Source organism: Hippopotamus amphibius, chromosome 7 (genome assembly GCF_030028045.1).
Source record: "Hippopotamus amphibius kiboko isolate mHipAmp2 chromosome 7, mHipAmp2.hap2, whole genome shotgun sequence".
NCBI classification, from domain to species: domain Eukaryota; kingdom Metazoa; phylum Chordata; class Mammalia; order Artiodactyla; family Hippopotamidae; genus Hippopotamus; species Hippopotamus amphibius.
Genome location: NC_080192.1, coordinates 88,832,754 through 88,893,671, shown reverse-complemented (window position 1 = coordinate 88,893,671; position 60,918 = coordinate 88,832,754). Strand labels below are relative to the sequence as shown.

At 39.7% G+C, this 60,918-nt stretch overlaps 1 protein-coding gene across 4 annotated transcripts; it reads right to left on the bottom strand.

Annotated features, from left to right (window-relative positions):
- Positions 1–1,937: 1,937 nt before the first annotated feature.
- PAIP2B (poly(A) binding protein interacting protein 2B) lies at positions 1,938–39,271 on the bottom strand. Of its 4 annotated transcripts, XR_009054581.1 has the most exons (5): positions 39,114–39,271; positions 10,708–10,856; positions 8,583–8,759; positions 6,298–7,619; positions 1,944–2,417 (listed from the first exon to the last, which is right to left on the bottom strand). XR_009054581.1 is itself a non-coding variant. In XM_057740714.1 (4 exons), exons 2-4 carry the CDS (start codon positions 10,846–10,848, stop codon positions 2,385–2,387), a joined length of 351 nt encoding a protein of 116 aa, XP_057596697.1. In that variant the 5' UTR covers positions 10,849–10,856; positions 39,114–39,271; the 3' UTR covers positions 1,938–2,384. The 4 variants fall into 4 exon arrangements, 3 of the variants coding, with proteins under 3 accessions (XP_057596697.1, XP_057596696.1, XP_057596695.1); XM_057740714.1 differs by lacking the exon at positions 6,298–7,619 and having other exon boundaries at positions 1,938–2,417; XM_057740713.1 differs by lacking the exon at positions 39,114–39,271 and adding an exon at positions 38,970–39,081 and having other exon boundaries at positions 1,938–7,619.
- Between the last annotated feature and the right edge of the window lie 21,647 nt (positions 39,272–60,918).

Genomic DNA, 60,918 nt, shown 5'->3' with positions numbered 1-60,918 from the left:
AGGTATGGCCCAGACTGCTGGAGTCAGCTCTCAGCAAGTCTCCAGTACAATCATCAGCTAAAAAGCTGGCGAAGAGTCATAGTCCTAGTAACACTTACTGATGAGTGGTGAACTCCGGAGAAGTCTTTTTACATGATCTCAAGACCAGGATCAAGCAGTATTTTGGATTTGGAATCTAAAACTATTGGTGAAGAGTTTAAAAGAGACATATTTGTGTTCTTCAGGGTACAGCCATCGCTTCCTTACCATTGCCTAGGCTCTACTATGTCAGTTGGACAGTGGAGGTCTCAGAGCACAGCAAGGAGCATAGCTTGGTTGACCTTCTAGTGCCAACACAGAAGTGTTCACTAAATATTAGTTGAAAAAACGAAGGCAATATTAAAGCGCACAAGGTCACTTTAATAGTGTTCCTTTTTCCTGGGGCCAAAGGAGATGTGACAGGGTAGCTTATCCTCCAGTCAATCAGGCTCTGTTACACAGAGGTTGCAGTGCAGAATGTCATAAGTGATTTTTGATGAGATTCTCCCTCTTTAAACTTATCATCTCCTCTAATAAGATATCAGGAGCAAATAGTGGGATTCCGCACTGCGAAGGCATTGGAAATGTATGTATTCATCTCATCTGAGCTTACAACAGCCAAGCAAGAGAGCTGGGAACAAGAACTGGACTCGAAGAGGCTGGCACTGCCTTAATCTCCCTATGTGATCTCGTGGACAGCACAGCCTCATCTGCGCCATCCATTCAGCAAATGTCCACTGAATGTCTTCTAGCTATCATGAGTGCTCTAAGGATTTTTAATATAAGGATTAAAAACGAGTATACCATTACACCTTATACCAACAGAAAGCTGGAGAAAATTTATGGACTGTACTGTTTACAATATCTGCACTTTTCTTTAATATACTTTGTTAAGTTTAATGAAAATTTTAAATGAATGAATACACCCTTCACATCTTCAAGGCTGTGAATAGTTCAGGTCCTGTATAGACATAACTACCTTGAAAAGCTGTCAGTAGGCAAGTCAGCTCAGATTTTTTTAAACCTGATTAGGAAGGAGGCAAGATAGCACTCAAAGCCCATAATATGCTAAAACTGGATTATGGTGACAGTTGCATAACCATAAATTTACTAAAAATCACTGAATTATACATATACGATGGGTGAATATTATGGTATGTAAATTACATCTTAATAAAGCTAATTTAAAAATTATTGGAAAAGAAAACCCCATGGGCTATGGTGGTCTGGTCCTATGATCTTTTTACCATATAATAAAGCCCCCAGAGAATCATTAGGAGGTTCAAGTTAGGTGTAAACTGAGTGTTACCAAACTAACCTCCACAAGAGCAGGGATGATGTCTGCTTGTTAACTCCAGCAGCCCTGGTACCTAGGACAATGCTTGGTACCTGGCAGTTTCTCAAACTTGTTCAGTAGTTGAAAGGCAGATACAGAATCCCTTTACTTATTTTCTAGATAGTTTTGCCCAGGAACAGGAAAATAATAGCTATCCAATTGCCCTTCAAGCCCAAGGATTTCCTGTTACCACCTCTGTTCGAAGGTACACACATTATTACCACTATTACTACTATGTATTAAGTGCCTATTATATGCCAGACAGTATTTTGAAATTAAACTTGGTCTCATTTTCACAATAGCCCCAGGTGTCACATCTTTACAAATAAACAGGTTCAGGATGAAGGCACAAAGAAAGTGGTGGAGGTGGGATTCACTCAAGTTTGGGACTTCCAAGACAGTGCTTTGACTACTTTGTAACCATTTAGAATGGAAAATTATGCAACTAATACTGTGATCCATATTGAGACAAAATCTCTCAAACACACACACCACACATACATTCCCTGTAATATGATATAATGACCCAACCATAGGAAAAAAGGTACCACTGCCAGCAAATGCATTTTATTCTCATTTTAACGAGATTTTCAACAGCTGCCACTTGGTTTGTATAGCAAATTTTTTTAAAAAGTAACTTTTTTTCCATTTTTGATATTTTTATGAAAAGTATTTTCTTCAATTTTAAAGCCCTGCCCCTCCCCCAAAGAAGTATTAATAACTACCATGTAATGTGTATTTAGGAAAAAAAGAAACAAAAACAGCTTTTAAAACACTTGAGAAATAGGGAAAAGGTCCAAAGTCCAGGCCTGGCCCTGCGGGAGGTGCCAAGCTGCCCTGGCACGGTCAGTGCTTCACCGTCCACAATAGCAGATGCGTGGGCCGTGCACAGACCTGCTGGGATGTACCGCAAAGTCCACTCCCTTTCTTCTCTCGACCTCCTCTGCTGGCTGTCTTCTTTCCTTCCAAATCGGTCTAACAAAGGCAGCACGATCTTTAATACATGTTCAGCTTTGTAATGGAGACGACACTATTTAGAAAGTTCAGAGATTCCTCCATTTAGCTGGGGAGGAAAAAACAGTCAACACAGTATTGATGGTTTCCCTTGTCCACTCAAACACATGCTCATTAACTTATTAAGTTAATTATCAGATGCTTCAGAAGCCCAATGTGTAGACAGCACAAAAGTTTCATATAAAAAAGAAGTTGCAAAGTTATAAAAATTTCTGCAGCAGTTCAGGCTCCTCATGGAGCTTCTAATGACAAAGCTGGTTTTAATAAGCAGTTCCTTTGACACGCACAGCAGCTTGCCAATGAGTCCTATGTTCTGAGGGTTCCATTTAGACCACAAGAGGTCGAAATCCAAGTTTAAAAGACCCCCTGCTGACAAAAATGTAGTACATCATCAATGGAATATTATTCAGCAATAAAAAAGGAACAGACTACTAACACAAGTTATACAACACAGATGAACCTCGAAAATATACTAAATGAAAAAAGCCAGATACAAGAGACCACATTTTGTATGAGTCCATTGAGATGATGGCCAGAAAAGGCAAATTTACAGTGACAGAAAGATTAGTGACTGCCTAGAGCTAGGAACCGGTATCATCATGTAAATAGGCACGAAGGACCTTACTGAGGGGGTGAAAATGTCCTAAAACTGAGAACTGTACAGCTGTACCGCTCAGGAAAGTTACTAAAATCACTGAGGTGTACACTTGAAATGGGTGAATTTTATGATATGTAAAATATGCCTCAATAAAGTTGTTTAAAACAAAAGTCCCTGTCTCATAAACCAGTCATGAAGCATTAAACATTTCTGAAGGCTCACAATCAAAAGGACAGGGTTATCAATTAGTGTTGAGTTACAGAGTGAAAACATTGTACTATTTTATAGTACACAGCCTAGAATGTTTCTTTACTTACTCTAATATTAAAAGGTAGTCAGTAAGAAGGTAGGACTGGGGAAGAAATCTCAGCAGACCTCACAAATCAGACTGCTAGTAACAAAATCTAAAGCGGCTTTTCTTTTAAAACAAAGATGGTGCATCTATCCCTTGGTAGATTTCTCTCCTGCCTCCTGGGAGTAGGGTGGTGAATCGCTTGGCTAACACCCTGTAGAGATCAGTGAAGTCAGCTGTCCTATTTGTATGATTCCCTCCCCCCCAAATCTAGCCTGGGGACAGCAGTGGGGGGCTGGGCAGGTAGGGCAATGGCCAAGTAGCGAGCAGGAAACTTGAGTGTTTTCTTGGGTCAGCCTCCTATTCCCCGTCCTTTGTCACTAATTGCAGGTTCAAGATGGGAGAAATAAAGATAGAAGATTAAAAACAAAGGGGAAAAAAGACTCACAAAATTGTGACTGACCAAGTCTGTGGATGAAATTCACAAGGCAGCAGAGCAGTGGCTGCAGAAAGTACTCTGTGCACTACACAGGGATCAGGAGAACTAATGACCTCTGTGGGCAGTGAGAGGGGAAACGATTCAGATGGGTAAATGCGGGCAGAGGTAGGAGGAGACCAAGGTTCCTGATGCTCACCAGATCCTGGTCAATCCTCCCCTTCTCTCCATCCACTTCCAAAACCAGTGAGATCTACATTTATCCTGCAGGAGAGTGGCTAGGAATATACAGTCTTTCCCAAAAGGTGCCATCTCCAAATCTTGGTCAAATCTGTCAGGTCTCTGTCTGAGCCCATACATCAACATAACCTAAACCAAGCAACATTATTAACCCGTGATGCCAAGATCCTTATCGAAGAACACTTGCCCCCTCCCATCTCAGTAGTGTAGGTTCCTGGGCTCCTGATGTTTACACACGGACTTTGCAGCAGCACCAATGCAAGAAGATTCAGTCAAACTGTTTCCTCTGGCTACTTCTTCACACAACTTTCCTCTCTGACATATATTAATTTCCACTCTGAGGTCAGAGTGTTTGACTCACCTCCTTACTTCCCAGCAACTCCAAAATCAAGACAGAACTTTGACATTATAGCAATACACAATTTGAAAACTGCTGATTACCCCTAAAAACATTTTGAACTCATAATTAGCGCTGTAACCTTAATTAAAGAGACCCCAGCTGTTTTGACTTTGGAAACTAAAGGTGCTGCAAAGGTCCAGCCTTTTCCTTACAATCTTTTCGGGTTTGACCTTATGTGACCCCCAAAAGTCAACTGCTGCAGTCAGAAACTGGTCCAAAGACCCACAGCTGCAGATGCTCAGACCCAGGCTATATCTATCAAGATTTCTGCTGAAGTTCAAAGAGCTGGAGAAACTAAAAGGCATTTCTTTTGTCTTTTTCCCCTTGAAGAGCAAGAGATAAAATAATTTTCATTTTGGAGTTTTAGAGTCCAATAATCACAAAATCAATCACTAAGAAACGAACACTGGGACCAGCCAGAATTGGCAATTGTTAAAAATACACATTCTGTTTCTATACTTAAACTTCCAGTTGCCAATAAAAAAAAAAAAAGAGTAGTGGCTTAAAGTCAACATCAAAATCATCACTTATAATACCAGCCCCATTCTTAAAGGGTAAAGGTGTCTAGTATGGCTTGCGCCCAGAACCTCTCCTATGAGGAAAAGTCTGAGACAGAGGTTCCCAACCTTTCCCCAGTGAAGATCCAATAAGACCCACATGCATTTGCAGCTAACGAGCTGACAAACTCTGACGAAAGCTGGGCCTGTGGTCTGGGTGACAACTGTGCTCCCACCTCACAACATAAAATAGATGGAGAAAAAAGTCAGGCTGCAAGAGGAACTGTTGGAAGCACAAACCTACACATTAAAAAGCTGAGGGGCGGGGGGGTCACACTGCTAGCTGGTTCCTGATCCTGGAGTCAGCACACTGTGTCTGATTAGGACTGGAACGGCCAGCCCTCAGGTTCCACTGCTTGTCTGGCAGGAAGCTTTCTTTCATCCTGAACAAATACGCCTTGTGAAACCATGCTGACATCTGAGATGAAACCCCACAGCAGATGGGGAAACAAGCCCTTTGGGCTACGCCTAACACCTTCACCTATCCTGGTGCCAGAAGGGCAAGCCTCCTTCAGGATGAAGAAATGGCTTGATCAGAAGGGCTTCCCAGACCATGAGCCACACGAGAATCCATGGTGCTCTTTGTGTTGGAGACACCACGGTCTGGGAAATGGCTCCTTCTGCAATCCCAACACATTTCCAGCAGGCTTCAGAATTCTGAGCTTGGACACGTTAATGCAGATTGAAGGAGGAAAAGCAGCCCCAGAAGAAAGAGACCTCTATTTCTGCACGTCCAAGGTCCTCTCCTTATTAGAGGCAACAATTCCAGCTGAAAGCTGAAGCTGGAATTAAGACGTTTCTTTATTCACAAGCTCTCCTGAAAATGAGTTAAGAGTTCCATTCTCTCGAGGTAGAGGCTTTGAGAATTCATGAGAACATCTGGCAATATGAGCTCCCTAAGCTACTCTCTTATGACATGTGATCTAACAAGGAAGGGCATTTTTCAAATGATGCCATCCTAAAGACTCAAACAAGGAAAAGATGTGGGTTCAAATTTTCAATCTGACATTAACCAGTGGCTGTTCAAAAAGTCAACAGGGGACCTCATAAGAAAAAGGAGAAATTCTTAAGTTCTCCAAAACCCAGTCCTTTCCTTCCAACCTCTGTCCCACATCCACATACTGAATTTACACAGACTTTATTTCAAGCTACATGATCTTTTCCTGATAGGCCTATCACACAAGACAGTGGCAATCATACAGGAGCCACTGTCCTCCTCAGGCCCCTGCAAGTCCTCACCTGTCCCGGGAGAACAGCCAGGACTGGACATGCTCTCTTTTAGACCTGACTCTGCCACTGACCTCTCTAGCACACAAAGGCAGCTCCTGGCGCCCAGTTTAGTTCCTTATGAATATCAACAATAACAACAAAAACCCCTGTGACTTGTGGGCAGGAAAGGAACATACCCTGAAAGTCCAACTTAGAAAATTCAAAAAGCTGGGTGTGTGGGAACATCAAAATTTGTAACTGCTGAACCTGTCCCAGTGGGTCACACAGTCACAGGGTCAAGCAGGACTCGCTCTCCTAGGCTTTTTTGGAGTTCTTCTGCATAATTCTGTAAGGTGGGGAGAAACATCCAAATTGTGAACTGAGCTTCTTGCTAGTGTCCTGAAAAATACATTGACTTTAAAAAGTGTACAACCCTTTCTAAGGAAAGTCAGATACCAGGTGGACCAAGTCTTCGTGGGGCAGGAAAAAATTGTTAAAATAAATTTAAGACAATTAACAGGAATCAAGGATGACTTCTCAAGGCTGAAGCTGACGGCCAGCACTGCATGCCTCTTATACACCTTTGGTAACGATATCTTTTCTTAGAAACAGAGTAAGGTTGGGGTGGAAAGGAGACAGGGAGCTAGACACCACAAGAAACGAAGTGGCGAATCCACCCTAGTGCTCTTTTACCTTGTAAATGATGAGTTTGATGGTAGCTGTAAACAGAGGCTTAGGAGTAGGCCAACAGTAACTGAATGACTCAAGCGACAATCACCATCCCAGTCCTCTCCTGATTTACAGTTTTCACCAACCATGAAAGGATGGTTGGTGAAAGCTGGTTCATCAACCATCAAAAGTACTGGTGAACCAGTACTTGAAGCCTGTGTTTTCTTAAATGGGGTTCAGGCAGGAAGACATGGGCTCAGCAGGCCATTGGTAATCCCAGTTCATCACAGGAGACCCCCAGGGGTCGGGGAGCTGTGTACTCTGGTCTGCAACACCTGCTTCTTCCCCTCATCCCTCTTCCCATCCAGCTTAACAGACTGAGTGAGTAGTGCTCCAGGTGTTCACTGCCCTTGGTAAGTATACAGCAGGGTGGGAAGGGCATTCTTAAACACCCAGATTTTCTTGGTCAGCTTATTTTGTTTAAACACACACAGCAGAACATTCCTGATCAGGGTCAGGGGAAAGACTGCAATTTCCCTAAATCAAAAAGCTAATAATAATGATAGGAAATTGCGCCAAATGAAAGTCAGTAGAACAAAAGAGAAATACTCAGAGGCTTGAAGAGAAAGACTGAGCACATTAGTTACTCCAGTCACAGTGTCAAGTTAAACCACTGTTCCCTTCCCCGCTGTGCACCCCTTGCCCGCCCCACCCCCCTTCAGCTCCGGCTTTTTGTGCAGCGCTGTCCCCAGATGCGGAGACATACAAGTCCTCCTCAAAGCTTTCTGTCAGCTCAGTACTTCACTCCTGGAATAAATTCCTTGGCATCCGGGTTCAGGTTACTTTTGCTCTGAAATAAGAACCAAGAGATAATAAATCCCAAGGCAAGCTGCACGTTAAAACTTATTTTCTCCCTGCTTCCGTTACTACCAGTACCTTCCTCTCAGCCTCAAGGAGAGAAAAAATAGAATTCCTTGCAACTCAGGCTGTTATTGCTGGGCTGTTCTCAATGTTCTAATGTACTAAGCCCTGCTAACCGCATTTTCTCCTTCCTGCTTTAGACTCCTGTTCCCTTCATGATGCTTTCATTAGAGGCTTGTTAAATTCGACTCCAAAAATAATTTTTAATTCATGAGCACCTTAACTCGATCAAAATCAGAGTACTCTATCAAACTAGTTTGGTTAGCACAATCCCTATTTTCTTTTTTTTCATCTTACCATACTCTCTTTGGTTATCTACTCTCTTGTGAATATCTAGAACCTCAGCAAACCGCAGGGCACAACCATTCAGAACGTGAGTTGTGTGAGAACAATATCACTTACAGAATTCTGACATTAAGTAAACATGGAAGGCAGGGAATTCATTTATCCGGTCTTCTAATTATAAGTGGAAGATGGTCTCTTAGGAGTATATTCCTTCCAAACTGAACAGGCAATTTTTATAACATCATCATTCAAAACTATAAATACAGATTTGAAGGATACTAAAAGAAAAGGACAGCAGCAAATGATAACTTGAAACCAAACTTCTTCCATGTTCAAATTTTTATCCTTAATCCCAATTCTACTTTGAAAAGCCCACGGAAGAAAACGAAAGCTGGTGATGCTGCAACAATCACGTTTTCACAGTGCTTTAAGAGGTGCAATGCATCTTCAGCGCATCCCCTTATTAATGCCCAGGTGATGAGTGAAGAAGCAGCGGCTCAGAGGGCTCCAGAGCTCGCCCAAGGTTGTAGGGCCAAAAAGACAGTCTGTGACTCTAAATCCCATATTCTTTTCACTACGTCACATGGGGAACTACATATGCTCTTACCAAAATATCTTCAGAATCATGATCATCACTGACCGACAGTCCATTTAACTGTTGTTGCAACTGTCCCACGGCCTGAGGCAGGTCTCGCGATGGAATAAACCAGTCTTGGTCTTCCTCATCCAGCATCTCCTGGAAGCAGCGGTCCAAGAATTCTTGCTCCTGCAGCTCCTCCTCCACCTAGCAAGCAAAGGGAAAGAGCTCAGGTTTACTATCCCAGTGGGGCTCACACCTTCCCGTTTTTTCTTTACCTCTTTCTTTCAGAGGTAATTATTACTCTGCAATTAAGAATGATCTACTATGAGACTTACTAAGAATTATGATGCTTCTAATGACAAGCTATAGAAAATATAATTTTTAATTTTTCAACCAAATTCCATCAAAAACAAGACCGAGGAAATAGTTAAATTGCAGAAATTCCAGGTATTCACAGATCTTCTAATACGTAACACAGATATTCTCCACTCATATGGCACTTAGAGAACATCATTTTAAAGCTTGAAATCCTTTTCTCAATCTTGTTGGGAAGCAATTCTTCTTAAAATTCCCATCTTTCAAGTATACAAAGGGTACAAGAGCTATGTAACTAGACCACTACCAGGATAGTTGAGATTAAATCAAAACCAACTCCCAGCTTCTGGCCTACTTTTCTGGTAATGAGGCCCCTACAGGAGAAAAATACTTTCATAACCTTAGAAAGATGTAAAGAAAACTTTCTGGCATATCAATAGAAAATGATGTCATCAGTGTCGTAAAACAAGAAGAAATAATATGCGTATTTAAACAGGTGCATATTTCTTAAAGATTGCCTTAATCTAAAGCAATATATAGCTAGGATGTTTTACACATTTTTGCAGACATTGTTAACTCCTAGTTAAGAGTATGCTTCACTCTGGAGATTAAGTGTGATTTTAACAGGCTTCTCGCTTGACGTTTGGCCACCCTTTCCTGCAGGCTCCCTGGTGACAGATTCACAGCTCACTTGCGCCACCACCAGAGGACTGGTCAAGCAAAAATAATTACCCAAGCTAGCCAATATAATTAACCTCATGAATTCAAAGGAAAAGTCACTGGTAGCAAGACTGAAACATACTATTTTAACATTACAACTAGCCACACTTTTCTTTTTTTAAATCTCTAGTACTTAAAATAACAACTAGAAAATATTTCTAAGCTACAAGATTTAACATGACTGCTCAAGATCTGTCCTGACTCTCCCCAAGAACATAACAATATGCTCCCTGGTATTAAATCTACCCTTATTCACAGGCACAACCCAGGAAAACTGTTACCTGGGCCCAGGGGTGTGACAGGAAGCATGGGGTAAGTACTATTCACACAGATCATACCATAGTGAGCCACATGGGGCAGAAACTCCTGGCTGGCCCCCTAAACTTACTTCCTTCTCCCCAAAGCACCAGGCTGTTCAGTTAAAACCACATTTCCTGTCTCTCATGCTGGACACAGCCATGTAACTATTAATCACGTAATGTCCCCAGAAGGGATGTGAGCACTCTGGCATCACTTGGTTAAAAAGAGATCCTTTGCCTTGACACTTGGCTCTCTCCCTCTCCTTGTGGCTTGATCTCCAGTTATCCTGCAGCTACTCAGCGGATAAGATGCCCTGGGGGTGGCCGAGCAACATCATGGAGGGCACCGTGTGGCTGCAGAGTCACTTGTCTCCCTGGAATGCTTACCTTGGTCTGTTAACGCCACAAAGATATAAGACAATGAATTACTGCTGGATCTATGTGGAAGCAGTCTAGCCTTCCTCCACCTGATTCACTCTATCTCAGGCTTGCATTCTGCCAACCCCTGAGTTCCTATGTGGGGCATGCCAGGCTGGCCTGTCTGCACATAGCTGCTCTCTCTCAGAAGTCTATGCTACAACACCATGGCATTTGATCCTCGTTTAATTAGCATGGTAGAAAAATTTCAATATCATCCTCCAAGGTATCTTCTATCTGGTCTCCCAGCAGCTGAAGTTGCTTCTTGGTCAGCCCAGAGCAGGCCTCTACGTATTTTTAAGTTATTCTAAAGCCAAAGAACCCATTTCTCTTGCAACAGGCTGACAGTAAAACACTATAGCTGTCGAATTACACATATCATTAGCCTTCTACTTCTTTACCTGTCTGTTGAAATCCTCTTCATTCTCCATCCACATGTACTCTGCAAATGGGTTTTCCTTCTCATCATGTCCATTTAACCCCTGGTCCTCCGTGGATTTTATACTGGGTGATGTATTCGCCACACTGGATCCATTCATCATGATAGAACCTAAACAGGAGCAAAAGAAAGGATAAAATGATACAAGAATCAAGGAAATGAAAAAGATTCTTCTGGATGCTTTTGCAGTTCTAAATTAAAGTTATTAACTATAGATAAATGGAAACTGCTAGCCTGTAACTGTTACAAAACTAGCCATATCCTCTAGTTACCAACTATACAGATTTACAATTCTTTTAGAGTTAAAATTAAAAAAACATCTAGGCTCAGTTAGCCTTTCTAGGTAAGTGAGTTGGGGGCCAGGGGTGGGGAGTATTTTTTCAAGCCAAATTCCTGTAGGTTCTAGAACCTAACCAAGATCACGCAGCTTCCTTAACATTTAACTAGGCAGAGAAATGCATTCTTTTTTCTTTTTAATTAATTAATTAATTGGCTGTGTTGGGTCTTCGTTGCTGTGCGCAGACTTTCTCTAGCTGTGGAGAGCGGGGACTACTCTTCACTGCGGTGCGTGGGCTTCTCATTGCGGTGGCTTCTCTTGTTGTGCAGCACGGGCTCTAGGCATGTGGGCTTTAGTAGTTGTGGCAATATGGGCTCCATAGTTGTGGCTCATGGGCTCTAGAGAGCAACCTCAGTAGTTGTGGCGCACGGGCTTAGCTGCTCTGCAGCATGTAGGATCTTCCCGGACCAGGGATCAAACCCGTGTGCCCTGCATTGGCAGGTGGATTCTTAACTACCGCCACAACCAAGGAAGCCCCAGAAAATGCATTCTTAATAAACACTGTAAATAACTGCCCCTTATTCTGATTCTTAAGCTGTGTTTTCCTTTAAAACATATTTCAAAAATAATACATGTTTATTACATTGAAAAGCAAAAAGGAGATAAGTTAAGGTCACCATTTGTCTAACCATCCAGAGTTAAAAATGATTAACAATATGGTGGACATAAGCTCCCCCATGTGTACACACATATACACACCCATTCCCCAAGGACCTGTTCTTACAGTAAGTGCATAATGTACCATCATTTGCTTTTTCTCATTTCTATGTTAATACAGCCATACTGTCATTTGGTATGTTTCCTGTATTTCTGAATTATAAAGGTTGGATGAAATTCTTGTGTTCATTTTTTCTAACAACTTCCTTAGGATGACTCCTAGAAACAGAAGTCTGCTATATAGGAAAGAGTGTTTGGTTTTTTTAAGGCTGTTGATTTATTGCCACGCTGCCATAAGAATTTAAATTCCCACTGGTATTATGTAAATGTATCTCTCTCTGCATTCATGAGTATTATTTCTTTAAACCATTGCCAATCTCATACAAGAAAACTTGCAAGCTATTGTTTACATTTACATTTCTTTGATTTTTACTGAAGCTAAGTATTTTGAGATAAGCTTACTAGCCATTTATATTTCTTATATTGTAATTTTTCTGCTAAAGTACTTCACCCATTTTTTTCTCAGGGTATATATCGTTTCCTTACCTTTTGTTAAAAACTTTTATTACATTTGTCATAATTTTTATTTTTCATAAACTAATTTATAAATAAAAATTACTTTTTGCTTAATTTTTTGGTGGCAGGTTTTTTTTTTTAGTTTAAAAACTTTTGGGGGGCTGCGTCAGGTCTTTGTTGCTGCTCACAGGCAAGCAGGGGCTACTCTTGGCTGCAGTTTGGGCTTCTCAGTGTGGTGGCTTCTCGTTGCAGAGCACAGGCTCTAGGCACACTGGCTTCAGTAGTTGTGGCACATGGGCTTAGTTGCTCTGCGACATGTGGGATCTTCCCCGACCAGGGATTGAACCCGTGTCCCCTGCATTGGCAGGCAGATTCTTAACCACTGTGCCACCAGGGAAGTCCCTTAGTGGCAGTTTTTACTGGCTTTAATTTTTGTCTGCAGCTTGTGTGAGTGCCTGTCTGTGGCTTTTAAAGTACATACATATTTTAATATTTTTAAAAAAATTGTTTACTTTGGCTTCCAAATTCATTTTGATGTGTTTGCTATCATCTGAAATCTGTCTTTTTCTGTACTTTATTTAAATCTTAACCATTCTTTAATAACCACTGCTGTCTTTACTCTATACCACCTCCCCGAAGCTCTTGTATGTAATGAGCATGGTGTTAATACTACTTAATTGTTGTTTCGTATGTTTAATTTTTCTCTTTCTAATTAGATTCTCAACTCTTGAAACACAAGATGTAGGTTTCTCTATTTTGCAACCTACCTCAATATGAGGAACTCCATAACTACTGTGGATCATCGTGCTTAGGCAACTTTCCCTTTCTAGCCTGTCTCCTTCCAGTCTCAACTCAATCCCCTCCCCAGAAATCCATGGGGCGTCTTTAAGTTTTAACGAGTTATTTCCTCACTCATTCCTGTCTTGGCAACACTCCTGAAGAAGTCCTTCTCTGCTTCTGGGTACACTAAAAAACTATTGCTTACTCCCCTTTAACATTTTTGCAATTTTCTAATCTATTATGAACATTGGAAAACTTAATCTTCTTAAAAGACAAAGTAGAATTGTAAAGAGTAATAAGAATAGATGGAAAAACAACTCATTGATAGTTCAAAAAGAATTTAAGACAGACCCCATTTAATTCACTGTTGGTTTAAATAGGGCACCTAGTATGAAATATATCAGTTTAACATATTTTAGATAGAGATGAAAGAAATCAATAATTATTCCAAATACTGCTCCAGAATAATAATTCCATAAGGCTATAAAAGGGAGGAAACCAGCTCTTTATTTTTACCACTTCCATTTGCAGCATAATAATGATAGAATCAAGTCAGCTCTAAATGCCCAGGCAACGGCATAAGTAGGTATTCCTAATCAGAGACTATTAAAGGTCTTGAACCTCACTGGGTAGCATATTACACAGCACTATATGGTATTTCCAAAGACTCATTTGGCAGTTGTTTACCACCAACACAGTGATTTCTCCCCACATTATAGAAATCACCCACAGAGAATCAGAATTCAGTTTTACCTGTCTTTGCCCAAAAAATAAATCCTGAGTTCACATGGCCATAAGGAAAAAGGGAAGGCAGAGGAAGAAAGAACAGAATAACTCTTCTAATTCAAGACCAACGTAGAGCACAGAGAACAAACTGCAGGACACACGTTCTTGAGAAAGGGAATGGAAAATTACCATAACTGGGGTAATTAAACTGGGGATTATCCAGTTTAATACAAACACTTTAGAAAAGTTGAAAACACTGAGATATGAGACTGTCAATAACAGGAAAGTGGTTCTCTTCACAGTAGGTTATACAGTATTGATTTGTATTTATTTTGGGTTGGCCAAAAAGTTCAGGAAAAACCCAAACGAACTATTTGGCCAACCCAATACCATTCCACCTGTGTTTTCCACACAATTGGGAAGTCTGGTTTTTCTAAGTAGCAGCAATCCAACAACTTAATTTGTATAGTGTTTAACAATTTATAAAGTACTTTCATATCTATGCTGCAAAACTTAAGGCACATAATCTGTCCAACCTCACTTTTATTATTTATTTATTTATTTACTTATTTATTTATTTTTAAATAATTAATTAATTTATTTCTGGCTGTGCTGGATCCTCATTGCTGCGTGCAGGCTTTCTCTAGTTGCAGGGAGTAGGGGCTACTCTTCCTTGTGGTATGCGGCCTTCTCATTGCGGTGGCTTCTCTTGTTGCAGAGCGTGGGAGCTAGGCTCACAGGCTTCAGTACTTGCAGCATGTGGGCTCAGTAGCTGTGTCTCACGGACTCGAGAGCACAGGCTCAGTAGTTGTGGCGCACAGACTTAGTTGCTCAGCAGCATGTGGGATCTTCCTGGAGTAGGGATCGAACCCGTGTCCCCTGCATTGGCAGGCAGATTCTTAACCACTGTGCCACCAGGGAAGTCCCTGTCCAACCTCACTTTTAAAAAACCATCCAGACAGTGCTAAAGTAAGACTAAAGAAGTACTGGTTCAGGGGTTAAACAAACTGGGTTGTTGGGTTAGTTCAATAACAGCAGTGGTTTGTGGGCCTTCCTGGTGACAATGAATTGGTGCTTAATGTGCCCCCTGACTTTAGAAGTGGGGTGGGAATGTGGAGATTTTGCTGGAGAATGGTAACTCCTCGGTAAGACACTTGGGGAATGCCTTCCAACTTGAGGAAGATACCAGGCAAGATAGGACCACTGCCTATAACTTCCCTGACTTTCCTGCTTCCAGAGTTGCATGTTAACATTCTCTTTCTGTTTCCAGCTCCTCTCCAGCTCACCATCCATCACGCTTGCCCTCCAACAGCACAGTGTTTCTCTAATCATGTTATTTTGACTTTTTATGTTCATTATTTCACTTGATCCTCCCACACCAAGGCACAGCACTGTGAAATTCTAGTGTAGTGAAGACAAAGAAAATACCTTCAAAGCTTCCACAGATGGGGGAAAATGCTTGGTTACGTAAGCAGATCTCAAATCAGAATGGCTGCTATGTTGCCAGTTATACTACAGAGAGGTGCATGTATGTGAAAAGGAATTCAATCTTGTTATCAGCCATGTGATTGAGTTTAGAAGTTCATCTTCCCCCAGTCAAGCCCTGAGATGAGACAGCCATTACAGCTGATGGCTTGACTGTAACTTCATGAGAGACTCTGAGGTAGAGGCACCCAGCTAAGCTGCTCCCAGATTCCTGACCCACAGGAACTGTGAGATAATAAATGTTTGTTGTTTTAACCTGCTAAACTTTGGGGGTAAGTTGTTATATAATAATAAATAAATAACATAGGTGTTCAATAAACACTGACAATGATCTCTGCCACACAGACCACCAGTTGCCACATCTTTCCATTTATCTGTCAAGAGGACAAACGTGCAATCTGAAGTAGGTCATTGCTTGAGAAGTTCTTCAAGAATTAGACCTCAACAGTACATAAAGGAGTTGGTGTCTGGTCTGTGTCTATATTGCATTATGAAATCTAACAACTATTTGAAACTTATTCCCCCTCTATCTCACTTCTCCTCTTATAGACATGGCAAACATGCTGAAAATGGAAAATAACGACTGTCATTTGGCTGAAGACGGGAAAGCACGTAGCCCTGTTCATAGTCAAAACAGGAGTGCTACGTTCCTGCCAAGCATTTGATTTAGCACTTTAGCATGGTCAAGGGTTTGTGTTTACGATATCTGGCTTGAAATAGAGGCCTTTGTTCCCAGCCACAAAGAACGTCAGGACTTTTAATATATGTAGGATATTCATAGAGTACATACTTCATCAGTTCAACACTTTGAAAAATCACAGCTTTCATACCCAACATGCTCACCCCAAAAACTGGCTACTTTTTAACCTAAATGAAAAAATTTCAGAAGGTATAAACCTAAATTGTGCCCAGGATAACAGCTTGGCTATCAAGAATACTTGGGACTTTTGACTCAATTACTGGGAAAAAGTCAATTGAGTAGTTGATATAAAAACTAGTCTCGACTATTCTGTTTCCTACAGTTTTGTTAACTTCATTCAGTCTGGTTAACACTGGTTAATAAAAATTAAACATTATGGATAAGAATTTTACATTTTATTTTACTTCAAACATGCTGTCACTAGCTTCAGGTTTTGTCTTTTCCCAGTCACAGCTCAGCAACTCAGGTAACTAGATGCAATCACTGACTAGTATCTGTGTGCCTATCTACCCTTGGCACTGTGCCTGACTGCTGCTTTGACAGGGTACACAGTCCTTTTCCTGGTGGTATTTACATTCTCTCAGGAGAGAGACAAACAAATAATTAAGAATAATTACTGTTAAATTAAAAGAAGAAGTAAAAGGGACTATTAGAAGACAACAGGAAGACCCAGTCTAGTCCAGGAGGGGGGGATGGTTAGGAAAGGTTTCCCTGAACAAGCAACATTTTGACTGATACCGGAAGAACTTAAGTTAGCTAGCAATAGGGAAGAGGGGGAAAAGCATGTGCAAAGACTCAGAGGCAGGAGGGAACTTTCAGGAACTACAAGAAGGCAGGTATGTATACAGTTGGAAGGCCAAAGGAGAACCAGTGGGAGAACTGCCAAGGAAGAGAGATGAAGTTGCAGGGACAGATGGGGCCAGATCATGCAAGACATCAGAGGCTACAGGAAGGATTTCAAATATCATCCTAAAAGTAATGAAAGCCATTAAAAAGGGTTCTCAAAAAAAAAAAAAAAAAAAAAAAGGCGTTCTCAGCAGCATAGTGACGCAACTCAATTCATATTTTGAGATCACTCAGGCTGTCATACAGAAAATGGATTGGAGAGACCGAGAGTGGATAATGGGAGACCGGTAAGGCAGCTAATGCACTAATCCAGATGGGAAAAAAAAAAAAAAAAGGCAGCTGCTTGGACTAAGATAACGGCAGTAAGAAGAGGGTAAGTAGATTCCAAAACTATTTTAGGTTGTCCTGTGAGGACTGGATGTGGGGAGACAGGGTGAGGAAAATATCAAGGTTAACTGTGGCACAAAAAACTAGGTGGGTGATAAAGTCACTCACTAAGCTAAGGAACTCCGTGGGAAGGGCAAACTTTTCTTGGGTGATGGGGAGTCGAGGTATAAAAGGTGATGAGTTCTATTTTGGGCACATAAATGTGTAATGCCTCTGAAACACTCAAATGGTGACATAAGTAGGTTGTTTATATACATCAATAGGAGAGGTACGGCTAAATACAGAAATTTGGAGTAGCTGTTTACATAAACGGTAACAGAAGTCATGGGACAAGAAGATATTGCCTAGGGAGAAAGGGCAAAGTGAGATGAGAAGACGATCCAAGATCAAGACCTGACAAGTGTCTGGACTTTTTAAAAAAGTGAGTTATAGGAGGAGGATAATATAGAAATGGAGACTGAGAAGGAAACCAGAAGAGTGTGACATCACAGAAATCAAGGGAAGACAGAACCCCAGTGTAGTGAGTTGAATGGCAGCCCCCCAAAAGATAAGTTCAGACCCTAATCCCTCAAATCTGTGAAGGCTATATTATTTTGAATAGGGGTCTTTGCAGATGCAACTAAATTAAGGACCTTGAGATAATTCTGGATTATCCCAGTAGGCCCTAAATCCAGTGATGTGTCCTTATAAGAAAAAGCAGAGGGAGATATGAGACAGAGAGAAGGAGGCAATGTGATCAGGGAGGCAGACATTGGAGTGATGTGGCCACAGTCAAGGAATGCCCACAGGCACCAGGAGATGAAGAGGCAAAGAACAGATTCTCCCCTACAGCCTTGAGAGAGAGTCCAGCCCTCCCAACACCTTGATTTTTGACTTTTGGCCTCCAGAACTGCAAGAGAATAAATTTATGTCGTTTTAAGCCACCAGTTTGCGGTAACCTGTTACAGTAGACACAGGGGACTAATACACCCAGTAAGGCAGATGTTGAAGGCTGATGTAGGTCAAAAGGAAGGCTGAGGAGTGTCCACAGAATTTAGGACCATGGAGGTCTCTGATGACCTTGATGAAAGCTGTATCCATAAACAGAAATGAGGGATAAAGTCAAATGGATGAGGTATGGATTGCAGGTGACAGGAAGTATTAGATACTCTCTCAAAAAGGCCAGCTGCCAAGGAAAGGAATAGGAATGAACAAGAACTGGAGGGCTGAGAGGTCCTTGGAAACTTTATTTTTAAAGACTGGAGAGTCTAGAACATTTTAAATGTTTATAGAAAGAGTCTAGTGGAGACAGAGAGGCTACAAATAAAGAAAAAAGAAAGAATAACCGATAGTGTAGGCCAGGGGTCCCCAACCAGTAGTGGTCTGCAGCCTGTTAGGAACCAGGGCACACAGCAGGAAGTGAGCGGCAGGTGAGCAAGCAAAGCTGCATCTGCCGCTCCCCAACACTCCCATTACCGCCTAAACCATTGCTTGCATTACCAGCCTGAACCATCCCTCCCCCCGTTCTGTGGGAAAACTGTCTTCCACAAAACTGGTCCCTAGTGCCAAAAAGGCTGGGGACTGCTGGGGTAGGCTATTGGAAGGTAGGAAGGGATACTTATTTGTTTATTCTTTTGAATAGCTAATACATTCCCATGATTCAAAATCTAAATTCCTGGGACTCTTAATTAGTAATAGCTGCATGGTGAACATAAAGTCAGAGCTGAGAGAAAAGCATCGGGAGAGAGATTTTATACACTATGAAGCCTTATTCCATGAAACACTCTAACTCCATGGCAGGAGATTTTCACTTCCCTGGCAGCAGGAATGTAAGTCTCCCTGTCCAAACATGCTGGATAAACCTACCAAACTCTAACTTTGGGACTCTGTGTTTGTTTCCTCTTCTAATTTTTCTCAGTCACATATGTGTGTGTGTATACATACAAACATGCACATTTTAAAGCTACATAAGCAATATAGGAAATAAACTTATCAAACCTTTTAGATACATGTTATCAACAAAAACAATAATGCAGGAGGCTGCAAATAAGAAAAGTGTTTATTTGGGATCTTAAGAATTGCAATTCAGGAGCCACAGATTTGGGTAACCCCAAAAGAGTATTCCAAGGAAAAGAAAGAGTCAGGGGCTCATAAAGACGAACATGTGTGAGATTGTTAAAAGTTGGCTGGTGAGAGAGGCAGAAAACATATCTGAAGACATAATAGCTGAAAACTTCCCTAACCTGGAAAAGGAAACAGACATCCAGGTCCAGGAAACACACAGTCCCAAGCAGGATCAATCCAAAGAGGGCCACACCAAGACACATTGTAATTAAAATGGCAAAAATTAAAGAGACACTATTAAAAGCAGCAAGGGAAAAGCAATGAGTTATAATACACGGGAACTCCCAAAAGGCTGTCAGCTGACTTTTCAGCAGAAACTCCTCAGGCCAGAAGCGAATAGCACAGTATATTTAAAGTGATGAAAGGGAAAAACCTACAACCAAGCATACTCCACCTGGCAAGGCTTTCATTTGATGGAGAGATCAAAAGTTTCACAGAGAAGCAATAGCTAAAAGATTTCAGTACTACCAAACCAGCTTTACAAGAAATGTTCAAGGGACTTCTCTAAGCAAAAAAGAAAAGACCACAACTAGAAGCATTAAAATTATGAAAGGAAACAGCTCATTGGTAAAGTTAAATATACAGTAAAGGTAGTAAATTAACCACATATAGAGCTAGTAGGAAGGTTAAAAGACCAAAGTAGTAAAATCATCTATATCTGCAATAAGCAGTTAAAGGATTCACAAAACAAAAAGATGTAAAATGTGAAGACAAAAACAGTAATTGTGAGGGGAAGGGAGTAAAAATGCAGAGTTGTTACAATGCTTTGAAATTAAGAGATCAACAACTTAAAATAAATAAATGTATAGTGCTATAGATAAACCTCATCGTAACCACAACCCAAAAATCTATAATAGATATACACACAAGAAAGAGAAAGAATCCAATGTAACACTAAACATAGTCATCAAATCACAAGGGAAGAAAAAAAAGAAGAATACAGGAACAAAAAAGAACTATAAAAACAATTCACAAAATGGCAATAAATACTTACCTATCAATAATTACTTTAAATGTAAAGAGACTGAAGGCTCCAATCAAAAGACACAGAGTGGCTGAATGGATACAAAAACAAGACCTATATGCTGCCTACAAGAGACTCACTTCAAATCTAAAGAAACACACAGACTGGAAGAAAAGGGATGGAAAAAAGTATTCCATGCAAATGGAAATCAAAAGAAAGCTGGGGTAGCAATACTTATATCATACAAAATAGATTTTAAAACAAAGACTGTAACAAGAGAAAAAGAAGGATATTACAAAATGATCAAGGGATCAATCCAAGAAGAAGATATAACAACTATAAATACATATGCACCCAAAATAGGAGCACCTAAATACATAAAGCACATATTAACAGACATAAAGGGAGAAAATCAACAGTAACGCAATAAGAATAGGGGACTTTACCACCTCGCTTACATCAATGAACAGATCATCCACAGAGAAAACCAATGACACATTAGATCAGATGGACTTATTAATAGATATACATAGAAAAATGCATCCAAAAGCAGCAGAATACACATTCTTTTCAAGTGTACATGAAACATTCTCCAGGACAGATCACATGCTAAGCCACAAAACAAGCCTCAATTAAAATTAAGAAAATTGAAATCATATAAAGCATTTTTCTGACCATAATGCTATGAGACCAGAAAGTCAACTACAAGAAAACAACTGGAAAAAACACAAACATGTGCAGGATAAATAATATGCTAAATGGCCAATGGATCACTGAAGAAATCAAAGAAGAAATTTTAAAAATACCTGGATACACGTGAAAACAGAAACACAACAATCTAAAATCTATGGGATACAGCAGGAGCAGGTAAGTTTGTAGTGATATAAGTCAACATTAGGAAATAAGAAAAATCTCAAATAAACAACCTAAACTTACACTAAAGGAACTAGAAAAAGAAGAACAAAACCCAAAGTTAGTAGAAGGAAAGACATCATAAAGATCAGAGTAGAAATAAATGAAATAGAAAAAAAGAAAGAAAGAAAAATAAAGATCAATGAAACTAAGAAATAGTTCTTTGAAAAGATAAATAAAATTGATAAACCTTTAGCCAGACTCATTGAGAAAAAAAGAAAGAGAAGGCCTAAATAAATAAAATTGGAAATGAAAAAGAAGTTACTACCAACATCACAGAAATATAAAGGATCATGAGATTACTACAAGCAACTATATGCAAATAAAATGGTCAACCTAGAAGAAATGAACAAATTTCTAGAGATACACAATCTCCCAAAACTGAACAAGGAAGAAATGGGAAACATGAACAGACTAATTACCAGTACTGAAATTAAATCAGTAACAAAAAAAATCCCAAGAAACAAAAGTCCAGGACCAGATGACTTCACAAGTGAATTCTACCACACATTTAGAGAAGAGTCAACACCTTTCCTTTTCAAACTATTCCAAAAAGCTGCAGAGGAAGAAATGCTTCCAAGCTCATTCAATGAACCGGCCTCACCCTAATATCAAGAAACCAACAAAGATACCACAAAAAAATAAAATTACAATATCACTGATAAACATAGAGGCAAAAATCCTCAATAAAGTATTAGCAAATTGAATCCAACAATACATTAAAGGGATCACACACCATGATCAAGTGGGATTTATGCCAGGGACACAAGTATGGTTCAATATCTGCAAATCAATCAATGTGGTATACCACATCAATAAACTGAAGAATAAAAATCATCTGATCATCTCAATAAATGTAGAAAAAGTTTTTGACAAAATTCAACATCCATGTATAATAAAAACTCTCCATAAAGTGGGTAGAGAGGGAACATACCTCAACATAATAAAGGCCATATATATAAGCCTACAACTAACATCATATTCAACGGTGAAAAGCTTAAAGTATTTCCTCTAAGATCAGGAACAAGACAAAGATGCCCACTTCTGCCACTTTCATTCAACACAGTATTGGAAGCTCTAGCCATGGCAATTAGATAAAAGGAATCCAAACTGAAAAGGAAGAAGTAAAACTGTCACTATTTGCAGATGACATGATACTAGATATAATAAAATCCTAGGGACTTCCCTGGTGGTGCAGTGGATAAGACTCCATGCTCCCAATGCAGGGGGCCTGGGTTCAATCCCTGGTCAGGGAACTAGATCCCACATACATGCCACAACCAATATGTGCAAGCCACAACTAAGAGCCCACCTGCCACAACTAAGGAGATAACATGCTGCAACTATGGAGCCCAAGAGCCACAACTAAGGAGCCTGTGAGCCACAACCAAGGAGCCCACCTGCCACAACTAAGACCTGGCACAACCACATTAAAAAAAATGCTAAAGATGTCACTAAAAAACTACCAAAGTTCATCAATGAATTTGGTAAAGTTGCACAATACAAAATTAATATACAGAAGTCTGTAGCATTCCCATACACTAACAACAAACTATCAGAAAGAGAAATCAAGTAAACAATATCATTTACAATTGCTTCAAAAAGAATAAAATATCTATGAATAAATCTAACTAAGGAGGTAAAAGACGTGTACTCAGAAAACTATAAGACACCAGTGAAAGAAATTAAAGATGACACAAACAAATGGAAAGACCATAACTTGTTCATGGATTGGAAGAATTAATATTGTTAAAATGACCATAACACCCAAGGCAATCTATAGATCCAATGCAATCCCTATGAAAATACCAAGGGCATTTTTCACAGAACTAGAACAAATAATTCTAAAATTTGTATGGAAACACAAAAGACCCCAAATAGCCAAAACAATCTTGAGAAAGAAGAGATCAAGCAGTATTAGGCTCTGTGACTTCAGACTATGTTACAAAGCCACAGTGATCACAACAGTATGATACTGGCACAAAAACATAGATCAATGGAACAGAATGGAGAGCCCCAAAATAAACCTACACACTTAGGTCAATTAATCTATGACTAAGGAGTCATGCATATACAATGGAGAAAAGCCAGTTTCTTCAATAAGCGGTGCTGGGAAAACTGGACAGCTACATATAAAAGAATGAGATTAGGACATCTTCTCACACCATATACAAAAATAAACTCAAAATGCTCCATTAATTATCTTCCATTGGATGCAAGAAAAGGGCTTGCAAATAGTATGTTAATACGCTTGTTAAGCAATATGATTTGTTAGGCCTGAGCCAAGGCCCAACATTTGTAATTTCGCCTCTTAACTGCTATAGGTGATTCTGATATACAGAAAGACTAAAGACTAATTCCTATAATACAATGGCAAACACTATGTGGAATAGGACAAATCCCAATTTCCCTAATTCTTACGTCAGCAATTCGCAAATTGGTGTTTTACAAAACATCAGTCTTGTGAATGCTCTTTGCAAAAAATTTTTTTAAATTTTAATAATAAAAAAAAACAACCCATGGTTTCCAGTGGTTAGGACTCTGTGCTTCCACTTCAGGGGGCACAGGTTTGATCCCTGGTCAAAGAGCTCATAAGGTCCCACATGCCATATGGATGTGGCCAAAAAAAAAAATCTATGGCCAAGTAAATTCACTGCTCTAAGAAGTCTTAATTAACTACCAAGCACTTCCCTAATTAATTATTGTCTTATTTATTTATTTATTACATTTTTAATCTAACAACTCACATACTTTTAGAAACAATGCCTAAGATGTTCTGTGATATTACTATTATCCTACTGGAAATGTACAGAACAGACATAAAATGCTCTCCATAAAGCATTTAAAGGCACTTTCAAAGGCAGAATCAACACTTGACTATAGTCAGTGGTAAGTTCTACTTCCCCAGGTAAAGTCCATCAAAGGTCCTCCCAGGATAACATCAAGTGGTGGTTATCACGGGGACCTTGACTTCTCCATATACAGCTCCAAGATATTTACTATTAACAGGAAAAATATTGCAAGTTGAAGTCTAGCAGATAACATTAATCAAAACATTCCTATGGGAAATTATTACATATGAAATATGTGTAACTTTTCTGAATTAACAAAAGGCTTCTAAATGTCTTAGACTGATCTGATGACAGTTTAGCTTGTTTTTTAGATACATAATATTAGAAATAATATTAGAAATATAGGGACTTCCCTGGTGGTCCAGTGGCTAAGAATCCACTTTCCAATGCAGGTGACGTGGGTTTGATCCCTGGTCAGGGAACTAAGATTCCATATGCCGTGGGGCAACTAAGCCTGCATGGCAACTATTGAGCCTGCACCCTCTGGAGCCCATGTGCCACAACTAGAGAGAAGACCGAGCAGCCCAACGAAAGATCCTGCGTGCCGCAACTAAAACCTGACTCAGCTAAATAAATAAATAAATAATGAAATGCCACAATAGGAGTATAAATACAACCTCTGCCTAAGGTCTCCCCCACTTCCATCCCCATTTCACTTTTGATTATGCATACATTTGAATCAGCCTTACTCTCTATTTGTTTTGGGAACAGTCTATTCATAACCTCAGAAGTTTCTTGAGGACAAGCATCAACTTTTACACTTTCTAGCATGCTTTTATGTGCCCAACAGGTCTTCAATGAATAACTTGTTGACAAACTGCCATTTCTAGAATGCTGTATTCTAAATCTCATTTTCTAGGAAGGGAAGTCCATGCCTTCAGGGGCCTGGATGTGGGCTGAGCACTCTTCACTAAGTATCAACAATTTTTCCCCACAGCCAGTGACAATATCACTCAGGAATCTGTTTATTTATTTATTTATTTATTTATTTATTATTTTTGGGGGGGTACACCAAGTTCAATCATCTGTTTTTATACACATATCCCCGTATTCCCTCCCTTCCTTGACTCCCCCCCCTTGAGTCCCCCCCCCGCCCCCCCCCCCCCGCCCCAGTCCTCTAAGGCGGAAGGAATCTGTTTTTGACAGGTTAAATTACTCGAGGGGAAAACAAAATCCTAATTCTATTCTTCAAAAATATTTTATATGTTCTTGTTTATTCTTTGAACATTTAATAACAACAGGTGGCTATACCATTCTCTTCACGAGCTGCAGGCTAGGTATAAAATCTCGCCATGGAGGATTATCCAAACTGGAAGAAATCCATACCATGGGTCTCAGCAAAAATCACCAAAAAGGACCACATGCTCATTTTATTCGATATGTCTTTAGAAAAAAGAATTGTATTCCACAGAAAAGTGGGGTAAAAAGGAGCTAGGTAGTCTAAATACATGTGTAATGAAGTAGAGAAAACTGTATTCACTGGAAGTCTTTTTAGGAAAGGTATCATCCAGGGTAGGACAAACTCCTTGAAAATTAATTTGGGTTAAAAAGTGAGTCCTTGAGGGGCCAGGGTAAGAGCAGAATTGCTTCATGGGAGAAAGGGAAAGGTTTCCCTGGTTAGTGGGAGCTGTAACAAAGTAAAGATGAAAAAAATGAGTGACATTACAGATAGTGAAAGGCCTCATACTGTGTAATGTGGACTCTGCCCTAAGACATTCAAATTTTGGTAAAACTACTAGGCCCATACAAAGCTTAGGAGCTTGTGGATATTTTTGGTGTGGAAATCATTGCCGAGGCAAGATTTGATGTTTAAGTTGCAAGAATGGAACAGAAGCAGATGATGAATTGGGAAAGTGTTTGAAGCAAGCTTACCCAGGACCTCTAAGGGAAAGAGAGGGTATCACAGCACAATCCAGTTACACAGAGGAAGCAAGTAACCTACCCAAATATCAGGGGAGAAAGATGAGAATAAAATAACAGCTCTTCTAAGTACTTCACTAACATTCTCTCTTAATCTTCACAACAATCCTGTTGAGACAGATGCTATTATTATCCCGGTTTTTCCTATGAATTCTCTGACATTCAGATATTTGTTAAAGCAAGGTGCAATCTAGTGAGTGGGCTTAAGGTTAGGTCTTCCTGTCCCAAAGCCCATGTTCTTAGCCACTACCCTACACTCTCACGCTTCCCCCTTTAGTTCTAGAATGGTCCTGATATAAAACTCTGATTTTTCTCAAATACTGCAAATGGAGTAGGGGAATCAGGCTGAAGAAAAATGCTACTCAACAAAGGGACTAGGTCTTTGGAAGGAAAATACAAATAAGGTCACAACACCTGCTAGTGTGTTAAATTAAAATAAATTGTTCCTTACCATAAACATACAAAGCTCCATGTAATGTGACGCTTGTTGGCACTTAGAGGATGAGAAATCATCCCCCAAATAGGTCTATCCTATCCGTTATGCACAATTCCAAAATCTAAAAAGCTCTAAAAACTAAAAATTTTCCATATGCTTCATGTCAAAACTCAGTTGACAGTAAAACTTGGCCTGAACTAATGTGAAGTTATATACAGCCTTAATTTATCTTACTTAGTGTGAACACTCTTGTTTTGCTCAGAAATAGTAATGTGTGTGACTAAGGGTTCTGCACCAGACCCCCTTGAGGCATTACATAACACCCAGAGAAAGGATCTCTCTAAAACCTGAAAAATTCTTTATTCCAAAACTTATCTAGCCAAAGATTTTGGACCCTCTATAGACCTGTATGCCAAAGTATTATAAAAACAATTTCCAAAAATTGAGTAAAATGGAGATACTCTATCTTTAGGATTTCACAGACTAGTAAATTTTCAGAAGTATTTTGAAGAAAACATAGATTACATTTTGTCTTAACTAAATAAGGGTGATAGAAAACAGCCTTATCAACATAATTTTATAAAAGGATATTTTAACATCCAAAAACACAGGAAGGTCTTAATTCAATGCAAAAAACAATTCTTTGTATTGAATAAATGCAATTTTATGAAAAACACTATGTGGTCCTAATTTTTTTAATTCATCACAGCTGGTGAAAATTCACCTAGGACCAGCACTGGTCTGCTCTGAGGCATATAGCCCAGCTGGCAAAATAAAATTACTTCAGGAAGCCGTTGAAAATGCAGCCCCCAGGCTCCGTCCTAACAGATCATGATTCAGAGGGTCTCAGGGTGGGGCCCCCAAATCTCCATTGTGCATTAGAAAGCTAGTGGGTTGTTTCCGATGTGCAGCAAGCTTCAGAACCACTGGTCTAGTCTGTAGGCTCTAGATCTTCCTTTCCTCCTCCTAATTCTCCCCTGTGGGGGTGGGAGCAAAACAGGAATGTTTCCAAGCTGGGAGTCAGCCCAACCCGCTTCTGTAATACCAGTTATTCCTCCAACAGTCAATGCTGAACCAGCTGGTCAACTTGAAAACTGAGGGTGTCAGCAGTGGAACAAAAATTAGGTAGCAGACAAGTGAGAAAAACTTGTTGAAGCAAAACTCCTTCACGAAAAGGTGTGGCTTCCAGAGCTAATGCCTAAGTTCAGCATGGGTATCTTTGTCTTTAGTTAAAATAATAACAATAATAATCATTCAAAAAATATGTGTGTGTATGTATGTGTATTTTATATATCTGTGTGTGTGTGTGTAAATGTGTGCATATATCTATCTATCCCTTCATCGCTGTCTCCTGTATCTAGCTTCTGTGCCAGGTCTACGATTTTGGGCTTCATTTTTCATCTTCAGAGGGGTTATAAGAATTACTAGTATTACCTCAAACAATGTAATGACAAATCACTAAAACAAAAAGAAGAAAATTCCTAGTGTGCTTGATGTTTTATGAAGCAGACAATATTCTCCAACATATAAGATAAAATAATTTCAGTGAGTTCTCTCTTTTTAAAAAATAGTTTCTCTTATTCTCTTAAATTACTATTTAAAAAATCTTAAGAATAAATATAGCTAATATCTTTAAAACACAAAAAAATTTCAATTTAATAGGCACTCAAACTTCTTTCCCCATTAAGAAAAAAGCAGGCCCTCCTAAAGCAAGGCTACATGTTAACTGGGAAAGACAAAAGGGACATATAAATAACCCCCATTCTCATGGGATTAATCACTTAATCCTACTTGACCAGAATCCCTTAGTCTCTAAGCCTTGCAAATGAAATGAACTTTCTCACTTAATATTTGGCTAGGACGTCCAATCATGAAACAAGGATTGTGTCATGTTCCTGTATACTGCTCATTACCTGAACTCAAACACTATGCTAATAAGCAGCAGCAGAGATGAATCTTTCATGATCTGCCCCATAACCTGTGCACTTCTTATACTCCCAGACCAAATTTAGCTTTCTTCTAGAACCAGATTTCTAGAATTTACAGTTAGTATACAGCAACAATTCTCAGAATTTAGTCCCTGGCCCAGCAGCATCAGTATCACATGGGAATTTGTTAGAAATGCAAATTATCAGGCCCCAGCCCAGACCTATGGAATCAGAAATTCTGGGTGGGGCCCAGCAACGTGATTCTGAAGCACCACTGATCTACTGCAAGTAGAAAAACGTGTTTCCTTCCATAGGTCCAAAGCCAGGGGTACTGTATAGTCTATCTTGATATGAAATAAAGACATCCAATGAAAAGACATACTCTCCTCACAACTCCCACCCTCAATCCAATGTGTTTTATTTTAAATGACTTAGATAACAAAATAAGCTACAATCAGAGATTTAGTCTGAAATAGATACTTAACAGGCATCAGTTTCCATCCAGCCTGATTTCATGCAATACCATTTACATCCTCTTACGCCTAAACTTCTAAAAAAGGATCTTCATAATATGCACCTCATACACTTCAGCGATTCTATAATAAAACATCAACTAGGTGTGAAGATATCAAACTTACTAAAGAAGAAAAGTGGAATTATATGTCACATATTAGAACTGCATTCAACAGGGGTTAAAAGTTTAGGATTTTTTTTACCTTTATACTTCCCAAGTTAATAGAATTAAACCAGAATACTCCATTCTTCAAAATCTTCTAGGTAGGTAGATTTTTTTTTTTTTGAGATCAAGCCATTTTATTGAGGGGCTTCGGGGGAGGGTCGCAAGGCTGGGAGGACAATGAGATCCAACGTCCTTCTCCTGGCCGGGACCTCTCCGGCTTCGCAGTTGCTGAAAGGCTAGGTAGATTTTTACTGCATTACTTCTTACTTTCCGTGGGGATAAAGCAGAGCCCTGGTAGGCACGTTTAGTACATGTGCAATACTTTAGAATTAAGACGGTTACATCTGGTAAACCCTTAGATGGTGAGTGTAACCTCAGCACTAGCCTAGGTAGCAAAAAGACACTGAGAACACCACTATCAAACAAAAATAAGCTCTCATTAGACAATTACATTCTGTTCGGCTCCTATTTACACTGAACTCACTATGTTAAAACTTCATTTCCCCTGATTTTTTTTTTATTTTAATTTTTTTTATTTTTTGGCTGCATTAGATCTTCGTTGCTGGGTGCAGGCTTTTTCTAGTTGTGGCAAGAGGGGGCTGCTCTTTGCTTCGGTGCACAGCCTTCTCATTGTGGTGGCTTCTCTTGTTGCGGACCAGGGGCTCTAGGCGTACAGGCTTCAGTAGTTGTGGCACAAGGGCTCAGTAGTTGTGGCACACGAGCTTAGTTGCTCCACGGTATGTGGGATCTTCCTGCACTAGGGATCAAACCCGTGTCCACTGCATTGGCAGGTGGGTTCCCCAACATGCCACCAGGGAAGTCCGACTTCCCCTGATTTTAATGCGTTTTATTTTATGTATTTATTTTTGGCTGTGCCATGCAGCTTGCAGGATATCTTAGTTCCCCTGCCACGGATAGAACCTGTTCCCCCAGCAGTGGAAGCACGGAGTCCTAACCAGTGGACTGCCAGTGAATTTCCTTATTCCATTTTAAAAGGTGGGCAAGGGCTTCCCAGGTGGTGCAGTGGTTAAGAATCCACCTGCCAATGCAGAGGACACAGGTTCGATCCCTAGTCCAGGAATATCCCACATGCCTTGGAGCAACTAAGCCTGCAAGCCACAACTACTGAGCCCACACACTGCAAGCCTGCGCGCCTAGAGCCTGTGCTCCGCAACAAGAGAAGCCGCCGCAAAGAGAAGCTCATACACGGCAACGAAGAGTAGCCCCTGCTCTCAGCAACTAGAGAAAGCCCATGCGCAGCAACAAAGACCCAAGGTGGCCAATAAAAATAAATTAACTAATTTTTAAAAAAAGATGGGCAAGACCAGTCTATAGTCCACAAAGTATCTACTTTCAAAAAGCAGGTAATCCCCATGAAAGTGTTTCTGAACACAAACAAATGAAGAGAACCTTCTGATGATTGGTATACATGTAGCTCGACACATTACACAGAACAAAAATAACACAAAAGAAAATCACAGACCAATTTCCATGTTACAAACATATAATTTCAAATAAAATAGGATCAAATAAAATCAAGCAATTTATTTAAAAATAAAGCAAAACAAAAACGTTCTGATCAAATAGGGTTCAGCCCAGAAATGCAAGGATGGTCTAAAATTAAGAAATATGAAGGTGTATTTTACCTTATTAACAGGCAAAGGAAAACAAGCTACATGAGCATCTCAATAGTTGTAAGAAATATATATAATTCTATTTTTTAAAAGTTTATATGCATAAAAAAGGTCCCCAAAGCAAAAAATACAATGTTCTGGTTGGCAAAATTAAAGATATTTTTCTTTATATTTTGATTTCCGAATTATTATAAAAAAGTGTGGTTTCTTTTATAATCAAGGAGAAATGCTATCTTCATTCATATATATTTAAATCTTTTCTTTTTCTTATTTTTTCCCATGAATGTATGTCACATATAAATTAGAGGGCTTGAATTTCCTGCCTCTTGAGGTAGATCAGATCATTTTGGGGATGTGCACTAGACAAAACTGCCCTACTGCCACTTTTTTTAAAAAGGTCCTCCTATAGCAACACAGAAAAAATACAAATAGGTAAGTTTAGAAATATTAAAACTGTAAATACAATTAAAAATAATATGTATGAATATCAAAAATACTACAAGTGAATATGAAAAAGAAAGCAGCTATTGAAGCAATGGGTACTGCCATATGGCAGTTTCAAATCGTTTCATTGTTCTCAAGATATTTTTTAAATATACAAAACTGAGTAAAAGAAGAAAGTAAGGCTGCCAACTCCTTCCTGGGGCCTCTCTTTCAATCTTTTCTACTGTTGCTTTGTATTCACCTGATACCAAAGAGATGGGCAGCACCTCAGATCCCTTTTTCTTTTCTCTCTTTTTTTTAAGTTTTATTGAGATACAGTTAACATACAATAAACTGCATGTATTTAGAGTGTACAATTTGGTACTTTTTTTCTTATTAGTAATTGTATATATGGCAATCCCAATCTCCCAATTCATTCCCCCCCCAACCCTCCCCGCTTTCCCCACTTGGTGTCCATATGTTTGTTCTCTACACCTGTGTCTCTATTTCTGCCTTGCAAACTGGTTGATTTGTACCATTTTTCTATATTCCACATATATGTGTTAATATACGATATTTGTTTTTTTCTTTCTGACTCACTTCACTCTGTATGAGTCTCTAGGTTCTTTTCTCTTTCTCTTAACTCCATTTCATTCATTCATTCACTCATTTTTTTGAAAAGGTAATACAAAAACATGATTCAAAGGGTTTTTTAAATATATAAATATATATAAAGGCATATGGCAAAATCTCATTCCCACCCTTGTTTCTTTCACTGGTTTCTTATATATCATTTCAGGATTTCTTTTGCTTATAACAATGTATATTCTTAGTCTACTGTTCTTTCTCTCTTCCTCATTCTTTTTACAACTATACAATATTTCATTATTTGGATGTATCAAGGTTTATTTAACCAGCTCCTGTTGACACATCCTTTTCATGCTATTACAAACAAGGTCAAGCATAACTGTGTGCATACATCAAGTTCATTTCTGAACGTGCCTTTTAGGAAGCTTCTGAAGTGGTGCAGGACATTAGATTACCACAAGGTCATATGTTCACCAGCCTGAGAAGTCAGCTCCTTTTCTTATTATAGCTCTCATTATATACAGCAATATGTAGCAAAAGACTTAACAATTCCTTGAACCAAGCAAATGCACTCTTAGGGAACTTAAAAAAATAAAGTGACTAAACAAAACACCCAAGATAAACCCATTTCTATTAAACATTGCATACACACACATCTATCAAATATATCCATCAAAATGTTAACCACTGTCTCATTATGGTAGATCTATGAAGTGCTCTGTAGCTTTCCCCCCTTTTGCCTATCAATGCTTTCTAATTTTACAATGATAAATATATACTATTTCTATGATATAAAATTTAAAACTAAAAATAAAATATTAATGAAAATTAAGCTGGATACATTCCTTCAGTCTGTCTTTTATTTGTATAGTGTTTCAGAGTTCATAAAGTATATTTACATGCATCATTAAATTCTTATACTAACCATACATATTTTCATTTTGTCAAAATGGGAAAGGAAGAAAAATGTAAAAGGAGGCCACAGATGGTTAGGCAGTTGTGCTCAAGGTCATTCAAATAGAAAGTTGGCAGAGACAAATCTCAAACATAGATCTTCTGAACTTCAAATTTAGTGCACTATCAAAAACATGATCATTGCTTCCTTAATTGTAATAATACCTTAGGAGTTAATCACATAATCAGAATTTGACAGATGAATTAAAATTATACAGCAATGTCATTAATTAATGGTCATATAATCATATCTTACTGAAAAGAGAACAGTGGCATACAACCCCCCAAATTCCAGAGTCAGAAGAGGGTGTGGATTTTCAGTATCCTCTTAAATAAAATACCCAACCGGTAAAATGTGTCTAATATGGCCTAAAATGAATGCATAATAAAAGCAGCATTCTCTCAAAGTGGAAGAGTACCACATCCAAGATTACCTCTGCCTTTGCCACACCACTGACTCCTGCTCTAGTTCTGCAACCCCCCAGGGTGTCTCTGATCACCTTACAGAATTTCAAAATATGAATAAGCCATACTTTTCAAGGAGGGGGGTTGTGATCATATAACAATTTTTTTTTAAAGTTTGGGACTTATTGACCAAGATGATAATATTTTGGCTAGAATGTATTCTGTCTCTCCAAATGTCTCTCCTTCTTTTCTATAAGATTATAGAATTATACATTATTTTACAATGGACATGGAGACTACCGATAAATCTTGGTTTGGTAAAAATTGTATTTTAATTTATCATTCCTCAAACTATGTCTCATAATTCTGTTTCAAAAGATGTTTAGGTATGCTGTGGGGTTGGGGGAAGAAGCCATGGTTAAATACAATGTAGCCCTTTTGAAGAGCTATGATTCACAAAGGACATTAATATAATAAAGCCCCTAGAGATGTTCTGCATTTCAGAAACCTTTGTTTAACCCAGTTTATTTTGACACAAAATTCTACTATGGTATAACTATTCACATCTGATGCTCAGAGAAACTGCTTGAATAAATGTAACTATTAACTGAACGCCCAAAACAGAAATGGCAAAAATGGACAATTTGTTAAAATCTTTCCTACCTCAAATTATCTTCATAAAGTCCCTATTTTCAGTCTAGTGCACTCCTACCTCTTCACCTACTAAGGGCCAGCTCAAATACCACCTCCTTTGGGACTTCCCTAGCGGTGTAGTGGTTAAGACTTTGCCTTCCAATGCAGGGGGTGTGGGTTTGATCCCTGGTCGGGGAGCTAAGATCCAACATGCCTCATAACCAAAAAACCAAAACATAAAACAAAAGCAATATTATAACAAATTCAATAAAGACTTTAAAAAAAAATACCACTTCATTTGAGAAAACTTCCCCCAGTGTTCCACATTATGAAATACTTCTTTCTCCTGGTTTAGATGGCATTTTATTCATATCTCTATTACCTCACTTACATAATAAATCAGTTCATCCATCTGTCTCCTTGCTAGCTTGTGAGCCTCTTGAGAATAAGTTTGATTACATTTTCAGCACCTTGAACAGTGCAGGACACATATGCGCTTCATGATGAAGCAAATAATTTCACTACAGTATAACAGTTCCCAAAAGTCAATACTTGTATTTCTAAACTGTTACTGATACTCTGCCAACAATTTGAGAATATTACACTTTCCCCCTAAAATTTGCATCCGTTACCGAGCAGCTGTGGTCATAATTTGGTTGTGACAGGACGTCTGGCCAAGCCCACTGATAGTTTTTTCTTGAGGTAAAATTTGTTTGCTTTTGTTTGTTGTTTTAATCTACTAGGAGTGTACAGTCAATTTCATTATCTTTTTATATCTTGGTGCTTTTGCACCTGCTATTCCCTACTTGGATTGCTGCCTCAAGGTTTTGTTCACCTAGAAAACATTTCTACTCAAGAAACAGCTTAAACAATACTTTCTCTGGGAAGCTTTCCTATCCTTCCATTCTTTCAGGAAGAACTAGGGAATTCCTCAAGTCAGACATTTGTGCATTTATTACCATGTATCAGGCACTGAACTAAGTGCCAAAGATAGAGGATGGAGATATTAACCCTCCCTCATGGAGCACAGTCTAGTAAGGAAGACTAGAACAAATAACCACAGCCATGTGAACAAATAACCACATTATAATAATGTTAAATGCAAGACCAAAAGGAAGATCTAAGCAATATTTGACATGTGTCAATTACTTTGTTAGGTTCTTTATTAAACACTGTCTATGATCATGTTAGATAGGTATCTGAACTGGACAGAAGTCCACGAAACTCTAAGAACCACTCTATATTCAGTTGCTTTCTGAAGAAACTGTCTCCAAGGGATTCTTTTTGTATATGCTACAATCTGTGTTACAGATAATACATGGAACTAATCCTACTTCTTTGGCCACAAATTCCTGAACCAGACTCAGAGCTCTAACTAAGGACAATCTACAGGTTGAACTTGAGGGAGATCACCTAGGACATAGTTTAGTTCAAGATTCTGCTCAATAGGGGTCCTCCATTTTAGAAGGTGACAAACCAATCCAATCAGATACTCTCTCTTAGGAAACACAAATGCTGGGTAAACAAAGTAAAAGAAGGTAGGTCTCCAGAGCTTAAATCCTATCCTAAACACTGCTAAGTTATTGTTCGATAAGGTTGTGAAAGCACTAGGGCCAAGCGACAATATGGTGGCTGATATCCCATTCTAGTTTACATTAAACCTTCATCATCAAAAGAAATATGTGTGTGTCTCTTCCTTGCAACCCACAAGGGCCTAGCACATCAATTTCCTGAAATTAGGAAACAGGCTTTAAAAGTTCAACAGCTTCACCAAAGTCACTCAGTTGGTAGGTGGCAAAGGCAGAAATTAAAGACCAGATCGGTCTGATTCTCCCAGAATATCCAGCAAGGTACATGGGCAATTGGCCTCAAAATCAACTAACAACAAGTAGAGAGGCTCAAAAGGAAAAGTTTATGCACAGAGTAAAACAGAAATGTTCTGGAAATCAGTATGCTAGGGATGTGAAGTGGGAGGGGCCACACAGGGTTTCGCCTTTGTCAAGTTAATTTCTAATTCCAAACTAGAACTCTTTCCTGAGCTCCAGACTGTTAGCTGTCTGTCTTTCTTACTCAAATTTAACATCTATAAGGGCAGCAGCCTTTTCTTAAAAAATATTTATTTGGCTGCTTAGGGTCTTAGTTGTGGCACACGGGATCTTTGCTGCCAGTGTGGGATCTTTGTTGAGGCATGCAAAATCTTTAGTTGTAGCAACGTGGGATCTTTAGTTGCAGCATGCGGGATCTTTAGTTGCAGCATACAAACTCTTAGTTGTGGCATGTGAAATCTAGTTCCCTGACCAGGGATCAAACCTGGGCCCCTGCACTGGGAGTGTGGAATCTTAGCCACTGGGTCACCAGGGAAGTTCCAGGCAGCACTTTCATCTAGTTTGTTCACCACAGTCTAAAACAGAGCCTGGCTAAAAGTAAGTGCTTAATAAATATTTGTTGAATAAATAAATAAATTAAATAAATAAATAAATAAATAAGAGAATGAATTCTCAAAGAAGCTAAAGGCACATTCTACAGTGGACTGAAAGGAAGGTTACCATTAAATAGATTCCAGGGCTCATTTACAAGTACAATTAATACTCATTATTTGTGGATCCTGTATTTGTGAATTTGCCTACTTGCTAAAATTTATTTATAACCCCCCAAATCAATAGTGATGGTGCTTCCGTTAGTCACTCATGGACACACACAGAGTGGCAAAAATTGTGAGTCACTCCTGAGCATGTTCCCAGCTATGGTTGAACTAGGCAGTGCTTTTTAGTTTCAGCTTTCATGGGGATGACTAAGGACACAGACAGGAGGGGGCAGTGCAGTGTAGTGCAGGAAGCTCTGGCTCATAGGCCAGTGGGACAGGGTTTGAATCCTAATTCTGGCATCTGTTAGGGGTTGGCCTCAGGCAAGTCACTTAACACTCCTGTACCTCATTTTCTCTTTTGTAAAATAAAGACATAGAATCTACCATGATGAACTAACTGTATTTAGGATTTAAGATTAAAATCCATGTGAGAAATATACGTATTTTCCCTAGAAGCAATAGTTCAGTATTTACTAATTTAGTGTTCTGTGTGATTTTATAGATTTATAATCACCATGAATAATGAGATCAGCTTTAATTATTTATAACAAGATAACAAAAAAAATACAGAAAATAATTATTTGGATGGAGGGTAGGCAGGGGGAGGCTTCAAGAATATTTTGAAATAGGATCTCACCAGGCACATAAGGTGTGGAAAAGGCTTTCAAGAAGAAAGGACAGTACCTACAGAGAAAGGCCCAGGTATGTGAAATAAACAGGTAGTTTGGGAAACAGCACTTTAGAAAGTCTAGAGCAGTAGGAGATAAGGCGAGAACACAGGGCCACCGTGCTTCTCTGTGCCTTGTATACACCCTATGCTGCAGAACCCCTCCCTCTACATTTAATTCTTGGTTTACAGGTCTCTCTTCCATTAAACTATGAGCCCCTTAAAGGCAAGGACTCTAGAAGAAATCATAGCTATAGTGCTCTAAATTTACAAACGAGTAATTATTAAGCACAAACACACCTGAAAAGATTGTACAAAAAGAACTTTGGTTTTCAACTGCAGCCTTATACCAGCTCACAATAGCAACCAACTCATAGGCTTGTAATTTGTCTAGGACTTTTAGTTGATGACTACTAATAATTCTGTCAATTTTGTTGTTGTTTTTCTAGACACCTGGGCATTTTTTAGAACAGTTTCAAGATCTTCCTCTTTTCAGTGTGATTTTCTGCATTAACAGGGCTCAAACATACGGTCCTTTAGAGAATGCTGCCTCTTCAGAGTAAAGACTCCTTTTAATTCACTCTATTAGACTTATTTCTCTATATACAAGATACAATCTTACCATAGTAAAATACAAGGAGGCATATGATATACATGTCATAAATAGGATAAGGAAAACCAAGAATTTTTCACAAAAGCTTGCAAAATTCTGCCCAAAACACAGCGGACATGATGTTAAACTCACTGCTTACGTTTCCCCAATAAGAACTAGGAAAAAACAACTGCAATTTATGTAAAGTCATGAAACTAAGCACAGTTAATCTACAAGGCTTTGTACACGTGTGTTTTCTTTTTCCCTCCCTTCCCCCATGCACACAGGGTAAAGGACCCATCAGGTTTATGCCAATCCTTCAATTTCCTTCATCCCCTCAAACAAAATCTTCACTGTCCAACATCTAAACTAATATTTTCAATACTCTAAAGTCTCAAAACTGAGTATAAGTTACTTTTCCACCATAAAACTCTTGGCATATTTTATTTAGGCACAACATAATGTGTATTTTTATCTAGAAACATATGGTTAGAACCAACACTATTGAAACCCAAACTGATATACTATGAAGGTGAATACAAATTCTCTGTGGAAGCGGAATAGAGAATGCTGTTTTTAAATAGATTCAATGCTATATTATCCATAGGCTGGGTGTGATCAAATCACATCCTGCCATACAGCTAAAGCATGTCCTATATTTTATGACAAAGTACGGCGGTCAAGCGCTTATTTACACTGCAAACTCTCGCATACCGCGGTTAAGCTGTTTAAAGCATAATCCAATTCAATCTACTTAAAAAATAATAATAAAATTTAAACTTTCTTGCTGCCAGTAAACACTTCTCACTTACATTTTCAAAAATTATCACCAAAACAACTATAATGGGACAGATTCTCGAAAGGGTATACTGATCAAATGCCATTTTCAGGAAGGAAAGAATGGGTTACCATTAATAAAACCGATTAAAGTCCCCAACCTCGAAAAGCTCCCTGTACAATGTATTCTGCCTCTCTTGCGTTCACCTTCCAGCTGCCTGGAAGGGGCAAGTGGAAAATGTTAGTTTCCATGAGAGATGTGGATGAAATAGGGGGTGGGAGGGAGTAAAGGGCTCACTCGCTGAAGGGAAGGAAGAAGAGAAGTGGCCAAGGTCCCTAACTCAAATTAGGTATCAAGAATGAAGGCTGAGTAAGGCGGGTAGCGGAGGGAGTTTAAATAAAGCAAATAATGCAGGGGGACCCGCGAATGGGGGAGGGGCGAAAATGCGCAACTGCTCCCCCTTCCCATCTCCGGGAGAAGAACGGCAGGAGGCAGCACTGGTCAATTTGCCCAGCAGTGTTGCACCGGGCAGTAAAGGGACTCGCAAGCCAGAGACTTCAGTCCGAGTATTAGAAGCGGGCGGGGGAGCGGCCAGGGAAGTTGGGGTCGAAGAAAGAATAGCGCGCCGGTGCTGGGAGAAAGGGACGAAAGACCGTCCAGCGCCCCCGAGGGGCAGGGGCTAACCCCGGCGGACGCCCCTTCTCGCCGAGGGCCACGACGTGGGACCCGCTGGCTTACCCTCCTCGTACGAGCCCGGGGAGGCGCGCGCCGCCCCTCGCAGCCCCGACGGCAGAGGAAAGGGAGGCGCAGGGCGCCCCCAGAGCCTGGAGAACGGCGCTTCCCGCGGGTCCCCTCCCCGACAGGCCGGGCGCCCGAGCCCACCTGGGCTGACCAGAAGCCCCTCCTCCAGACTGTACTCTGCTACTCCTCCGAGAACTTCAGCCGTCGCCGCAAAGGTCGCCGTCTCCAGAACAGCCTCGGCCTCTAGAACCAAAGCGTGAGCCACAGCACGGGAGGACCGCCCCTACCACTCGCCAGGTTAGCTCTTACAGCACACTTGGTCCTCACCCCGCCCCCGAACCCAAGCCATTGGCTGCTGGGCACCGCCCCATTCGTCTATTGGGCCAAAGAGGATGCCGCTCAGTCACCCAGACGGGCACGTGTGCTGCTTATTGGTCTAAATGGCAGCAGTTCCCGCCCACTCCTTCAGAATTTCCAGCTTCTGATTGGTATTAATGTCTGTCTTTTCGCTCCCGTCGTTCTTTCTCTCGGGGTGGAGCGCCTCCTGGCGAGAGACACCAGCTCTGATTGGCTGATAGGACGCTACGCTATGCAATGGGCCAAGGATCCGTCCGGCCCCCACGTGGGGGAGGAGCCCAAGGCGCAGCACCTCTGGGTTTGTTTACACAGACTCTTGCTCGGGTTTCCTTCCATTGGCTGAGCCAGTAGCCGCTCCCACCGGGTTGCGCCACTCAATCTAGCATGGAGGGGCGTGGAGGCGGGCCTCAGTGGGATTTCCCAAACTGTCAATTACCAAGGGAGGTGCTTTGAGCAAGGCGGGTTGGGACCTGATGCGGTACTCCGTTGAGGAAATTTGGGAAGTTGGGCTCCTTGGAGGGGCTGGAGGGAAGCAGAGGGGCTCTTCCACATTTCTAGAGACAAATATAGCTCCCTGAATGTTAAAAAATAAATAAAACCTTATTATCCTCTTGGATTTACGGTGGCCAATCTTTGCTTACTAAGGACTTTGAATTTTATCCTTCAGGAAGTGGGGATTTCTTTGCAGAAGTCTTTATATATCTTTGTGTCTCCGCACCTTTCATGTTAACTGTATATATAACACAAAGTAGAGGCTTAGTAAGTGATTGCAAAATGAGTGGATACATGATAAAAATGACAAGAACAGCTAAGTAAACTCATTAAATAATATAGTAAATAAATATATGTACTATGTTAAATATAATTAAGTAAATACATAAATAACTAAATAAATTCATTCATTTAACAAATATTATTGAGCATATTTTACGATGCTCCAGGCTCTGATCTAAACTCTGGGTATATGATATGAACAAGACAATGAAGATGCACTCAGTGTGCTTATTCTCTAGCTGAGGAAACTAACAATAAATAACTAACCAATAAATAATAAAATTTCCCAGTCAGAATGGCCATCATCGAAAAGTCTACAAACAATAAATGCTGGAGAGGGTGTGGAGAAAAGGGAGCCCTTCTACACTGTTGGTGTAAATTGATACAGACACTATGGAGAACAGTGTGGAAGTTCCTTAAAAAATTAAAAATAGAGCCACCATAGGAACGAGCAATCCCACTTCTGGGCATATACCTGGAGAAAACCATACTTCTAAAAGATACATGCACTCCAGTGTTCACTGCAGTCAAAACATGGAAGCAACCTTAATGTCCATTGACAGATGAATGGGTAAAGAAGGTGTGGTACATATATACAATGGACTATTACTCAGCTATACAAAAGAGTGAAATAATGCCATTTGCAGCAATATGGATGGACTTAGAGACTTTCATACTGATTGAAATAAGTCAGACAGAGAAAGACAAATATCGTATGATATCACTTGTATGTGGAACCTAAAAAACGGATACAAATGAACTTATTTACAAAACAGAAACAGACTCACAGACTAAGAAAACAAACTTATGGTTACCAAAAGGGAAAGATGGGGTGGGGGTAAATTAGGAGTCTGGGATTAACATGTACACACTACTATATATAAAATGGATAATCAACAAGGACCTATAATACAGGGAATTCTACTCAATATTCTGTAATAACCTAAATGGGAAAATAATTTGAAAAAGAAGAGATATATGTATATGTATAACTGAACCACCTTGCTGTACATCTGAAACTAACACAACATTGTAAATCAATTATACTCCAATATAAAATAAAAATTAAAAAAATGAAATGTCATGCTTTGACTAAGTGCTACAAAGAAAAATAAAGCAGGGTTAAGAAATGGTTAAGGGAATGGCTGTTTTAGGTTTAATAGTCTAAGAGCTGTTTGAGGAAGATGCATTGAACAGAGACATGAATAATATGAAGAGTGGAAAAGGAGTACCATTCCCAGGGCCATTATGCTGCACAACTCTAAAATCACTAGTCATATTGCTTCATTAACTTCCAACTTGGGTTATTAGGTAAATATCCTTTTAGGATTGTCTACTCTGGCTTTAAACTTTATTTGATTAAATAAATAGATCTTACAAGAAACACATTTCTTTTAGAAAAAAAAAAATCTATCTCCAAGATGACTGCCCCATACCCTCCACTGCTTATTTTCCTAAGGTGGCTTCAGGTGTATGGTGAGAGAGGGACTTACATGATCCACAGCTTTGAAAAACAGAGTCTTCAGGTCACTATGGTATCCTTGCACAATCAGAAATACTCTTTAAGGATGAAGATTTATTGCCAGGATAGCAATGAGATGTAGGAGAGGAGTTTGTGGGCTCTTGCTGTTTCCCTCCCTACTACTGACACTGTTTCTTATAACTTTGTGACTGGATATCACCAATGATAAACTGAAAGCCTTAAAAGCAGACAGAGGAAAAAGGTATATCACATGGCAGATGTGGGGAGGGGAGACAAGGACTACATCAGACTTCTTGTCAGAAACTATGGAAGCCAAAAGACAATGAAGGGGAAGGTAGCCTTGTGGATCTTTGGTCATAGTGTGCAGAGTAGATTGGAGTCCAAAGGGGCAGAAAGAAGACCATAACCAATTATGTAGTTATAGGGGATGGTGTCAGCTGGAGAGAGGGAGACAAGAGGAGTCCACTAACCCTTCCCCACATCCCACTGCCATCCTAGTGATAAATCTTCATTCTTTAAGGGTATTTCTTTTATTTTTACTGTGGCAAAATACACATAACAAATTTTTACTATTTTAACCATTTTAAGTATACAGTTCAGTGGCATTAAGTGTATTCACATTGTTGCGCAATCATCACCACTAACCATCTGGAGAAGTCCAGAATGATTTTATCATCCCAAACTGAAATTCTGTACTTATTAACCAATAACTTCCCATCCCCCCTTCCCTCATTTCCTGGAAATCACCATTCTCTTTTCTGCTCTATGAATTTGACTACTATAGATACTTCACATAAGTGGAATCGTACAATATTTGCTCTTTTGTGTCTGGCTTATTTCAGTAGGCGTAATGTCTTCAAGGTTCACCCATGTTATATAGCATTATAGCATGCCTCAGAATTTCATTTGTTTTAAGAACTAAATAGTATTTGATTGTGTGTGTGTGTGTGTGTGTGTATGCAACCTTTTGTTTATCCATTCATCTGCCAATAGAATTTGAGTATTGTGAGTAATGCTACTATGGTTGTATAAATATCTGTTCAATTTCTTTCATTCTTTCAGTTCTTTTGGGTATATACTCAGATGCAGAATTGTTGGATCATATGATAATTCTATGTTAAATTTTTGGAGGAACTGCTGTTTTCCACAGAGACTGTACCATTTTACATTCCTACTAGCCATGCATAAGGGCTCCAATTTCTCCACATCCTTGCCAATAGTTTCTATTTTCCACTTTTTTTTTTTTTAAATAGCTATCTAATGAATGTGAAGTGGTATCTCACTGTGGTTTTGGCTTGCATTGTCCCAATTATTAGTGATGTTGAGCGTCTTTTCATGTGCTTTTTTGGACATCTGTATATCTTCTTTGGAGAAATATGTATACAAATTCTTTGTACCTTTTAAAATCAGGTTGCTCTTTTTTGTTGTTGTTGTTTACTTTTGAATTTTATGAGTTCTGTATGTATATGGACAGTAATCCCTTATCAGATATATGATTTGCAAATATTTTCTTCCATTCTGTGGGTTGCCTTTTCTCTGTTGATAATGTTCTTTTAATGCTTGAAGAGTGTTTCTGGAAGGTATAGTGTAGGCTATTATGCAGACAACTAGTTTTTTTTTTTTCCTGAAGGAGCTAAGCATTTCTTGTAGGCTCTGTTTAAATTACTTCATCAGACAAATTACTTTATTACTTAAATTACTTTAAACCAGAGTGGATATCATTTTTTTTCTCTCCCTTCACATCCCAGAGAGATTCTTGGGAGAAAACTAGATCAGCTAGAGTACTAAAGAAAAGAAATCACTGTGCACACCATCTGGGTCTTGGACCAGCTGCAGCCACCCAAGAGGCCATCTTGGATACCTTCTGGGGCCCCAGGAAGAAACTGTCAAGAATAGGTAGCTTAGCACTGGGCTCAAGGGGAGGGGCTCTTTGCCTCTCCTCTCAAGATAGTTGTACTATCCATTCATGCTAGAAACAGGAGGACTTCTACACTAATCCTGGGGAATTTCCTCTGCAACACTTCCTGTCAGGGCTCATCCTCCCATCATTCACTCATCCATGGCCTAACCAGCCTAGGTACCCAGGCTTATACTCCCCTAGGCAAATGACCTTTCTTTGGGGACACTGACTAGCCCAGGATAAAAGGCGTACAGATAGTGGCATTTGGATATCCTGAAGAAATGTCTGGGCCCTACTTTATTTTGCATGGAGAGACCAACTAGTTGACAAACCCCATTATGCTCAATTATCTTTATAGCATCTTATTCTTTAGTATTAGGTCAATGATTATCAGAGAGTCAAGGAAAGCCTCTAACTTAAAAGTCAACAATCAAAATAAATATACAGAAAAAATTAAGCTCAGTGGAAATAGAGACTATACAAGAAGCTGAAGAAAATGAAAAAAACACACAAATGAACAAACAAAAAAACCCTGTAATTAATATCCTTCAAGGATAAGACCAATTGTATCATTAATTGAGAACAAAATGCTGCTTTTAAAAAAGAAACATTCAAGGCTTCCCTGGTGGCAAAGTGGTTAAGAATCCTCCTGCCAATGCAGGGGACACAGTTTCAATCCCTGGTCTGGGACAATCCCATATGCCACAGAGCAACTGAGCCCATGTGCCACAACTCTGAAGCTGGCGCGCCTAGAGCCCATGGTCTGCAACAAGAGAAGCCATCGCAATGAGCCCACACACCGAAACAAAGAGTAGCCCCCATTTCCCACAACCAAAGAAAGCCCATGCGCAGCAATGAAGGCCCAATGCAGCCAATAAATACAATAAATAAATGAATTAATTAAAAAAAAAAGACTGCTGGAGCCACGGCCATCATTAAAAAAGAAAAGAAAAGAAAGATTCAGAGACTAAGGAAGACTTCTTGGAAATTAAAAATAAAAACCTCTTTAAAATTTAGTGTTTTATTTTGCTCTCACATGTAACAGGATTGTAAGTAAGAAACTCAGTGCTTCCACATTCTAGGCAGCAGGTAGGAGCAAAAAGTGAAGTGTTCAAGGAAATGTTTTACTCACTATGTCCCTTTTCACCCCACTGCCCAGAACCTAGGTGGATATACCTAGCTGCAACAAGGCTGGGAAATAAGTCTGGATCACCAAGTTAAAAACCAGGGATTATGCTCTTAATTAAAAACAGGAGAATGAATAAAAGGCCACAGAAGAGCTAGAAGACAAAGTTGAGGAAATATCCCATAAAGCAAAATAAAAAGAAAATTGGGTAGAAAATAGGGCACAAAATGTGAGAGATATTCTAGGAGTAAAGAGTAGAGAGAAGGATATAAATTAAATGATACCAGAAAATGCCTCATAACTGAAGTAAGCTGAGTCCCTTAATTGAAAGAACTCAACAAGTGCCCAAAACTTTGATTAAAAAATGTTCACACCGCTAGATAGCTTCCTCCACAAGAGGGCAGACAGCAGTATCAAGCAGTATCAGCAGTATTTCGTCTTGTGGAACTGAAAACCACAGTCACAGAAAGATAGAGAAAATGAAAAAGCAGAGGACTTTGTACCAGATGAAGGGACAGAATAAAACGCCAGAAAAACAACTAAATGAAGAGGAGATAGGCACCCTTACAGAAAAAGAATTCAGAATAATGATGGTGAAGATGATCCAGGACTTTGAAAAAAGACTGGTTGCAAAGATCGAAAAGTTTACCAAAGACCTAGAAGAGTTAAAGAGCAAACAAACAGAGATATGCAACACAATAACTGAAAGGAAAAATACACTAGAAGGAACCAATAGCAGATTAACTGAGGCAGAAGTGTGAATAAGTGACCTGGAAGACAGGATGGTGAAAATCACTGATGCGGAAAAGAATAAGGAAAAAAGAATGAAAAGAACTGAAGACAGCCTAAGAGACCTCTGGGACAATGTTAAATGCACCAACATTTGCAATATAGGAGTCCCAGAAGGAGAAGAGAGAGAGAAAGGACCTGAGAAGATACTGGAAGAGATTCTAGTTGAAAACTTCCCTAACATGGGAAAGAAAATAGCTACGCAAGTCCAGGAAGCACAGAGAGTCCCAGGCAGGATAAACCCAAGGAGAAACACACGAAGACATATAGTAGTCAAACTGACAAAAATTAAAGACAGGGAAAAGTTATTAAAAGCAACAAGGGAAAAATGACAAATAACATACAAGGGAACTCCCATAAGGGTAACAGCTTATTTCTCAGCAGAAACTCTGCAAGCCAGAAGGGAGTGGCATAATATATTTCAAGTGATGACAGGGAAGAACCTACAACCAAGAATACTCTACCCAGCAAGGATCTCATTCAGATTCGATGGAGAAATCAAAAGCTTTACAGACAAGCAACAGCTAAGAGAATTCAGCACCACCAAACCAGCCCTACAACAAATGCTAAAGGAACTTCTCTAAGTGGGAAACATAAGAGAAGAAAAGGACCTACAGAAACAAAAACAAAACAATTAAGAAAATGGTAATAGGAACATCTCGATAATTACCTTGAATGTAAATGGACTAAATGAACCAACCAAAAGACAGAAACTGGCTGAATGGATACAGAAACAAGACCCATATATATGCTGTCTGCAAGAGACCCACTTCAGACCTAGGGAGACATGAAGATGGAAAGTGAGGAGATGGAAAAAGATATTCCATGCACATGAAAATCAAAAGAAAGCTGGAGTAGCAATAGTCATTATCAGATAAAATAGACTTTAAAATAAAAAATGTTACAAGAGACAAGAAAGGACATTATATAAAGAAAGGAATCCATTCAAGAAGAGGAGATAACAATTATAAATATATATGCACCCAATATACGAGCACCTCAATACATAAGGCAAATGCTAACAACTATGAAAGAGGAAATGCAAGGCAGAAATAGAGACACAGATGTAGAAAACAAACATGGACACCAAGTGGGGATAGTGGGGAGGGTTGGGGGGGGGATGAATTGGGAGATTGGGATACCAAATTGTACACTCTAAATATATGCTGTTTATTGTCTGTTAACTGTATCTCAATAAAAGTTCCTAAAAAAAATGTTCACACCAGTAATAATTAATTTTTGTTGAATTTTTTACTACATGTATTAGTTTTTTATTTTATTTTTAAACTTTTACTCAATTTTTTAATTTTAATTTTATTATTTAATTTTTACTACATGTAATACACTTTACATGCATTAACCCATTTAATTTCTAAAACAACAGTATGAGTACTGCAATTATCCCCATTTTACAAACAGATAAACTGAGGCAGAAAAAGATTATGTCATTCTTCCAAGATCATTCAGCTAGTAAATGGTGAAACTGTACTGTGGTCTCCTTGCAAATGAGGAGTGGATTCGGATGTCAACACTGATGATATCACACACATACCAAGAAGGCATGAAGGGATTTATTATGCACCTAATGAATGTCTTCCATGCCTCCTGCTCCCAAGCAGTTCAGAATGTGTCTTAGGAGAGGCACGAGGGATGTCTAGCCTTGGCTTTAACTGCAGTTAGCAAGTAGGGCTGTGGTGAGACTTTTCATGCACAGATTGGGGCTTGCATGGTTTGAACTTCCCAAAAGGAGGGATGGGGCTTATTGTCTTGCCTACACGTGGAGCAAGAGGAGAAGAGGGAGGGGTGGGGTTTGAAAGCTGTCGGCAGTCAAAAATTTAAAAAATGAATTCAGATTCTTTATTAAAGGATGAAATTCAAGGCAAAGCATTTGCAAAGCAGTAGGTATAAGGAGAAGATGCTAAACATTTCTAGAGAGAAACAGGTCACACACAAAAAAATCAGGAATCAAGAGAATCAGACTTTCCATAAGTAACATAGGAGGACAGAACCAGTGGAGCAATACCTTCAAAACTATGAGGGAAATTATTTCTAATCTAAATGTCTTACTCTGTTTGGGCTGTTATGACAAAATAGACTGGATGGCTTAAAAATAACAGAAATCTATTTCTTGTAATTCTGGAAGCTGTGAAGTCCAAGATCAAAGTACCAGCAGATTCAGTGTCTGGGAAAGGCCAGTTTCCTGGTTCAGAGATAGCAGTCTTTTCACTATAACCTCACAAGGTGCAAGGGGTGGGGGATCTCTCTGGGTCCTGTTTCATAGGGGCACTAATCTCATTCATGGAGGGCTCCACCTTCAAGACCTCCCAAAGGTCCCACTTCCAAATACTATCACTTGGGGATTAAGTTTCAACATATGAATTTTGGCAGGGGAACACAAACATTCAGTTTATGGCACTAGAAACAATAGCCAGCCGTACTATCAATTAAGTGTGAAAATGGAATAAAAATATTTTCAGATAATCAAGGTCTCATCAAATTTACTTCTGAGGTACCTTTTATCAGGAGCTATTGGAGGATGTACACCATCAAAATTAGAAAGTAAATCAAGAAAGAGGAAGACACAATTATATCTCAGTAAAAGTGGAGAAAAAGAAAGAGGAAGACACAGAACCAATGAAAGCGGGAGATCTAACAGAGAGAAATGCACAGAGAAAAAAAGAGAAAAATGAAGGGAATCCCCAGAAGGACAATAAAGGGGCAGTAGCTGCACAGCAGGCCTAGAGAGCAGCCTGCTTGCAGTGGAGAAGAGAACTTGGGACTCCAGCAATGATATCTCCCAGAAAAAAATGGAATGGACATGTCAGCTGTATGTATGGCCGTATCAATAGGCAATTTTATAGCTGTGGATGAGTTAGTGATAAATTCATAGAAGACTAAGAGGAAATTATAATAAAAATGCAAAAGACAAAGCACATAATCATACTACTTTTGGTGGCTTAGCTACAAACAATAATAGCAAATACACAGATAACTCTTACTATGTGCCAGGCACTGTTCTAAATGTCTTACATATATTAACTCATTTAACCCTCACAGCTGCTCATTTTGCAAATAAAAAATCTTTGGCAAAGAGGTTAAATACCTTGTTGAAGGTCACACAGTGCATTCATTTCCTCCTGTTGCTGTAGCAAATTACCACAAACTTAATTGTTTAAAACAATACACATTTATTATGTTATAGTTCTGGAGGCTAGAAGTCTAAAATAAGTTTCAATGAGCTAAAATCAAGGTGTCTGCAGGCCTGCGTTCTATCTGGAGGCTCTAAGAGAGAGTCAATTTCCTTGCTTTTTCCATTTTCTGGAGGCCACCCACATTCCTTGGCTCGTGGCCCCTTCCTCCATCTTCAAAGCCAGCAGTATAGCATACTATCTCCCTCTGACTTCCGCTTCCATCCTTACATCTTCTCTCTGTGACTCTGATTCTTCTGCCTTCCTCTTAATAAGACCCTAGTGATTACACTGGGCCCACCTGGTAATCCAGGATAATTGCTCCATCTCAAAATCCTTAACTTAATCACATCTACGAAGTCCCTTTTACCATATAAAGTAAAATATTCACAGGTTCTGGAAATTAGAGCATCAGCATCTTTGAGAAGACGTCATTTAGCCGATCACACACAGCTAGGGTTGGAGGCAGGATTCAAATCCAAATAATCTGTCTCCAGAGTTCTTACTCTGATTATGCTCTGTTGCTTCTGTGACAATATTTACATAGAATCATACTGACACTCAATATGGATTAACACTGGCAGGACAGGGAGAAAGAAAGTATATAGTGGGTGGCATAAGAGAGCAAATCCCCCTTATTTCACAGCAGAAAGGCACTAGACTAAATAGTCTAAAACTAATTAAAAAATCCAAGAATAAATGTATAACCAAATTATTAATGTATGAGGATATATATAACAAAGGGTAAAAAGTTTGAAAAACTTTGCCTCAAGGATGAAGGAGGGGATTGGTGATTTTCATTGGAAGCCTTGGAAAATCAACTAATTTTGTAAAACACGTATAGGCATTACATTGATTAAAGAGATTTCATTAAGTGTGAATATGGGACCTTGTTTATGGAGTTTCTATTTGCAGCGTTTGCCCTGCTGGTTTTTACTCTCATGTTCCCTGGCTCCCTGACCTTGTGTCAGGATCCTGTTTCTTGCCTCTGGCTTCTTGCATGATGACTAGATTTGGCTGAGTTCCTCAGCCCTGGCACCCTTCCTTGGACACAGCTTTGGTATTTGTCCTCCAGCTGCAAGTCTGGGCCTCTGAGTATCTAAACCTCCACTGTCAGAAGGGAGACAGACAAGGACTAATCTGGCTTTAGTGGGTTCTAGGCATGACATGTGGGCAGAGCAACTCTTTCTGATTTTTCTGTGAGCTGAAGTTGAAAGGTAGAGACCAGAATCAGAGGCAAAATAGGGATCCTATGCCTGGGAGCTCATCTTAGGGGCAATGCAGACAGCAGGAGCCAGGTTGTAAAGCCAATGTGAGATGAGTGAATAGGAGTGCAAGAATGGAAGTTTCTTCCAAAAACAAAGAGAGACAGAGGGGACTGGGGCACGGGGGTGGGCCTTGACTAGGGATGACAAACAAATGGGCCATAACAAATAGGTCCTGGGCCTCTCATTAAGATCATTAATAAATACTCCAGTATTTTTTTCTAGATTCATGGTAGATTGCACTTTTCCTTCATTTTTAAAGTTAAGCACAGGGATTTCCTAGGTGGCGCAGTGGTTAGGAATCTGCCTGCCAATCCAGGGTACACAGGTTCGATCCCTGCTCAGGGAAGATCCCACATGCTGAGTAGCAACTAAGCCCATGCGCCACAACTACTGAGCCTGTGCTCTAGAGCCTGTGAGCCACAACTATTGAGCCCATGTGCCACAACAACTGAAACCCACGTGCCTAGAATGTCCCTAGAGCCCATGCTCCACAACAAGAGAAGCACTGCAGTGAGGAGCCTGTGCACCACAATGAAGAGCAGCCACCCGCTCACCACAACTGGAGAAAGCCCGTGTGAGCAACGAAGACCCAACGCAGCTAATAAATAAATAAATAAATAACTTTATTTAAAAAAAAAAAAGTTAGGCATGGACATGTGATTTGCTTTGGCCAATGAAATGTGAGTGGAAGCTATATGTGTTATTTCTGTACAGGTGTCTTAAAAGCCAGCACATTATATGTCACATCTTCTTCCTACCACACTGACCATGTAACAGGTGTTGAGACGGCACCTCCATCAGCTTGGGTCTCTTGAGTAACTTCAATGAGCACATCCCCCTGCCACCTCACACTGGACACAGAGAATAAGTGACAAACTTCTGTTGTATTAAGACTCAGATGTTGGGATTGTGTGTTACCAGAGTCTGACGTTACCTATCGTGGCTGAAGTAGCAGAGCCAAGGGTCTGGTCTTTAATACAAGGCCAAGTCTTCAAAAAATCAATGGGTCAAGCCCAGAAAACCAAGTACATTCAGTGGATACAAAGGGCAGAAACAGAGCCTCAGATGATGGCAAAGTCAAGAGTCAAGAGCTGAGGAGAGCTGGGATGAAAACAGGTTGTAAGTTAAAATTGTGATGCTGGTTAATTGAAGCATCATGACTATGCAGGTTGGTAGTGGAGGGGGATGTGGAAAAATGGTAGCAGTGCTCTGATCAGAGAGCTGCACATAAAGCCTGCAGGGATGAGGAGCTCTGCAGATGCACTGTGATGGTGATGGTAGGTTTCCTTTGAGCCTTTGAATGAGATGCTCTGTTTGGTCGTCATTGTGTGTGGTGGGCAGTGTTCAGGTGGACAAGGATGTACCCTTCTAAACTGGGAGGCAAACTGGGGTCTAGGTCAGAAGGCAAATGACTCTGAAGAAAGATGACCTCACTGATTATTAGATTGGCTGTCGAGGCACAGATAGGGGCTGATATGGAAAATGTCCACGATAGGAAGTTGGGTCAGAATCATGTAGAGAAGCACAGGGAGCTGGAGAGGATGCATTAATTCCTCACGCTTCCCACACATTCCTTGACTTCAGGTTGGAAGGCTCATGTAGCAGTAATGCATAGGGTATCATTTTTGATTCTGTACTTCATAGACTATATTCAGGGCTAGTTAAAAGTAGCCAAGAAGCATGGTGACAGAGAATCAACCTGAACACATGCTCCCTGAACACAGGCAGTTTTGGCTGTCTAGAGAGTGTGAGGTTGAAAACTCAGAGTATTAAAAAGAGGTGGCCTGCCTGGTGTGAGTAGAACTCCCTGCATGTGGCAGCTGCTACAGGCTATGATGGTATGTATGTCTTAGCCTCAGATGTGGGGCCCTTAGGAAACCGTGACTAAAAGCTGATTTTAGGCTGGAATTCCATTTCCTGGGATAATATTTGACCTTCACTGGGGTTATCTTCCATGAGAAATGGGCAGAGTTGAGGTTACCAGATCTGACATCCCTGCTGAGATACAGTTGCCCCCATAAGTTAGTAACAAGCTATGAGTCCTTAAAATACCAGACTGGCTGAGATAAGTTCAGGGCAGAGATAAAGTCTGCAGCCTCTGGATTGTAGAGCAACTTTCAGGGACCTAACAAATCACCTTGACTTCTGAATGAGTCAATTGTGGTTCTTTCAGAGTAGGAAAGGAGTGAATGAGCGTTAGTAATACCAGTGCCCCCAGATATGCTGATAAATTATGTTGAGGCTTTGATAGTCTTGGTGGGAGTTCTTTACAAAGATCACTGGAGTCTTGCTGGAAAATCAGTGTTGGGGTTTGTGAGAAGAGCTTCAGCTTCAGGCCTGAAGAGGGCATGCAGCTGCTTGGCAAGAACTCAGACTGGGCACATGTTCAACTGGCACATGTACCAGGGAGGGTGGTCATAATGTGGCAGCTCCTCAGCCTCTCTGTAGGTTGTATACATCTGGAATCTCTTGCATTGAAGTGGCAGGGGAGCTAGGGTCCCATGGCCCCAAGCAATGTTGGTGGATAGCACGCATGTGTCCTTCAGGAGATGCTCTGGCTGTTGGTCTTGTCTAGAGAGGTCAAAGAACTCAGATAGTGCGGGGAGCATGGGACTAATAGTAGCTGGCTTTGGACACATTGCCCCCAGGAACAGCTGGAATGAAGTGATCTTCTGGGTCACTGTCGTCTCTCCCTGCCCCTCCCTCTGTTTCAACCTCAGTAATATTGCTTCATCTCTGCTCTCCAATTATTTTTTAGGAAGAGTGGAGCCAGTTAACTGCAAAGCTTTGTTTTGTTGAGTCAAGTATGCAAGTGTATGTGACACCTATAGTCCTTCTCCATGCCTCTCCACACAGTGCATAACCCTTCCTCCAAAGAAACATTGAACAAATATTCCTTAAACATTGATTTAATGGAGCATCAAATCATTAGCTTCTCCAGGCACCTGTGTGTCCTGATCTGGCCCTTCTCTACCTACCCTAAGACCCTGCCCAAGTGCAACCGGAATGCAGAAAAACCCTTTTTGTAGTTGAGCCTGGATCACAGCACCAAACATACAGTTCAATGAAACATCAACCTGAAGATGCCAGATGGAGAGATAGGAGCAGGAATGAGGCAATGGAAGAGTGGTCAGCCACAGCAAGACAGGGCAAGACTGGTGTGGGCTGAACTATGATCATCAGATTCTCCATGGTGCTTCTCCGACCCACCCACCATAAGCTAAATGTAAAAGTGTCACATCTCCCTAGATGGGGACCCCAGTAGATCTCAAAGGCATAATTTGGCCAGTGTTGGCACCAACTGGGTCAAGTAAAGTAGAACAGTTGAGAGAAAGACATCCAGAAGCAGGGTCCAAAAACAGTCCAGAAGAGAGCCAAAGCCAAGACTGAGAGGGCAGTGGCGTCAGGTCTGAGAGATGACAAAAATCAGACAAAATTTAAAAGTTGGAAGTCAGGTGAAAGGAAGGTGAGGAACAAAGGCCAAAAATGGGGAAAGGTGTCTAGCCAGGACTTGTAAAGAGGGCTGAGATACCCAAGGTTCTTTTGTGTTAGGTGTCAACCTAACAGAAGATAGGAGGTGATATTATATAATTAAGGAAAAAAGCAATACTAACTGTAGTAATTTAATGCTAACGATGATTTCAATGATCATTTAAAAAAACAAGCTAAAACAGCTGTAGAATACATTTGGATTAGTTGGGAAATTATAAATGTGTACTAGATGTTACCATTAGGGAATTATTATTCATTTTGTTGGTGTAATGGTGGTAATGTGGTTAATAGGGAGAATATTCTTAATTTTTTAGAGCTACAGGATGAAATATTTAAGGATAAATTGTCATGATAACTGAAATTGACTTTGAAATGGTTTAGCAATACACGCATACACATTGATACAGTCAATACAACAGAACATTAACTAGTTTTGGACTCAAGTAATGAGAATATGACTGGTATCCTAGTCTTCCTATTTTTCTGTTTGTTTAAATATTTTTCTTAATAAAAGTTAAAAATTAGCAGGCTGAAATATTAGCTTTTATAAATGGATCAATCAGAAACTAAAATACAACTATGTAATAAATGATTAAACTAATGAGAAATAACACTAAGTGGGTGAAAATATGTTATCAGTTATTAGTGTTGACCAGAAACATTTGGCCAAAGGTCCTTAACATAAAGAGACTTTGCAGAATAAACTTGAGGTTAGAGCTGGCTGATAAAATATTGATAGCTTCCGAATTTCTCCAGCAGTTTCTTAGGCCTATCCTGATTTCAGCGATCTAAATATTCATTTGCAAATTCATTTATTTTAAGGACATTGGGAGTAATGATTTTTTTTCTTCTGCTGAGTGCTTGCATCTGTTATGTGAATCTTATTTTTTTGTTTGGCATTTTAAATTATGTGTTGTGACTGCCTGATTTATTCCTCAATAAAATTGCCACCTCTTTAATGGTGATGTTTTAGAATTCTTGATTTCTCTACCCCACATGCACATGTCCAGCAAGTATCTATTTATGGATGAACTTTTAAGATTCATATTGCGAATACATTTGCAGAGCCCATGAACTCCACCACTACCCAATTTATCTTTTGCAAACCATTATGTTTATATAGGAGCTTGCATTCTGAAAGCAAAGCTCATCCACATTTTCAATAATCAGAAGGGTTCTCCTATACTTTGTGAACCAAAATTCCAAGAATGCCTCCAGGTTCCAAATTTACCCCTCCTGTAATGGAAAATCCAGGGCTGACCTCTCCTGCTGAGGTGGTAGTTTCTGATTGCACAATATCATGTTCCTCTCCTGGGGTTTCAGGAGCCCAAATACTCTTTTGAGAATGCTAGAAACACAGACTGTTCATTTAGCAATTAGAGCTGTCAGCACAGCAAGCTGGCAAGAGGGAGAGCAGCTTCTGGCCCTGGGCAGGGAGCCCTTGGCAGAGCCAGGACTTCAGGGCCTAGGGAAATAGGTAGGGCAGTGACTCTAATTTGTTACTTCCCCAGCACTTACTTGCATCTTGTATCCTGGCAAACAGCATATATATTAAGCACACTTATATGGTAAAGAGATAAGTTAGACTGGAAATGTAGAAAGTAGGTAAGAACAGGAATGGTCTGTGGGTCTCCAAGGGCTCAGATCTAGGTGATGCTGCCTTATCCATTCTTTCCTCCATTCAGCACCCACCTACTGACCACTTATTCTATGCCAGCTGCAAGCTTGGTGCTGGGGACTCACTGGTGACTGTGACCTGGTTCTTGTCTTTGAGGAACACACAGTGAGTGGAAAAGACCAAACTATAAATAAGGGCAACAACAGGTTTCAGACTTTATGGGGCATAGAGAGGACATACAAATAGGAATGGACTAAACTGTGGGACTCCACAGTTTCCACTTGCCCCTTTTCCCAAAGGAGCCAAATTTCCTAAAGGTTTCAGCATGCTAATGCTTTCCAAGATTTCCCTCTGAGCTTTTCCATCATCTGAAGAGGAAATCTTGAAATTCCTCAAATTTTTATGGTACATGCTATCTGTGTATTTTATTTTGGCCTGTAAATTTTGTTAAGCCTGGGATGGCTATTTAGGTATTACATGCATATACATCTTGTCATCCTGAGATCCCAGACTTGATGGTGGTGATTATCTTGTACTCTTACATAATAGCAAGCATAGTGCTAATTATGTAATAGCTACTCAATATGTATTTTGAATTGAGTAGTTACTGAATTTTCAGGAGGCCTCTTGTTTCTCTTCCTCTCAGATACTCCATATGAAATATTAATGGAATTGCCCCACCCTCCTCACCCCCGCCTAAAACTGATGATCCAGGGCTCTGAAGAATGCATATATTTTGTCTGAATAATTAGCAGTCTCCCTTTCACAGAATTTAAGATATAGACGTCAGGGAAGGATAAAGAGTAGTGCCCTTTGCTAGTCAAGACTCTTTAGATACAACGGACAGAAACCCAACTCAAAATTCCCTTAAGCAAAAAGGGAATTTGTTGATTCATTTAACTGAAAAGCCTCAGGATTATTATTAGAATCAAGCATAGCTGGATCCAGGTGTTCAAACAATGGCATTAAGCCCTATTTCTCTTTCTCTTTCTCTCTCTCTGCTCTGTTCTCCTCTGTGGTAGTTTCATTGTTAAGCAGGTTCTCTAACTCTGGTAGGAAAGATGGACACATGGAGCTTTTGACTTTATGATGCTCATAACATTCAATTTCAGAAAAGAACAGAGCCTGGCTCCCCAACCATGATCCTAGCACATCTCATGTAGTGACTCTGATTGGCTATAATCATGTCACATGCCTACTCGTTTGACTGACTACTGGGAACAGTAGGAGGAAGCAGCACAGCTGTCTAGGCCTAGGTCATCTTCCCACCCCTCCACCTGGAGGTGGGTAAGGCACCATGCTCAAGAGTGTTACTAGAACCGTTAAGGACAGGGAAGGGAAAGTTCTCCAATAGAAAAAGGGATATTGGGCAGGCAAAAAACATACCCACAGACTCCTTGATCATTTTTAGCTAATCCAGAAGCCAGGAGAATTCAAGTGCATGTAGGGCAGTGGAATGTACTGAGGGACCATTATTTATTCTTTGGAGGATGACTGCACCTTGACATCCTTTTCCAACACGGGTGGCCTCTAACAGAAAGTGAGCTAACTGCTCCAACTTGCTCCTTACTAGTTCTCCTTTCCTATGTACAGTAGATGAGGTAAGTGGGCTCCAAGTAGGTTGTGCTCCTTTTCCCGACTGGGAAGTGTGACTTATTTTATAGGTGGGTCAAAGGTCCCATATGGCCAGGTCACCCCAGAGTAAAGAACAAGGTGAGATGTATGAAACAGATAGCAGGCCCCAGTCTACACGGAGCTGTAGTGCACGGTGCCCGTCTCAAAGCCCAATCATAGATTGGGCCCATCAAGAATGCAATTTGATGGGCACATGGCTTCAGTTCAGGGGCTTATTGGAGACCAAGCCTGTGAGCAAAATAAATGCCCCACCTCAATAACTGGTGGACTGGGTTTGCTAATAATTTCCCTGCCCTCCCAACTCTGCCATTTCCTCCCTAGGAAAGAGAAATTACTGGTTAATCGTATTGTAAAATGTTAGTTGGGTCCTGTTCATTAGTGATAAAAGTCATGCTGGGCTGGAAGATGCTCACTCACGTGGCTGGTAGCTGATGCAGACCCAGGTGGGGCTAGCAGCTGAAGTGTCTTGCCTTTATTCCACACGACGTCTCCATGTGACTTGGGTTCAGCATAGTAACTGGGTTCTCAGAAGAAGCATTCCCCCCAAAAGAAGCAGACGTTACTCATTCTCTTAGACTTTGGTTCAGAAGTCCCAGAACATCAGATCCATCTCACTGATGAAAGCAGTCACAGGCCAGCCCAGATCCAATAGGAGAGGATATAAATTTTATCTCTTCATGGGAGGAGGACCATGCATAGAGGGAAAAGAGGAATTTTGTTGTTGTTGGAGGTCATCTTTGGACACTAGCTACCACACAGCTTGGGCTTTACTGTGATACAATACATCACATATTTTTAATCTTTAAAAAATTTCCCACTTGGTAGTCAAACAATATTATCTTATTTAAATTTACATATCCTTAATTACTAGTGAGGTTATGAAATACATACATATACATGCATTTTTTTGCCATTTATATTTTTTTCTAGGTATCTTTCCTCATTTTCTCCTTTATGCTAGCTTATTGATTTATAGGAACTGTTTATATGTCCTGATATTAATCCTTTGATGTTTGTTGCAAATATTTTCTTCCCATTTGTCTTTTAACTTTAATCTTTTTTTGCTATTTGCTATTTCAAATGTTTTATGTAGTCAAATCTACCAGTGTTTTCCATTAGGTATTCTGTGTTTCCTGTACTCCTTGGGAAGGCCTTCCCTACCTTTTTTTTTTTTTAAATAAACTTTATTTCTTTTTGGCTGCATTGGGTCTTTGTTGCTGTGCATGGGCTTCCTCTAGTTGCCGCTAGTGGGGGCTACTCTTCATTGCAGTGCTCGGGCTTCTCATTGCGGTGGCTGCTCTTGTTGCAGAGCTCGGGGTCTAGGTGCACAGGTTTCAGTAGTTGTGGCTCACGTGCTCTAGAGCGCAGGCTTAGTAGTTGTGGTGCGTGGGCTTCGTTGCTCCGTGGCATGTGGGATCTTCCTGGACCAGGGATCAAACCAGTGTCCCCTGTATTGGCAGGCAGATTCTTAACCACTGCACCACCAGGGAAGTCCCCCTCCCATCTTAATATCATAAAAATACCTTCCAGAATCGAGGTGTCGGTGCTGCTGTTTTGCACCAGAAATTCTGGTCTTGCTGGGTGCAAGGCCTCTGCGTGCAGCACCCTCTGAGCAAGCAAAACTAGACTAACCACAAAGAAAAAGAAAAAGACAGGCTCCCTAAAGTTGTACTAAGCTCACAGCCACCCCAAAACACACTCCCTGATGTGGCCCAGCCCATCAGAGGGACAAGACCCAGCTCACCCACCAGAGGGCATGCACCAGGCCCTCCCACTAGGAAGCCTGCCCAAGCGCCTGCACCAACCTTACCCACCAGGGGACAGACACTGGAAGCAAGAAGAACTATAATTGGGACTCACATATACACACTACTCTATATAAAATAGATAACTAATAGGGACCTACTATATAGCACAGGGAATGCACAGTACTCAATACTACCCAATACTCTGTAATGGCCTATATGGGAAAATAATATAAAAAGAATGGATATTTGTATATACATAACTGATTCACTTTGCTGTACACTTGAAACTAACATAACATTGTAAATCAACTATACTCCAATAAAAATTTAAAAAAATGCTTTCCTCCATCTTTTCACTATGCATAGTTTTAAAATATTTATCTATAGAGATATTGAGGTTTTGATATATTTAATATCTACCCAATGATATGATTGGTGTATATATTAACTCCTTATTAGTCATATTTGCTACACATATATTTCAAGTACAGCAATTTAGTAATATCATTTTGGATTAAGAAAAATTTTTAAATTTCGTAGAGTTGATTGGCTGGACAAATTTATTCCATTGCATCAATGCTTATAAGGATTTCCCTTCCAGGATCTGATACTAATTTCTCTTTTGTTTCATTACTTTTTAATGTATTTTACTACTTTTTTATATTTCACTCATCTGGAAGTTACTTTGGGCTATAAACCACCCACCATGATAACATTTATTAAGTAATCTTCATTCAGTTATTTCAGCGGTGTCTCTTTTTGTTATATACTAAATTTTGACATACTTCTGTTCCAGTCATCGCAGTCCAATATATAGAAGGATACTATATTATTTTGGTTATAGCTGTTCTATTGTATATTTTAATATTTAATAGGGTTAAACTCCTTTCTGTGCTATTCTCTGTTTTAAAATAATCTGTTTCTTTCACCCAATTATTCTTTCTGATGCAAAAAATTGGGCAGTATGCCAGGAGTCCAGCCAACCAGGGTTTTCAGAATGGCTCTAGTTATGGGGCAAGAAATTATGCAGTCCTCCCAGAAGAAACAAGATACAACACAGTGGCCCAAACTTACATGTGTGTGTTCTGAGGGGGGTGGGCAGCATGGGTTCAAGGTAGAGAATGAGAAAAGTGAAGGGAGTGCTACAATTCTCGGGCTATATGGAAATCCTGGGTGGACAAGAATGAGATGTATTTAATTATTTTTTGATTAATGAAAATATTATTCTAATATTTTTCAAGTTTTAACAACTATTTTATTGAGGAAATCATTTATTGTATTAATAAGCATCCAATGATTCAGAAAACTAAGAAAATGAAGGCAAATCTGCTCAGAAAAACCACTATCCAAAGACAACTGCTATTAATAGTTCCTTCCACATAATTCTCTCTCTGTTTGACTACATGCACACCTATACACACACACACACACACACACACAGATGGGACCACTGTACACATGATGGTCTCTAATCTCCTTTTTTCATTTGAAAAAATATTGTGAGCATCTTTTCACATTAATATATCTAGACTAACATCATCTTTAATACATGTGTTTTTATGTAGGGCATAATTTATTTAATCAGTTCCCTATTAATGAACTTTTGTGTGTTATTTCCAACATAAAAATACTGGTATTAACATTCATGCAAATATATCTTTAGAAATTTGTATTGTTCATTCCATAGGGTAATTTATAGAACAAATTGCTAGGTAACTTTCTCCTCAAAGGTAACCATTATATAGAATTTTGTGCTAATCATTCTCTCATTTTTCTTTATAATCTACTCTACCTGTATTTATTCCCAAATGCCCACATAGAAGCTTTTTAAATTCCAGTGTAGGTCAACCTTATCTATTCTCCTTTATGATTTATGACTTTTGCTGTATGTTTAGAAACCTCTCTCATCTACATATTCACTGCATTTTCTTTTTGTACTAGTTTCAATTTTTTACATTTAAGTGCAAAAATAACCTGGAATTTATATATTTGATTTAAGAGTAGAGGTAGGAAATTCAACAAATTTTTTTTCCAGATGGCTAACCAGTTGCCCCAATAACATTGGTTTAGAATAATCTGTTTCTTAGGAAGGATTGCACAACCCCTTTTCCTGCTCCCTTAAGGAAATCAAGGAAGATGTGATTTTGAGCTAAGAATATAGTTCAGTCATTAAGAGTAATTAGAGTAATCTCTACAGCGTTAGTCAAGTCTTTGTGCAACTAAGGAAGGGCTGTAAAGAGCCACCGGGCTTCTTTTTCTCAGCAAGCCGGAATGAGCACCATCTGTAAGCCAAAGAAGGGGACAGAAACCAAAAGAGCTCTGCATGATAACCTGAGGCCCTGACACCATGTGAGGGTGCTCTAGATGAGATTAAGAAATGTCCTTTCCTCCTTAAGGGTATACACTGAATTAGGAGTCATATGTGTCTGATTTAATAGTTTGTTCTTTTGTTCATTCATCCATTTATTCAACATGTATTTATTGAGTGCCTCCTGTGTGTCCTGTAATCAGGATTGGATTTTAGGACACATTTGTTCCTTTGGCTAGCGCCCAACTGTAGGCAGTGGC

Coding starts and splice junctions, on each gene's coding strand:
- PAIP2B (XM_057740712.1), bottom strand. CDS start 10,848: ATGATGAATGGATCCAGTGTGGCGAATACATCACCCAGTATAAAATCC. Junction 8,760..10,707: donor AAGAGGATTTCAACAGACAG/GTAAAGAAGTAG, acceptor TTTGCTTGCTAG/GTGGAGGAGGAGCTGCAGGA. Junction 7,620..8,582: donor ATGATTCTGAAGATATTTTG/GTAAGAGCATAT, acceptor TTCTTATTTCAG/AGCAAAAGTAACCTGAACCC.